We start from the raw sequence: 72,089 nt of genomic DNA on the forward strand, positions 1-72,089 counted from the left end.
GATTAGGAGTGATCCTATGTGATTTATGAGACTGAGTTCGATAAATTCCTAGCCAGATATTTTGAAAAAAGAGTTTTCCATATCTCGAACTGAAAGTCGTATAAATTTGACATATGACGGACGATGGGGTTTGACGAGATATCCATAACCTCCGTCACATTGAGATCCATGATAGAGGAACTGTATCATACGCTAACTGCACCAAAAGATTCAGATATTTTATTCTGCTGGGTTGCCACCACATACTGCTAGGTGTCACTAGTAGATTGTGAGGCTCCAAGGCATTCACTTGGTGATCAGTGAACCCTAAGAGTAGAACTGAAATCGTTTCAGTCCACTGAAAGGAGTTTCAGTGATATTGAGATGGAGATCTCAATATGTCTCACTACCAGTCAAAATAGAACCAATGGGGTCACACAAATAGAGGATTTAATTAGTCAGACTATCATAATCGTGATTTAGAATCTCAATTGAAGTCAATTATCAATATGATTGGTGATTGAATTAACCCACTAAGTGTTAGTGAGTTAATGAAAGAAGAATTAAGTGGAATTGATTGCAATTAGATTGCAATTGGGATGATTTAATGAGCCAAATTAAATTGGGTTCGACCCAAATTGATTTGGGTTCATAATTGGGTCAATTTGATTAAACCAAGATTTGTGTGGATTTTAAAGACCATATGTTGTCGTAGGATGAATATGACTTAAGTCATGTTCACACTATGCAGACTTTAAAGTCCACATGGCATCGTAGGATGCATCCTCCCAAATCAATTAATTCTCCTAATAAGATTAGGAGTCCTAATGTGATTAGAAAATTAATCAATTGATTAAGTAGACACATATCATGCATCTATGAGCACAAGGATTGGACACTTGGCGTTAATCCAAGGATGGGTTATAGTCCCATACTCCTAATAAGATTAGGAGGAGCCCTAAACCCAATCTATAAAAGGGTAGCAAGGGAGAAGTTATGAATTAATTCTCTCCTCTTCCTCTCCACGCCTTCCTTTCTCTTTTCTTCTCCCTTCCCACGGCAGCAAGGGGCTTCCCCTCTTCTTCCCATGGCAGCAAGGGAGATCAAGTTCATCTTCTTCTAAGTGTTGGAAAGAAAGAAAGAAGAAGAACCTAGGAAGAAATCAATTCGCCCAAGGAAAGAAGGAATTCTTTCCTCCATGCCCAAGCCCATTCTTCCTCCTTCTCCACGGCAGCAAGGGGGTCCTCTGCATCCTCTTCTTCCACGGCATCAAGGCAAGGAAGATCCACGTGGCAAAGGTTCCTCCTTCCTCTTCTTCCGTTGCGAGTAAGGTTGAAGAAGAAAGGGTTTTTCTTCAAGGAGGTAAGTTGCAGATTTTTCTTCCAATATTATGATAGTCATGAGAGGTCTTTGCAAGGAGCTAGCACTCCGGTAAGACCTTATCTCAGATGATTAGATCCTCGTGTGGATACCTGTAGAGGCTGGACATGTGTGCAGCTTAACTAGGAACCTAGAAAGATCATCAGGCTGCGGTGTTCTACACCTGCAGAATTTTTGAAAATGAGATCTTCAAATCTACAACTTCTGATTTTTGTTTTAGTTTTATAAATCATAATCAACCCTCCTCATATCCTAATCTCCCCTTCCTAATGAGTTTAAAGAACTTCTGAATTTGGATCCAGAAAAATTTCTAAATTCTACAATCCGAGGCACGTTCATACGATGAATGACGTTCCGTTCGAATTTCGCTACGAACGTCGCATCGAACGGGGCATATCTCAGCATTAAGTTGCTTACCTCTTCTCGCTTAACTCCTACTTCAGGAAGGTAGATCAGATTTACCTGTTTAAATTTAATTAATTCCTTTGTTAATTTCAGAGCTAAGCAAAACCAAAAATAATACTATGGGACACGGCCCAACAGGGCCTAGAGTTGGCCCATAATGGGCATGGCCTGATAGGGCCCACATCAGACATGGCCCAATGGGCACGCATAGATCTGGCCCAATAAGGTCCCCAAAGTTGGCCTCTAAATGGATCATTTATGCAATAAAATTCATTGCAGGGACCAATACCTAATTACGGTGTACTGTTCCGTAATAAAACTTGAGTGATGGGACTAAATAATTCATTTGAGGAGTCTTTGACTTTAAGTGCCATACTAGTTATAAGTCTGAACTATACACTGTGATTATACAGAATTGGGACTCTTGGTTCTTGTCTTCTCCATGATGACCGTCTCCCTACAGAAAATCCTTCATGACACCACCAATGTGTACATGAAAGGTTTCTTGGGCTCATAAATGCTGTGTTAGTAGCTTCACAATCAACCAACCTATCATGATTGGCACTACTTTTTTTTCTGACCATACTAGTTGTCATGCCACATGGTCAATGAACTTTTGGTGTGCATAACCAGCTACCTGTAGTATCACCCTCTCACAATCCACCTTTTGACTTTTTTATTTTTGGGTATTTTGTCTTTTGATTGTTTGATGAAACTATTCAATAATCTTTCCCTTCAAAAATCATATGTTTCTTTGTATGTGTATGTGCATGCGAGCACGTGTGTGTTTTTGTGTGAGAGAGAGGGTGTTAAAACAGGAGTGCTTTGATCTTTCTCGAAGGATCCCAGGAGGTGAAAAATTTAGGCTTGTTTGGATGCATGGGGGAGAACTAAAAAGAAAAGAAACAAAATAAGAGATGAGAAGAGACAAGAAACAGAAGATAATCTCAAACTCAAGAAAAGGGACAAAAAGAACTTGGAACATGAAATAAAGAAGAGAGGAGAGTTTATTCGCTCCAGAAAAATCTACTTACGGAGAGATTAAGATAGAGGTTTGGAGAGAAATCATTTCTCTCCGTTTCTTCTCTTCTATCCTAGCTTACTATCCAAATAAGGGATTTTAAATTTCTTCTCTTCTTTTCTTAAATGTCCATTGTCCTTTCAACATTCTTGGGCCCTTGTCTCAGAGAGTAATGTCACCCACACCCACATCCTTCGGATGATGCCTGAAGACCACCCAAGTCCAACTTGGACGGCCTAAGGCCGAGACTAACTCGGTCAGCCTGCCCAAAAAAACCACTTGGCAAACTCTGCTTGGAATGTTGATTTGATCTGTTGTTTTTGCAGATACATCAATGATACAATCATTTTCAATTGAAATAAGGCTCATCCAATAGAAATAAACTAATAGCGTATAGGCAAAAAAATCAAATAGCAGCATAAACTTTTTCCACGGGGGAATCATTATCCAATGAATTCAATAGCTCGAAAATAAATGAAAAAGATGGGTAGAATTCAACTGGATCTTGGTCTCAAATCAAAAGAGGATATAGCGAAATTTACATACTTGGTTGGATTGAGCTTTGGTATGGAAACATACTAAGTGGTTAACTTCCCAGCTATAGGTGTTAGCCATTAGAATGATGATGGCCAAGGTTTATGATCAGATCAGAAACAGCATGGACTCTGTTCTCTATCAGTTGGGTTTGGAACATCAAGATGCATCTGAGAATGTTCAGCATGTTCTCTCTGTCCAAAGGCTGCTGCAGCATAGACAACGTACAAGTTGGGTTGAGGGGTGCCTTCTGGCTCCTGTAAGCTGTGTTTGGCATTACCTCTGCTTGACTTTTACCAACACTCCACAGAGCTCCGAAGTGAAGACAAGAGACCAGAAGCGTGTTATATTGCATGGCTTGTATCCAAAGACCGCAATCCGGAGATTATTCAAGGTTAACAGGCTCCTCCAAATCTAGTGCTTCCCAATACTTTGGGTTCGGATGAAAAATACAAATCCCACTGCAATCACCCTTGCCTCTATGACATCCATTCCATTGCATGTTGGGACTTGTTTCTCAGATTTACCATGTGTTTCTGAGAAGGCAAACAGGCTGTCGATGTGATTTCCGACATTGCCTGCCTTGTCCGAGAGAAAGGAATGGACTTCCTACATACTTCCTGATCCAACTCCCATACCCCTAGCTGATGCTAGAGAGCAGGCTTCCAAACGTCTGAGCGCTAGAGCAGGAGAAGATAGATAGATAGCTTAGTTTAAGCAGCTACCTTGGTTTGAGTAGATTGCACAGTTTCGAAGTTATTGTGCGACGATCATGATCTGAAGTTTCGCATCCAGCTCTCCTTTGCTTGGTGAGAGAGCGCCAGAGAACCGAGCTTCACTTCCAACAATTTTGGAGCCGGGACCGAAGCTTATGAAAGAAACTTTTCCTGTTCAAGTTTGGACCTTAGAAATTGCATGTAATACTTTCATTAAATTTATAGAAAAAAAAAGAGATTTTCAGAAACATTTGTACAAACACAACAAAAAACATTTATACAAAGTAGTCAAATGGGTACAATACACATGGAGATATTCCAGGTTAATGTCAACCTATACAGAGGCCTGCATATAATTGCTGAATAAAGTACCTAACTTTGTAATTTTCACATTTTGCATCGCTGAACAAACAAAACAAACACCGCAGCTTGATGATATAACAGCAAGTACTCTTCATGATTGCCTTGCTTCTCATAATCAGTATAATGCTGCACTCACCCTCCTAATAGGTAAATGAAGAATTTGGCTGTTATCCCTTGCTGAATAAGACAGTAGTTTCCAAGCAGACATAAATTCCCATAGGCAAAGTATGATTCAGTACAGCTGAACCCAAGGTGGCGCGGTGAGGCTTCTCTTAAATATAGCTAGATCTTCTTTTTACCACGCTTTACTGAATCGATGTCACGTAACCTTGATGATAAGGCTGCTGGTGGGGGAGTCGGCAGGTCAATGGATTCTGGGATGTCAAGATCGGCCTTTGTTGATGGGCCAGCAATTGCTCGTTTGATAGCTAGTTCATGCAGGGGCAGAACTTTGATCCTAGCCTTCTCAATCTGTATCAGATTTCACAATAACTTTAAACTGGCAAAACAACTTGCATGCTAGAAAAGGCTCAAAAATATTTTTTGCACCATAGAAGGCTTACTATTGGAATCAAATAAGCAATTGTATTTTCTTGTCATCGGACAGTTCAGAATCTAGCTCTCTCTTGGTCAGTAATAGTGTTAATTTACTAATACCATATCGAGGAAATTTCATATGGGAGTAAGGTGATAATAGAAGGCCTTCTCTCCCTGTTTCTTCACCTTGGAATATGAAAGAAACTGTGAACAGGATAAATGGTCAAGACGGTAGCCAATATATCAGAATGCACAAATTAGAACTGTCAATCTGTTCCACATGAAGGCTATGCTAAAATCCTTGGTTGTACAGGCAGCCTTAATGTAAAGGAGGCAGAACCATGCAAAACTAGAAACTCAAACCATGTTAATACTCAAGATTGTCAATCTAATATGTCAGTTGCCTTGTATGCATAAAGGACCCATTCCAAACCCAATTCTAGATGACTTTTCTACATATTCAGTGTAGCCCAAATATGGCCTATTTTGGGTTTCCTTGCCATGTCCCATAAGGATTAGGCAATGGGGGCACCATGGCTGCATGATGGACAATGTCCTTTCTCTCTTGCCAACCCCTAAACGTTAGCAGATGAAAGAAAGGAAAAGAAGGGGAGAAAAAAGAACAAATGAAACGCTAATGGAAAATTAAAAAAAAAAAGAAGAAAAAAAACAAGAGAGAAGAGAACAGGCTAGGTTGTAGGGCTTTGTTTTGTGTATATATGCATGTATATATGTACCTATGACTAGTATATATAAATATGGAGATATACTATGCTCCATTTGAATGGATCCCGGGAGCAAATCCGATCACCTCTAGAGCCGTCTAATTTTGCACCAATCCCAAAGTAACAAGGGCCCCCATTAAGTTGTTAATTGGAGCCATTAAGAAAAAAAAGTGAAGCATTAGTGGGACGAGATGCACTGCCCATGCCTGTCCCCGTCCCTCAGTACCATCATTTCACAAAAAAAAACTGCAGACCGGCCACTTCATTAATTGTTGGGACCTACTTCATTAGTTTCTAAGTGTAAATATAAACTGGCCATGGATAAACAATCTCCTACAGAAATAAATAGACACATCTAAAAATAAACACCAACTCCTCCAAGATAAACTCAAACTCTCCAAAACTTGAATCGGGCCGAATTACTAGTTCGAGCCGTACCAAGCTGACCTAACATGGACCAGATTGGTTCTGCTGTGGGAGTTGGAATCAGCTCCAATCCGAACCGACCAGTTTCGAGAGGAACTTATGCGAACCGTCCGGTTTACACCGGTTCGAACCGGTCCAAACCGATTCTCCCTCTCTCTCTCTCTTTTTAAGTGGTGGGAAGGCCTGAGAAGGATCGAACTCAAAACAAGGTATATTTCCCCTCCCCTACCTCTTCCTCCTTTTTTTTCAATGCCGAAAAATACTGAGAACTTTCCAAAATAAGGAAAGATCAAGCCCAAATTTTTGATTTTGGCATAATTTCATGCTATATTATAGATCTATGGATGATCCACACAATTCCATTAAAATTTTTAATTTTTAGAATATATATAATTTTTTAAATTAAAAAATATATTTTGGATTAAAAATTAAAAAAATAAAATAAAATTCAGCTAATTTTGGTGTCCGCTTATTGAAGTTTTGAAGCGATCATGTGCATAATGGCCTAAGCCTAAATTTTAAAAAATAAATAAATAACTTTTGAAGCATGCTCACGGGCTTAAAAAAATATATGTAGTATCCATGGAGTTTCTACATAGATCTGAACCCAAATTAATTTTCAGAAATTTGTATTTAAAAATTATTTTTTTAATTTAAAAAATAATTAAAAATATATGATTAGTACAAAAAATTATGAAAAAATAGTAGTACATATTACATATTTCAGAAAAATCTTTTGAAATAGAAAACATATTTTTCTAAATTTATGATATTTAAATATATTTTAAAATTTGAAAATTATTAAAAATATATAAGTAAATCAAAATAATATTGAAAATTAATACTATGTATTAAATAAGTCATGTATTTTCTGAAGTTGAAAATATTTTTTATCATAACAAAATTTTATTATTTTTAAATAATTAATAAACTGACGTGCTTGATAAATTTGCAAGGATGGAACCACCGAGGAAAATGAATCCAAAGCGTGACATTCGTTGGAATCATGGGCAAACACTCTTGGGTCGACACCACTAGAGGTGCAACTAATGCAACAGAGTTCAAACTAGGAGTAACTAGGTTGAAGCAGCACCTAATTGGTGGTTATCCGAATTATTTATATGCTAGAAATGTTCACAAAAGGTTTGGCAGCTGACGAAGAAACATTTTGCTGATGTCATAGTAGCGAAGAAGAGGGTTGCTAAGAGGGCGAAAGCAGATCGTTAAGCGGCAGAGCCACCTTCTTATCACTTCAGAGAGTCAGAGGAGGCGTCCACTCCAAATGACGAGGCACAAATTCAGGCTGCTATTCAGGCAAGCCTAGATGATCAGTGGCAGTAGCATGAGGTGATCAGATATAGGGCTCGATTTGGGCCCTCACACTACGAGTTGGACTACGGTTCTGCGACCAGCAGGGCAGGTCAAAGTTCAGGAGAACCTCCTCAGTAGGGAGGCCAAGTAGAGGCTGTGGCGAATTGCATCTATACTAAAGGCTTTTTGTAAAACCCAAAAAAAAAGGAAAGGGTGACGGGCCGGCCCAAAAAGACCGGGCCCATCCCCTTATTACGATCGTGCCCTAGGCACGATCGTGGTAGAGAGGGGCACGGGAGAGAGGGCGGCGGCGTTGGAGAGGGTTCGTCGGAGGGATTTGAGCGCCGGGGAGAGGCAACCAAGAGCCGGCCGGCCGCGAAGGAAGCCCTAAAGCCCCTCCCTTCGGTGAAGATCCCCACAAATCGGGTGAAGAGAGCTTGGAGCCGTGCACGTTGATTCGGGTTGCTCATGGATTTTCTCCACCGATTCCTCGCCGAAAAGGTCGCCGGAACGCCCAACAGACGAAGGTAAGCAGGGCACATTCCCTTTGGGCTGCATTTGCTAGGGTTTAGGGCCTTGTTGGTGGGGATTTTGCCGGTGAGATCGTCGGAGAAGGGTCCGAAACAGGGGTACCCTGTTTCGGCTCCTCTCTTCCGGATTTTGCCGCCGCCGGCCGCCGGGATTGGCCGAGCTCCATGACATTTGTGATGAACGGGACTGTGTGTTGGATTTGTGAGGGGTTTTATGATTTATTTGAAGATGGGGGATGGTGGATCCGTTCTTCCTCGTGATCCCGTCCTCCCCTTCTCTTCCCTCGTCGGTTGGCCACCGGCGGCGACGGCGGCGGTCGTGGGCCACCGTGGCTGCTGTCGGGTGGGGGGGAGCCGAGCCACCATCACGGTGGCTGTGAGGATCCGTGCGGGCCTTCTGTCAATGATGCAGGGGGGGAACCTTTCGGTTCTTGGAAGTAAGAAGTAGAAGAGGTCTCCTCTTCTTCTTCTCTCTTTCCTTTGGCCGGCCACCATCGCCGGCGACTGCAGCAGAGGCAGCCGGCGATGGTTCGGCCAGTGGTGGCCGAGGGTGGGGAAGGTGAGGGTACAACCACCATGGCTGTTGCCTTTGGACCAAAAAGGTGGAGGATGGGAGATGTACTCCCATCCGTGAAGGGAGAAGGGAAGGGAAGAACCCTTCTCTCTCATTCACCCTTCTCTTGGTCTCTTCACCGTGACCGGCCATCGTCGCCGGCATGGCAGCGGCCCCGACTGGCGACGATACAGGCCGGTGGTACAAGGGTGGGGTCGGGCCACCCCGACTGCCCTAGATCTGGAAGGATTGAGATGTTTGGAGATCTGATGATGGACCCCATTGTAGATGTGAATTATAGTTTAGAATATTTAAATATTAAATAATTTAGTTGTGATTTATAATTGATATTGTAGGGGAAGAGTCAGCGGAGCCAGGAGGTTTTGATCAGGAGACTCAGCACCCCAGCTCGTAGGTTGTGATTCGGATCCGTGTTTGTGTCAGTCTACAATTTCTGTAAGAATCCCCACATCTGAGCACCTCTATGCATATATTTGATTTATCGTTGGATTTATTTTATAATTATGTTGTTATTTGTTTTATGAGCTGATATGACACATATGAGTTGTGCATTTTTTTATTATGAAAATATTGAAATAATTCAATTGGAAAGAATTAACATATTTTTGAGAATTTATGAAAATATGTGATGTGATTGAAATTGGATTAAACATGTGAAACTAGACATGTAAAAAGGGGTTGGACTAATCTTGTCATGAGATAGCCTCTACGAGCTTATGCGTAGGATAGCTGCCACGAGCTGATGCGTGGGATAGCCTCCACGGGCTTACGCGTGGGATAGCCTCTATGAGCTTATGCGTAGGATAGCCTCCACGGGCTTACGCGTGGGATAGCTGCCACGAGCTTATGCGTGGGATTTGTGCAGTCTTGGACTGGGACATAAACTTGGTTAGTCTAAAGCCAGAAGTGAAGTCTTAAAACTTGGGGATCAGAATAATACGAAAGTGAATCACATAATGTGTAAAGAGGATTTATGTATATGTACTAGTTATATATACTTGTTTGTTGAGCTTTTGAAATGATGAAATGACATTTATTTGTTACTTTGATGATTTTACCATTATTACTGTGTGTGGCTGTTGGGATTCTTACTGGGCTGGAAAAGCTCATACTACACTTACATATTTTTTCAGAGGCACTGGATTCGGGGCGTGACAGATTTGGTATCAGAGCTTGGTTTAGGAATCCTAGGGTTTAGGCTCGAGTAAGCCTGAGTGGGGAAAATCACTAAACACGTAAGATATTAAAATGGTGTGATTAGCATATGAAGGATGCAAAATTTTCTCAATCTGATAATCTTGATGCTGGAAAAATTGTGTAGGTTGATATGGCGCGAGGGCGTGGTCGGGGGCGTGCCAGAAGGCCGACCCGATTTGCGGACGGCTCCACGGCTCCCTCTAGACAGCAGGAAGGTACCTCATCCACGCCGACTCAGGGTGTGCCACAGCAGGAGCACACTATTGACCCTACTGGCAGTACTCCAGAGATGGGAGCTCCGGAGATTGGGACATCTGAAGGACCAAGTATTCAGCTTGAGGAGACGATAAGTGCTTCACAGTTGATGCAAATGATGGTGCAACAGTAAGCTGCTGCCAGAGCAGACACGATGAGGATGGTAGAGGTACAGCAACAGTTCTTGCAGCAACAGTTGCAGCAGCAGCAAGCAATATATCAACAACAGCAGCAGCAACAGCAGTTCCAAGGTACTACAGCTCAGCCAAAGCACCGAGTCAGTCTGTTGGATTTTCAGAGATATGCACCCCCAGCATTTAAAGGTACGGCTGACCCGATGGAGGCTGAGAGCTCGGTGAAACATATAGAGAAAGTCTTTCAAGCTCTGAGGTGCCCTGATGAGGAGAAAGTCCTTTTTGCCACCTTTATGTTACAGGATGAGGCAGCTGACTGGTGGGAGATGGAGAAAGGGAAGCTTGGTCCGGATGATGCCCCCTTCATTTGGGAAGAATTTAAAAAGGTTTTTCATGAGAAGTATTTTCCCCAGGGTATCCGATTCCAGAAATATAGGGAGTTTGACCGACTGGAGCATGGTGATATGACAGTTGCCCAGTATGCAGCAAAGTTTGAAGAGATGTCCCGATATGCTCCGACCTTGATATCAGAGGATAGTGATCGAGCAAGAAAATTTGAAAACGGACTAGGGGACGGATTCAACAAGTCGCTGCTTTTGAACTGTCTAGTTATAAAGATGTGGTTAACAAAGCTCTGGTGATAGAAAAAGGACTTGACAATGCCCAAGCTGTCAGAGAAAAGAATATGAAGAAAAGGTTTCGACCCACTGATTCTCCGAGCCAAAACAGTAGACCTTTCAAGTCGAAGGATCAGAGACCGAATCAAGTTGTCACAAGGGACAGAGGACAAGCCCGAGGTGCTATTACATGCTACCGCTGTGGAGGACCTCATCTCAAGCGAGATTGCACTTGGGTTGGAGGGACATATTTTTCTTGTGGACAAGAAGGGCATAAGGCTATTGTTTGTCCTAATGGGAAAGAACCGCAGAGGCGACAGGCACCACAGTCCTCTCAAAGAGTTCCTGTAAACCGAGCACCTCAGGAAGGACAGCAACAAGAGGGAGGGCAGCAGAGGCCTAGGACCCAGGGGCGGGTCTATGCACTCACAGAGCAGGATGCCAAGGCTTCTAATTCAGTGGTGATAGGTAATAAATCCATCCCTAATACTCTCTCTTATTTGGCATGTCATAAATTTTGTTAGGTTATATATGTTTGTGCATGTATGGTTAAAGATTGTGATTAGGTGCCTTGTTACCATGTTTACAGGAATGATTAGGTTATTGTCTTATGATGTGAATGTTTTATTTGACTCTGGTCCTACCCACTCATTCATATCGGTCAATTTTGTTAGAAAGAATACTGAAATATCACACGTGCCATTAGAATTTGACCTTTGTGTCTCAACGCCAAGTGGAGATATTATATTAGTTAATTCAGTTTGCAAGAACTGTATTTTGGGCATTGAGGACAGGGAAATGAATGCAGACTTGTTGGTTTTAGAGATAAATGATTTTGATCTGATTCTTGGAATGGACCGGTTAGCAGCATACCATGCTACTGTGGATTGTTTTGAGAAAACGATCAAGTTTCAGATCCCTGGTCAGCCAGTGTTTGGCTTGGTGGGTAGCAAGTCACCTCATCAAATGAAGTTAATCTCAGCTCTACAGGCTAAGAAGCTTCTTGCAAAAGGTTGTGAAGGATTCTTATCTGCCGTGTTAGACACACAGAAAGAGGAGCCCAAGTTAGAGGATATCCCTGTGGTGACAGAGTTTCCAGATGTGTTTCCAGATGAATTGCCAGAATTACCCCCTGATAGGGAGATTGAGTTCTCCATCGACTTGATTCCTGGCACTGGTCCAATATCAAAAGCTCCATATCGAATGGCTCCAGCTGAATTGAAAGAGCTGAAGGAACAACTACAGGAGTTACTAGATAAAGGTTTTATCAGGCCTAGTGTTTCTCCTTGGGGCGCTCCTGTATTATTTGTGAAAAAGAAAGACGGTAGTCTCCGACTCTGTATGGACTACCGGGAACTAAACAGGGTAACAGTACGGAATAAATACCCACTACTAAGAATTGATGACTTATTTGATCAGCTGCAAGGGGCTCAGGTTTTCTCGAAGATTGATCTTCGTTCTGGTTATCAACAATTGAAAATAAAGGCAGAGGATGTACCCAAAATAGCTTTCAGGACTAGATACGGGCATTATGAATTTTTGGTCATGCCTTTTGGTTTGACAAATGCACCGGCTGCCTTCATGGATCTTATGAATCGGATATTTAAACATTATCTGGATCAGTTTGTAGTAGTGTTCATTGATGATATTTTGGTGTATTCAAAGAGCTCACAGGAACATGAAGAACATCTAAGGGTAGTATTGCAAATTCTTAGAGAAAAGCTGTATGCTAAGCTATCAAAGTGTGAGTTCTGGTTGGATAGTATTTCTTTTCTTGGGCATGTAATCTCCAAGGAAGATGTCTCTGTTGATCCAATGAAAGTGGAGGCAGTAGTTGGGTGGTGTAGACCTACTAATGTAACTGAAGTGCGTAGCTTCTTAGGATTGGCTGGATATTACAGAAGATTCGTTGAGGGATTCTCCCGTATTGCCATGCCTTTAAGTCGTCTGACTCAGAAGCAAGTAAAGTTTGAATGGACAGATGACTGTGAACAGAGTTTTCAAGAGCTGAAAAAGCGTCTGGTGACAGCCCCAGTGCTAGCTATTCCATCTGGAACAGAAGGCTTCACCATCTACAGTGATGCATCTCGTAAAGGACTAGGGTGTGTTCTGATGCAGAATGGGAAGGTGATAGCTTATGCCTCTAGACAGTTAAAGTCATATGAACAGAATTACCCTACACATGATTTAGAGTTGGCAGCGGTGGTTTTTGTTTTGAAGATATGGAGGCATTACTTGTATGGAGAACACTGTGAGATTTTCACAGACCATAAGAGTTTGAAGTATATCTTCACACAGAAAGAGTTGAATTTGAGGCAAAGAAGATAGCTAGAACTGCTGAAGGATTATGACCTGACTATTAGTTACCATCCAGGGAAAGCAAATGTAGCGGCTGATGCTTTGAGCAGAAAATCCTCAAGTGGGCTGACAGCATTAATCACTACACAGAAGCATATTTTATTAGATTTGGAGAGATCAGGGATTGAGATACGGCTACATGATCCTAAGGTACATTTGGCTACCCTCACAGTGCAGCCTACTCTGATTGAAAAGATCAAGATCAGAGTTACAGAAGATCAGAGAAACAGTAGATCAGAGAAACAGTAGAGTCAGGTGTGCAGTCAGAATTCCGAGTGCATGAAGATGGCTCTTTAAGATTCGGGAACAGAGTATGTGTGCCAAAAGTACCAGAAATGAAGAGATTCTTGATGAGGCCCATAACTTAGCTTATACAGTGCACCCAGGAGGTACTAAAATGTACCGGGACTTGAAGAAAAATTTTTGGTGGTATGGCATGAAGCGAGATATAGCTCAGTATGTTGCACAGTGCTTAGTATGTCAGCAAGTGAAAGCTGAGCATCAGAGGCCTGCTAGACCATTACAGTCTCTTCTCATTCCTCAGTGGAAGTGGGAGCATATCACCATGGATTTTGTGACTACTTTGCCTAAGACTCCTCGGGATAATGATGCAGTGTGGGTGATTGTTGACCGACTGACCAAGTCAGCACATTTCTTGCCTTTTAGAGTTGGCTTTTCTTTGGAGAAATTGGCAAGTATGTACATAGAGCAAATTGTGAGGCTGCGCGGGATTCCAGTTTCAATTGTGTCTGACAAAGATACTAGATTTGTGTCACAGTTTTGGAAAAGCCTTCATAAAGCTCTTGGTACAAGACTGGACTTCAGTACAGCTTTTCATCCACAAACTGATAGACAATCGGAGCGCACTATTCAGATCTTGGAGGATATGTTAAAGGCTTGTGTCATGGATTTGGGTGGTGCATGGGATAGTTATTTGTCGCTGGTTGAGTTTGCCTACAACAATAGTTATCAAGCCAGCATTCAGATGGCTCCTTTTGAGGCATTGTATGGCAGGAAATGTCGATCTCCAATTTGTTGGGATGATGTGGGAGAAAGAAAAGTATTGGGTCCAGAGATAGTACAGCAAACTGTGAATAAGATACAGGTGATCAGAGAACCGCTCCTTATAGCTCAGAGTAGACAAAAGAGTTATGCTGATAATAGGAGAAGAGCACTGGAGTTTCAGGTTGGTGATCATGTGTTCTTGAAAGTATCTCCTACAAAAGGTGTGACGAGGTTCGGGGTTCGTGGCAAATTGAGCCCTAGGTATGTTGGTCCGTTCGAGATCCTGGATAAAATTCGAGAAGCAGCATATCGTTTGGCTCTACCACCAGCTTTATCAGGTGTACATAATGTATTTCATGTTTTAATGTTGAGAAAATATATCTGACTTATGACGAGTACCCAGTACGGATTGTGGATAGAAAGGATCAAGTGTTGCGACGTCGGACCATTCCTTATGTAAAGGTGCAATGGAGCAACCACTCTGAAAAAGAGGCCACTTGGGAGCTCGAGGAAGAAATAAAAGCTAAACACCCTCAACTCTTTGATATTCCAGGTACGTTAATTTCGCGGACGAAATTTTTTTTACGAGAGAATGTAAAACCCAAAAAAAAAGGAAAGGGTGACGGGCCAGCCCGAAAAGACCGGGCCCATCCCCTTATTACGATCGTGCCCTAGGCACGATCGTGGTAGAGAGGGGCACGGGAGAGAGGGCGGCGGCGTTGGAGAGGGTTCACCGGAGGGATTTGAGCGCCGGGGAGAGGCGACCAAGAGCCGGCCGGCCGCGAAAGCCCCTCCCTTCGGTGAAGATCCCCACAAATCGGGTGAAGAGAGCTTGGAGTCGTGCGCGTTGATTCGGGTTGCTCACGGATTTTCTCCACCGATTCCTCGGCGGAAAGGTCGCCGGAACACCCAACGGACGGAGGTAAGCGAGGCACATTCCCTTTGCGCTGCATTTGCTAGGGCTAGGGCCTTGGTGGGGATTTTGCCGGTGAGATCGTCAGAGAAGGGTCCGAAACAGGGTACCCTTGTTTCGGCTCCTCTCTTCCGGATTTTGCCGCCGGGATTGGCCGAGCTCCATAACATTTGTGATGAACGGGATTGTGTGTTGGATTTGTGAGGGGTTTTATGATTTATTTGAAGATGGGGGATGGTGGATCCGAGGCCTTCTTCCTCGTGATCCCGTCCTCCCCTTCTCTTCCCTCGTCGGTTGGCCACCGGCGGCGACGGCGGCGGTCGTAGGCCACCGTGGCTGCTATCGGGTGGGGGGGAGCCGAGCCACCATCACGGTGGCTGTGAGGATCCGTGCGGGCCTTCTGTCAATGATGCAGGAGGGGGGGGAAAAACCTTTCGGTTCTTGGAAGTAAGAAGTAGAAGAGGTCTCCTATTCTTCTCTCTTTCCTTTGGCCGGCCACCATCGCCGGCGACTGCAGCAGAGGCGGCCGGCGATGGTTCGGCCAGTGGTGGGGAAGGTGAGGGCACAGCCACCATGGCTGTTGCCCTTGGACCAAAAAGGTGGAGGATGGGAGATGTACTCCCATCCGTGAAGGAAGAAGGGAAGGGAAGAACCCTTCTCTCTCATTCACCCTTCTCTTGGTCTCTTCACCGTGACCGGCCATCGTCGCCGGCATGGCAGCGGCCCCGGCTGGCGACGATACAGGCCGGTGGTACAAGGGTGGGGGTCGGGCCACCCCGACTGCCCTAGATCTGGAAGGATTGAGATGTTTGGGGACCTGGTGATGAACCCCATCGTAGATGTGAATTATGGTTTAGAATATTTAAATATTAAATAATTTAGTTGTGATTTATAATTGATATTGTAGGGGAAGAGTCAGCGGAGCCAGGAGGTTTTGATCAGGGGACTCAGCACCCCAGCTCGTAAGTTGTGATTCGGATCCGTGTTTGTGTCAGTCTACAATTTCTGTAAGAATCCCCACATCTGAGCACCTCTATGCATATATTTGATTTATCGTTGGATTTATTTTATAATTATGTTGTTATTTGTTTTATGAGCTGATATGACACATATGAGGTGTGCATTTTGTTTATTATGAAAATATTGAAATAATTCAATTGGGAAGAATTAACATATTTTTGAGAATTTATGAAAATATGTGATGTGATTGAAATTGGATTAAACATGTGAAACTAGACATGTAAAAAAGGGTTGGACTAACCTTGTCATGAGATAGCCTCTACGAGCTTATGCGTAGAATAGCTGCCACGAGCTGATGCGTGGGATAGCCTCCACGGGCTTACGCGTGGGATAGCCTCTATGAGCTTATGCGTAGGATAGCCTCCACGGGCTTACGCGTGGGATAGCTGCCACGAGCTTATGCATGGGATTTGTGCAGTCTTGGACTGGGACATGAACTTGGTTAGTCCAAAGCCAGAAGTGAAAAGTCTTAAAACTTGGGGATCAGAGTAATACGAAAGTGAATCACATAATGTGTAAAGAGGATTTATGTATATGTACTGGTTATATATACTTGTTTGTTGAGCTTTTGAAATGATGAAATGACATTTATTTGTTACTTTGTTGATTTTACCATTATTACTGTGTGTGGCTGTTGGGATTCTTACTGGGCTGGAAAAGCTTATACTACACTTACATATTTTTTTCAGAGGCACTGGATTCGTAGGATCTGTCGGTTGGGACAAGAAGTGAGATCGATCTAGAGTCAGACTGCTAGATAGATAGAAGCAGCTTATCTTTTATTGATGAACATTTGAAAATCTTGTAATTGAACCGATTGTTTATTTGGACATGTCGGATTTGTCAATTTGAATTTGTTAATTAGTTGTGGATTTATTGAATTGTTGTTTATCTTAGGCCTTGCATGATCTTTAGGGCACTGCTCTAGGGCTAATGCGGCCGGTCACGTGCCGGACCCGAGTGATGGGTTTGGGGCGTGACACTTTTGGTAGCAGAAAGAAGTTCTCCAGAAAGATTCCATCAGGAACCATCCATGATTTAGATCCGCATATCGTTCCAGCAAGAATTCATAGTAGTAGAGGGTATATGGCAAGTTATTGGATCCCGATTCCACTTCAGCCACATCCCAACGAATACGTACTATAAGTCTGCCATTTTCTCCATACAGGCTATCGGTCCCAGTGTAGATCCACAAGGACCAAAGAACATCTATGGTGAGCTTCTTGACAACAATAAGGAACTAGAGAAGTGGCTTTCCTCACACAAGAGCAAGTGGCTCACATATAGACTAACGATGATGTGTGATGGTTGGACCGATCCTACCAGATGGGCGCACATTCACAGATATATGCGCACATACGTACATGTATATGTACATATTGGTACAGAAATCTGAATTTAGAAATATCATTCTAATCTGATGAATGGCAAAAAAAAAAGTTAATGACAGTTATTTTCATTATCCTATACTTATATGGCATAGTTATCAAACTACAATGTTGATGATTTTGATGCATAATATAAAGCTGCGAGACTTCAAACTTCATGTCATCCAAAAGCCAAGATTCCAGCTCAAATCAACAGTTATGAACCACTAAAAATATATGATCATGCACCAAAACCAATATTAAATTGTTATTTGTGATGAAGAATTACTTTGGCATAAAACTTCAAAACCCTACTCTGCATCTTTTTATCTATTAAAATGGCTGTTATCAGTCCATATTATGAAAAATAACAATACTATTCATATTTGATAATCAAATAATATTATTTTGCAGGAAATAATGATGACATAAATTACGAAGGTCTATACAGCACATGCTTTCATGTCCATTTCCATTTTTCAACTTCAATTCAAGCACCTGCTCAAAAGATTTGTCACTTATCTGTTGAGTAGTTAAGATAAAGATAAGATTGCCATATTTATTATGAATATACATGGAAAATCATGTTAATATTCATACCAACTTCAAAACATGTATGGGCTATTATTTCTTGACTTTTCTAGAACCTCCATCCTATAGATTCATATTTTTTGTATCTTCATTAAGCAAGTGTAAAATATGTGCCAGCTTACTAGCAATCCAATATAGATATCATAAATGAACTAAACACCAACTCACTCAAGTAGCCAAGTTAGTAGGCCACTGATCCAACCACCAAAGAAACTAGTTCGCATGGAAACATATTAATTTTTAAAAAAAATAAAATAATATACAATATTTGTTATAATGTAAAAAAATATAAAAGTTATTATTCTCTTGGCCAAACTATATATAATCCAATAGTCATTTATATTAGTAGTTCCTGAGGATTTCAACATCCTCAAAACCAAAATAGATGTTGTCACCTCCTTGGTCGTAAATCATCATATTTGTTTAGCATAGTTCTCCTCCCATCCTCCTCACAAAAATAAAAAATGAAAAACAAAGATCTTAATATATCCCATTCTCCTCTTATCTATTTCTTTGCTCAAACCCTAGGGAAGGAATCAAGCCAAACCACCGAAGGAGGGTAGAGGTGGCTGAAGAGGAAAGATAAGAGTCGGATGCTGAGGGAAAGGGACTTAGGTTGAACTACCAAAGGAGGGGAGAGCATAGGTGAGGACGAACGAGTTGCAGGCTGCCAAAACACCAAAAGAGGGTATGAGTGTCAAAGGTTAGGGCTTAAGGGCTTAAGCGATATCATTTTTTAGCTAGGGAAATGGTAGGTGGAGAGGAGAGTTAGAGGATCATATGTTAGAGTAGAGAAAATTAAGCCAAACCAGGGTCGGCGGAACCGTCCGGAACCGAGCAATTCGGGTTGTATCGAGCCATCCCGGAGGTGGACCGAGACAGTTCTGGCAACGAAAACGAAATCCGTTGCCAAAAGGAGAAAAGTAGAAGGAAAGAGAGAAAAAGAGAGCAAGCAGGGGAGAGAGGGAGAGGAAGAAGAAGAGAGAGGTGGAGGGCGGCCAGCGGAGGCCAGCGAGCTGCACGGAGGAGAGCTCCGCGATCAGGTACCCTATTTCATTCGAAAAGGGGTCCGGCCTCTTTTTTTTATTTCGCAACTTTTAAGTGCTGATTTCACTTAAATATCGCGAAATGAAAAAAGAACTCCGGACCCCTTTTTAATTTGACGATTTTGAAGTGAAGTTGGCAAGCAATTTGCCAACTTCACTTGAAAGTCACAAAAATAAAAAAGAGGTCAGACCCTTGTTTTGAACGAAACAGGAGCCCGACCGCAGAGCCCTCCACCTCCTCCGCCCAGGTCGTCGGCCCTCCGCAGGCCTCCACCATCCTTCTTCTCTCTCCCTCTCTCTCCCCCTTCTCTCTCTCTCTTCCTCTCTCCCTTTTGCCCTCTTCCCCGCCTCCTCTACTCTATCGGTACAGGGCCAGCATGGAACAATACAAGAGCATACCATTCTGTGTCGCCGGGAAACCGGTCCAGGCCCCAGTTCCGGCATAGCAGAGCCTAAGCCAAACTAGAGGGGAGAAGGTGGGCAGGTTAGGAAGAGGGAGAGAGTACCAAGCCAAGCCATGTCTTCATCCATCATAATGGTTGCCAGAGATATCATCACTGGCCAACACCTAAGAGTAGGAAAGGCATAGAAGCCAAACCAATGGAGGGGAGATGGTGGGTACATTGGGAAGATTGAGAAAGAGTACCAAACTAGGTTATGTTTTCATCCACCATCATAGTTGCCAAAGATATCATCATTAGTCAAGAACCGAGAGTAGGAAGGGCATAGAAGCCAAAAATTGAGAGGAAGAGAGATTTGTGGTAACCATGAAAATTTAGGGGTTTTTTATTTTTCTTCTTATTTTTCCTTGATAACCAATTAACCTTATGCCCTCTTAAGTGAAAATCAAAGGATTAAAAAATAAGGATAAAATAATCATTTGGTGGATGGGAACATTGTTTTAAAATAAAGTGCATTAGGCCATATATGCAGCCGCCTGTGTGCATGCACACCCTTGATTGCACCACATACCATATATGCAGTTATCATATGCAGTTGAGCTGTATACGGACCAAAAAGATTGTTTGCTTAATACTCTATAGGTACGTATACAATAGGTTAACATTGTGTGACTGCACATTAAGCCTAGCTATCATAATGTAACTGGATACACAATTCTTTTAGCATTGTGCAACCACATATCTAGGCATAGTTCGTCGTATCGGCCTGAACCGGACAGTATGGGGCATACCGTACCATACCGGTTTGGTACCGATACCCGATACTGGTGGTATATCAACAATCGGTATGCCGAAAAGACTCTGTATCATGCTGTAGCAACACAGTACTAGCGTGGCACCAATACAGGGTCCAATGCTGAGACGGCAAACCTTGTATCTAGCCACTATTACACAAGCCTATGCGAATAAGGCATGTCCAAGCTAATGGTTGGATTGGATGTGGGTTTCAAGCAGGTCGGATACATGTATATTGACCATATCAATACTTTAATCATGCCATAATTTTTGCTAGTAAGAATCAAGTTCTAAGTAGTAAGACTAATTGGTAAATATAATTGTTATTAATATTGCTATTATTTATAAAAAACATTACTACTATTACTGCATGTAATGTATTTCATATATATTCAATATTTAAAATACTAAGTCGCATATGCAACCTACATAATACGTATGCACTATGTGGTCCCTTGACCAATCTGCATATTGCAACCAACTTTTAAAACATCAGATGGGGAAAAAAAGTGCCAATTATTTGAGAACTAATTAGGCCACTAGTTTGGTGAAGAAACCAGTTGGTATACTGGGGCCAAGTTTCTTGCATCCTTGATATTTTAGAGGAATCAGAGGCCAAGGATGTGGTCCATTTTTCGATTTTACTATTGGTCCAATTTGATTCTGATAAGTATTACCCAAACAATGGGAGCCCATTAGAGGAACTTTTGATCTCTCCAACTACCTTTCATTATTGATGAGATGACAAAAGACAAAATAAAAGAAGAACAACAAAAGTTGGTTAAAAACTTTTAAGTTAAAATGGAATGGCAGAAGAGAAAGGACAATAAGAAAGACAAAAGTTATAGAAAAAAGGAAATTAAGAGACAAGCATGACTAAAAAGAAAGGTGAAATAAGAAGAGAAGAATTAAAGAAAATTTAATATTTCTAGAATACAAAAAATATTACATAACAATTAAAATCAAAATACAAATTGCAGAATCCCTCGAATCTAGATATACAAGCCTACAAACCATTGATAAATGCAATCTTTGTATTATTTCCCTAAACTTCTAAGGTTTAACATGTAACCAAGAATGGGCGGGCTTCTTTCTTGACAAGTAAAATATTGTTAAAACAAAGAGAACTGACAATGGCAACATCTTCTGCAAAGTTGGTTGACTGAATCAAAGAAAATCAACCACTATACTTGTTCTCCTCATTATGCTCTACACGGTCAAAGGTAGTTTTACTCCACCAAGATACTGCCCTTTAACTATACTGAGGATATGAAGATCTTCCCAAGTAGATTACTTGCTAAAATCCATTCAAAGATGTTTTAACAGTCATCTTCTATCAAGAGATCAAGAAAACTGTCAACTTTTTAAAATAACAAAACCCTTAGATAGCACCTTAGCTTTGTCAAACATGCACATTCCAACATGTCTAAAGAGAGCAAGACAAATGTCCTTATTTATGTTTTCCAGATTCCGTAGCAATACACATCAAAGTTCACCCATCCATAAGGGTTCACAACCACAAAGGTACATGGATGGTAATTGGCAAATATTTATCTTTTTTCCTGTCAAAATAGAGAAACAATTTGTCTTTGGAAAATGTCACATTCTTAGACTTGATCTTCTCATAGCCTTCTATACTAATATGTTCTTCACCTGAAACAGGACTTTCCAAAGATTAAACCTACTACGGAATGTAGTGCTCAATCAAGACATACTAGGGTCTCATGTACAAGAAATTCCTTGAAACATTATGAACAAGCTGTAAACATGTCCTTGTTTGTTAATTTGAAGAAGAAACGTAAAAGAAAATGGAAACTAAAGGATTCTAAGACTCTTTTAACATGATTGTATGTTAAAAATCTTACGGAGGTCTAAAAAAATATACAGCATATGACTTTATAGATGTATACAGCACTTCTAATAAATACAAAAGTCAAGTCCGAGTTGAGGGTAACTGCATACCAAGTCAAGGTGATGAGTGCATGAATGAGCTTCAGATAGCCTCTTTTGCAAATCATCTTCCTTTCTTCTTTCATACTCAGAGTTCTCCATTTCATTTCCCCTCTCACCCACTTCTCGATATAAAGCTGCATTAGAATTCTATCACTTGCTTATTTGAACTACTAACCCTTGCTTCTTTTCTACTTAACAAAGTACTATGTCAATGAACCAAAAAATTTAATTTCTATAGCAGTTTTGTCTCAATTTTGGAACTACCTACTAGAAATGAATAACACAAAAGGAATTTAGTTATAAACACGAGCATACATAGTGCTCCCATCAGCCAAGAAATCAAGATTTATTAGAGTCAGAATGCTAAGCACAATTGTGCAGTTATATATCAAGGAGAAATTTATTTTAATAAGAGGAAAATATGCTTAGAAAGATGCATACCTGTTAAAACAGAGAGCACCCAGATCTGTGTTGGAATATCATATAGTGTCTTTGCCAATGTCAATGATGACTTCAGTATCTCCCTAGCTTGTCCAGTGTCATGTAGTTGAAGTGCTAACGTACCTAGGATTGTCAAGTACTGAGAAACAAGTTGAATATTACCCAATTGTTGGTGTGCTATCTTCAAGCCACTGGCAAGGCGAATGCTGCATGACATAGCAACACCGATGCATTTAAAAAAACAGGCTAGCAAAGACAGTCAAATACAGTCAATTTTGTTGCTCACCATGAAAATAAGAAGATATAATAAGCCAAATAGACCAAAACAAAGAAAATTGTCCAAATATCTTTATTGTGAAGGATAAGCTTGTGGATAGAATATAAACTTCAAAGTCAAGCTTATAAGAAAACTACTATATTCTCATGCAAGATTTTAAAAAAATGCAAAATCATATTAATTTCTGACAGACATCTAGTCAGAAAAGGATGCCTTGCTTGTTAGTATTATATGTGTTATTAAACAAAAAACAATAGACATATTACCTAGCCTACTATCAGAAATATAATTCCACTAAATTTATTTTTTAAAGATTATAAGATATACGACATCATATTAATGCAGAAATATAAAGGTATTGCTTGCTAATTATGTAGTTCTGAAGATGGAATGAAGATGTGCATACCTCTTTAAGTTTATTCTTCAAATATGGTATCTACATAAGTCTCTAAAATTCTTGTGCTCAAACCTCAATATCAATAGCTAGGCTATAACTACTCTCTTTTATTCGAAAGTTTGATCTGAATTAGTAATTCTTATGAGAATGAGAAAACTTGACTCGTTTTTACAACTAGATCCATCCAATTTTGTTGTAATTTTGCATATGATTCAATCTTTGGACAATGTTTGAAGATATATGCATTCAAATATTTATTAGTCACCTAAACAATATCCAATTTTATCAGAATTGCTGAACCATTTATATTATCCATACGGTACATGGATGAGTGCCCATATATGGATTTTTGCATATTACATGTTACATAAAATATAATATTAGGTGCAAGAAATATGAGTTAACGAAGATACATGAAACACCAGTTGAGATTAACAACATCTAACTTTTGCAAAGGATTCATTCAAGGTTAATGAATGAACTCAAGAACCAGATGAACCTTTGGGAAGAGAAGTTATAACAGTCGTATGAGTTAATGTTTGTAGACTAAATATGAAATATATGAAATACAGTAGGCCATCAATTTCTTTACAAACATTAACTTCAGCCAATGCCACCTCAATGTGCCTACCGTGCCTCCTGTAGATTATGTTGCCTCATCAATAAAAGCCCATAAACAAAGACAATGCAAGTCTTCTCTCGCACTCCAACAAAGGAGTCCATGATTCTAAAAACTGGGCCAACCAAATCTAGTGCCTGCACATACAGAAGCTTCCTTGCTAGAAGTTGTAGATAGAAATGATGATACTAATAGAATTCAAAGTGCAGCAAGAGAACTTCACCTGTGAAGATGATTCTGCATCACCAATACAGATATAGGACACAGCTGCATAAACTTGGCACATCGATTGCATCGATTTGCTTTCAGTCAGCTGAAAATTACTAACATATTTTAGTTAGATCAGAAGCACCTGAATATTCAAAACACTCCTCTAAGGAAAATATCAATGTGCAAGTTAAAAAAAAAAAATGAAGAAAAGGAGAGACCTTTGAAGCTTCAATAAAGTGGAAAGCTGCCTCATGGAAGCAGCCAACAGAATGAGCATACTGCCCTCTAAGCATTTCTATAATGCTTTCACACCCCTGCAAGATTGTTGGGAAATGAACGAACCAATTTTTCATCTGCACTAAGGCCTGCAAACATGAAATTGAACCATGAAATTTGAATTAATAGTATAATGGCAATCAAAAAGTCCATGGAATTTCAGGACAATTAATTCTCATCCATGTTACTTTAGTTTTTTTGCTGGGCAAAGATATCAATGCCAGACACATTAAAACCCACATCAGTATCACTTGCTTGATTTAATTATACTATTCTAAATTTAAAATCTAACCTTTAAGCCTACACCAGTGTCAGTTGCTTGATTTAATTATATAATTCCAAATTTAAATGTAAACTTTATAGGCAAGAATCCAGAAACTTTATAACAAATACAATCAAATTTAACAATTCATTACATTTTTATTTTTTCTCTATTACCTTATTATAACATATTTGAGGAGCATGCTTTATATCTAAGCAAAAGCAAATGTATGCAACAAGTATGGAATTAAGATTCATATGGATTTAATTTTGATGGATTAATTATCCTACATGTTCCCTTTTATGGATTGATTTTTGGCGTAGAAGAAACTATTTTATATTTATGCCTAATTTAATATCTCTTAATATTTTGAGTATAATGACAATAGGTTTGTTTTGACTATTAATTAAAACTCGTGCAGGTATCTATATCAAATCATTAATGGTTATATTGTCAAATCATATTTTTGGTGTTTTGATAGTCCAATACCTTGTTTTTTTTGGGTACAAAATCCAATACCTTGTTTTTTTTTGGTACAAATTCCAATACCTTGTTTAGAGTTTGAGACTAATATCATACCAGCATCCAAACAACATAGGCTATCTTATAATTTTGTACACCGGTAAACATGTATTCTAGTAAACATGGAGAATCACATAAATATGAAATTAGATTGTTAGTTTGTTGATAATTCAGATAATTTACCTCTTGAGCTTCAACAAATTCTGATCGCGTAAGTTCTACTGCAACTTTGTTTTCCAAGAACTGCATTAGAAGCATTAAATACAACCCAGACATCCAGATCGATGAGTGTTGTAAATCCACCTCTGCACAGCATGTGATCATTTTTCATGACAAATAACCTAAATAAGGAAGCTAATCCTGACAGAAGAAGCAGAAAAATTAAATCAATCTAGAGATGGGATACACCTAAATTAGGCTGTCAGTTCTAATATTCTTCTAATAATATCGACTATTGCATATAAGGACAACTAAAGAAAGGATTGGATAAACGTATTTACATGATTTGCATTTAGTTTCTGAAGCAACCATTTTTCTGTTTTTTTCCCTATAAATTACAGTGATGAAATTTCATGAAGAATGTGTATATCATCTTTGAAGAAAAGAACTGTTTTAAACTTTACATACGTGATCTTCAAAATTGTAAAGTTAAAGTAGAGTAGCACAGAAACCTCTTAAGTGTTAAGACCCCACAAGTTTGTGCAAAGTGTGGTTAATACTGTGCTCTGCCATCTGGCTAAGATTTAAAATGTTTGGCAGATGTCTAGCTAGTAAAAGATGATGAGGAACTAGGAAAGATACTGACATATCTAAAGTCAGAACAATATTGCCTCAGGTAAGGAGGAGGAAGAGAGATTATTGATCATTCATCTACAGTGGTACCAGGAGATTACAGCTTTGATTAGTTTGAAGCAGGTACGCCATCTCAGTACCGAGCCCCATACTAGTGCTGTTACTATGTCCATACGCCCAGTACGGGGGCAAGTTTGCTGTACCAAGTGTTGGTACGCCTCTTATACCACATGCTAACTCGGTACTGGTGGCATGGTATGTATGGTATGGTATGCTCCGCACTGTCTAGCTCGGTACAGTATAGCGTAGCTTGGTTTGAAGCATCAATATTTTAGAAATCTAGACAAAATGGAGCAGCTCTTCGGTTCAATCATAGAATGTCTTGATCAGCTAAATTTTATATATTTAATGAAGATAGCTTATTTATGCACTTGTTTCTTAAATGCATATAATGATAAATAAATTAAATTTTCTGGTATTCTTAAGAATATTTTCTTTCCTCCAATTACAGTTTACTACTTCTTGTAAAATAAATTGAAGTTATTTATTTACACAACTGTCAGTATCTGCATTCTAATATGGCTAATCTGTCCGACAATTATCACACCGCATCATCCATGTTTTGTGCCTATTTGCTGAAGTTGATAACTGGCACTTGGATGAGTACTTGTCAACAAACGTAAAGCATGGTTAAATAGTTGAGAGGCTAGGATGTGAATGCAATGGATGGTCTCTGTTAGGTCTGATTATCTCACAGACTACTGTGTTCCTATTATGTCTTCTCATACATAAAGGAATTTTCCCAAAAGCTAACAACCATTATTACCATACTTTTAGCACTATATTGGTAACACAAAAACAATGTATGAGCACAGAATAAGTTATGATGTGGCTGTGTCATGTGCAGCTTTACAAAGGCCACAGCCTTGAATGAATTTGAGCATTCGCAGAGATAAAAAATATCAAGGATTAAGAAGAGGAAAGAGAAGAACAATTGAGACGTTGTTAGAAAGAAATAAGTTGCAAGAACCTTGGGCATCAATAAACATACAACTAAACATAATGCATATGATTATATAATATTATGAAAATAATTTGGAAGTGCCAGTGTTCTAGTTTAATGATTTCTAGTAAAATACATAACTGGAACATGAATTGATTTAAGAAATCCATACCTCTCACACCATGATTTATACCCAGTTTCACAAGTTCCTCTGCAGACAATAGAAGAATCAGCTTGTAAGAATTCAGGTAGGTAATATACCTATAGTAGAATTTAACTTCTGCGTTCATCGGAACAAATTCCCAATTCATCAGTCATGCAAAACAAGTCATTCAACACAGAAAATGATAACATCCAAAGATTCAGAATTATGTGTCATAAACCTCAAAAACAGATACTAGCACAAGAATTTTCCATGCAAAGGAGTGCAAACCACAAAGATGAGATCCCAAGAGCTACCAAATAACCAAGTTAACTTGGCTTGTCAGTTATAGCAAAGCGACAAGACAGACAACAGAAAAGCAGCAGACATGTTATGCTTTGCCTAATTTTACTTGCACTTACCATGAATCAATTGCAGCCCAGACTGTATCCTCCTCCCGCACTCCTTAAACACCCCTTTCGGGCGCCCCACCATGACAACCATGAGATCCACCAGAGCAAATACAGCACTCCTCGGGAGCCACTCCCCATCCAATGGCGGAGGTGCCAACAGCAACTTATCTTCAAATTCCCAGCTGCTTAGGTGGTCCGAGTCCAACCCGGTAAGAGCTTTCAACTGTTCCTGCAGCTGAGCCTGCTTCTCGCACAACAACAACCTTTCCCTCCTCTGGAAATTAGACTGCGAGAGGCTCCGATTCACAGCGTCCAGCTCACCAACCAATCTCTTGACAACATTAACCTTCTGCACATTGTCCTTCATGGCGGCATCCAGCTTCTCGACGTGTTGCGAAGCGCTCTTATAGTCGCAAATCCTCAGCAGAAAGAAGGTTTGGAGCAATTCATTGTAGAAGAACAGGCCGAGGCAGTGCCTTCTCTGTAGAAGAAGAAGGAGAAGAAGCAATCAGAGAGGGATTAGGTATTTAAGAGGGAGAAATGGGGAAAATGGTCGAACCTGGTCGATGGGAATGGAGTCCCAGAACTCGGAGCAGCGGCGGACGGCGGCATCGACGGAGGAGGGGTCGTCCCAGTGGAGGAGGTGGACGTGGAGCGCGGAGGCGGCGAAGAACATCTGGAGCTCGGGGCGGCGGAGCTCGGAGGCGGCGGCAAGGCCGGAGGCGAGGGCGGCAAGGGCGCCGGGGTAGTCGCCCTCGATGGCGAGGGCGGAGGCGAGCTGGGAGTGGAAGTTGCAGGACCAGAGGAGGGAGGCGGCGCCGGAGGGGAGGGAGGACTGGTGGAGGAGTTGGAGGGCGCGGAGGAGGATGTGCTTCTGGGGGGGTATGGCGCCGACGAGGTGGTAGCAGTGGGCGAGGAGGGAATGGGCGCGGAATTTGAGGGGGAGGGCGGAGGGCGGGGCGGGTCCGAGGAGGAGGAGCGTGCGCTCGAGATGGGACTTGGCGTGGTTAAGGTTGTGGGAGCGGGAGAGGAGGAGGGAAGCGAGGCGGAGGCGGGTGCGGATCTCCACCAGGGGAAGGAGGGAGGCGCCGCACTGGAGGACGGCCTCCAGGCACTTGACGGCGCCGCCGTAGTCATGGTGGAGCTCAGCCTCCTCCGCAAGGGCCCACAGCCCCTCCACCACCGCCTCCATCCCCATCGCCGCCGCTTTCTTCTCTGCTGCAGTGTTACGCTGATGGCCGATGGGGGTCAAATACTGGCTACTCCAATATTACTCAAACCAAAAGTGGGTGAAGCGACAAGGGTGTGAAATATGATGGGAATCGGGAAACGAGAACCCATGGACCTCTCTCTTAGTTAAATGAAAGGGTCCCTGCTAGCACAAAAGAGAGAATCACACAAAATCTATTATATGTTTCTTCTTCTTTGGAAGAGATATTCCACCATCTATATTTCATTAGAAACCTTGTCAAGGAAAAATAATAATATTTTAGAAAACCACTTGCATGAAGAGGTGAGCTAATATATTATCCATGTTTTCTTCTCTTATGTTAATCACCTCATGCAGAATTCTAAGTAATGCACATGGGAGAAAGCAACTAGGATTTCATATGCACTTCTTTGTAGAAAAGTGTTTTCAAACGACCATCTACATATGCTTTCATCTTTTGAATGTTCGAATTCTTTTTTGCATCCAGCCATTATAAGCTAGGCTATCTTAGTAATTTTTTGTGTTAATTTAGGATGAGGAAGCTCCATATAGCAGAATGAGTGAAAATGATTAGATACTTTCTAGAAAAATTTAATAACAAGAAAAAAAATAATTATTATGTTAAAATATTGAACAAAGATTACTAACCCATGTTCAATAGAAATAAATAGCATGTGCAATGCATGTGATATGTTAGAATTATTTCTAGAAAAAATGAAAGAAACTTATTGGTTTCTCCTAGCTATGATTTTTATCTCTCATTTTTTTCTTGAATCACTTGAGGGTAATGATAATGTTGCAGCAGAAGGTTTTCCTTGATAAGAACATGAAAGACCTTTTGATAATAGATGCCTATGATTGTTCTCTAAATAGATCATAAATATATCTTTCTAAAATACTTCTACTAGATGATGCATCTTTTCCTTTCCAATCCTACTAGGACTTGTGTGAAGTAAAAGGGATATGAAGATATGGAGGTGTTTTGGGATATTAAAATTAATGCTATATCAAGGAGAACAAGTGTGCAAAGGAGTTGGTACTTTGTGTTCCTCTCGAATGCTGTTTTTCTCTCAACCCTTTCCCACTCAACACATGTCCATTAAGGTGATTGATTGAACCAATAAAGATCATTGCAGAGTTCTCAAAAAAAAGTGATGCAGAAAACTCACCAATCCTCTTGTGGAGTATTTTGGCCACTTTATTAGATTTGAATTGGGTTCAAAAACAAGTCAGCACATTCAAAACTCAATCACAAATTCTAACTCCTAGAGACCAAAACTCTCATATACCACCGGGTTGTATCTTTCACGTGAAAGAAGGATTTTTCTTCCTTTGTATGAAACCACCATTGAATCACCTACCACATAGATCTCAAAGCACTCCGAACTCCCTCATCGATATGTCGGCACAAATCTTAAAACAATCCATTGATGATCCAACAATAGATTCACACGAAGGAATGAGAATCTTTTTTGTATGCAAATGATATACTCTTGTCCCACTATAATCCAGAAGGATTTCAAGAAAAATCTTCCTTTTCTCTGATCCGATCATAATAATATGAGAGTTTGGTGGATGTGTATCTTGAAATGGGCTAATCAAAGAATAACTTTTCTATTTGGATGACATTTTTTTGGGGGTAGACCTTCAAACCAGAGACAAATTAGATGACAATAGTAAACAAATTTGATATAGAAGTGAGATCTAGCTCCAAGATAAGTTTCATTTTCCTATAGTATTTTCTTACTATATTAGAAAAGCCTTCATCTTTTTTAATTAGAAAAGGAATTCGGCATGATTATGAAAGGATTCACCTCACTAATATAAATGGAAAACCTATGTATCAGTTATGATGAGTTAAGAAAAGCAAAAACAATCTCTAGTTTCATAGTTTATTATTTTTTTTCCAAGGTTTGAGTTGATCAGATTGAAGAAATGTCTTTTCGATTAGACCACAAAATTAAGATATATTAAAGAAAATGAATATATTTTTATGCTAACAAAGAAAATAAAATAATGGTTTTGCATATAACAAAAAAAGAGAAAAAAGTAGATTAAAAAAGTAACTTAAGAGTAATTGCTACTTCACTAAAAAGATAAAGTTATTACAGTAATATCTTTATGTTGTGGTCGGAGAAAAGAAGACCGAAACTATGTTTTACGAGAAACATGAGAAAGCGAAGGATCAGGATACATGGGGAAAAAAGAACTATGTGACAATAAAATAGAAAAAAATGAAAGAGAGGACTTCAATTATTCAAAAAAAAATAGAAAAAGAACTAAGTGATTAGTAGAAAGATTAAGTGTTGAATAACCTTTATTGAATTCAGCCTTATATTTATAGTGTTGTAATATAACCATGCAAAGGGGATATGGAACAAGATAACCTAAGAGAAGTATTAAGGTTTAAAGAATAAAAACATAAACATTAAACAATACATTATTACATGGCTAAAAAAGAGAAAAGTATAAGCTTGGAAAAATCTAAAACTAAAGAAAAGATTAATATGAACTCAAAAGATTTGAACAACCTACCCAAGATCTTTACATAGCTACAAGATGGAGATAGAGAGGGGGCAGACAAAAAGAAGTTAACCTAATTCAAAGATTAGAGATTAAGAACAAAAGGAGGAGAACATGAGTTTTTTGTCTTTTTTAAAAAGCAAAAAGGATGATGAAACACCTGTAGATTTATTATGAAGGAAAACGAGTTTATTTTGATTAGTTCCATCATGTTATCATATTGGCAAGGAGAGAAATACCGTACTACTAGTCTTTCTTAAGAGAGGGGTTGGCAATTCATGTCTTAAGAGAGGGGTTGGCAATTAATGAGGAACAGATGACTTAACTATTGGGGCACTTTTTTGAAACTCATTAAAAAATTATTAAAATAAGAAGGAAGTCAGAGTTATGGGGATGTTGATAAAAGTCGGATAGGTAAATCTAGTAAGTAGAGGGAAGACAAAGGGAATTAAAAGAGAGAGGAATTGAGAGGCCATAATTTGAGAATGATATTTTAGGGAGAAAGAGATATAGAGAGATTTTGATTAGTAAAATGGAGTGGAGGACTGGTAAATAGCTTAGAGAAGAGGGGATTAAATAGATAAAAATTTAAAAAGAAAAAACAGAGTTAGGAAGATGTGGCTAATTTAAAGGATGAAAGAGTATAATGCATGGATTAAAGAGAGACTTGGAGAGATTCGAGGGATTAAAGAATCTAATTAAAAAAGTAGAACATGAAGAATGGATTAAGGGTAGTTTTATATTTTAGTTTAAAAATTAATTATATGGAAGAGGGCCATGGCTATGTAATATTGCTGTGTCACAACTATATCATTCACAACACTAAAAAATTTCTCCATTTCTTATTTTCTAGAAAAAAAAAGAGAAAATTTCTTTAGCCACTTGCATCTTCTCTCTCCTTCTTGGTTAGTATAATAGTATAAATTTGGATGGGGTTGACCCATGGAAAAATTAGATGGAAGAATAAAGTTTTAGATGTGCATTTTTCAATAGTTTTATGAAGGGTGAAAGTGTTAATTAGAAGTGAGTTCATGAAAGAGAGTCGATATTGGAGAGCTTAAATATAAGAGAACTCCTAAGGGCCTATTTAGATATTTCTACAGGATTGGACTGAAAATACTATAGAAATCAAGCCTAATGGCCCAACTCGCATCTTCTAACGGCCTGGGTCTTTTTTTCTTCCTATAGAATTTTAGCCAGGGAATCCCTGGTTAATAGAACTATGCTTAAATGAGCGACTCCATCTACTAATCTTACATGATTTTCAACTTCATCCTATAGGAATTTTCAATATGCCCTAAGTGGGTAGAATTTGCCTAAGATTGCTAATTTTTTCTAGTTTTCTCATCCTTTGCTATATATTTTCAGTGGATGAAGACATGCCTAAGTAGGAACTAGGGTTTAGTAGTGAAGAAGAACCTAAGGTAGGAAATGATTGAGATTTATTTGGAAGGTGGTGACGATTATAGGATTCTTGGATGCATGAATTAAGATAAAATAGCTCAATAAACTTTTCTCATCCAATAACGATGATCGGTAAGATTTAGGCAGAATTTCTCTCTTTTTTAATTACTAAAAGAGCCTGTAAGCAATGGGATACACAATAGAAGGTCTTCTCTAAGATTTCTAAACTTCCCAAACCTTTGTGAAGGTGTTAATTTGCTAATAAAATCTCCAGAAATTCTACCAAGAAATGTAGGTTCAAATTTCATGTTCAATAGGGTTTAAGGTCATAAGTGGACTTTTTTGGATTATAGGAGTAGGGTTTGTTTGAATGATCCATAAGGGGCTCACCAACCTGTGGATGCATTAGGTCACTTTTAGGGATCTAGATGGGGTTTGGGATCAAGACCTACTACATCTAGAACTTGATCATGAACTAAATTTTGAGAAGCCATGACTTCTAAACTTAGAGAAAATTGGTGATGCGATAGAAAACAAAGTTGATATAGAAGTTGAATATAGCTTTTGTTTAAAATTGAGAGTTTTTATAATATTTCTTTTAAAAAAAAAGAACCCAATTAGGAAACAAATCTGACTCGAATTTTAAAAGGGCAAACCTCACTAATATAAATAGATACCTTGTACCATAGGTTTGTATATATATATCAATGAAAAGAAAGTAAAGAGGGTATTATCCTCTTTTTCCATGTCTTTTAACTAGGAAAGAAATCTAATCCGGATTCTGAAAGAGCAAACCTCAATGTATAAATAGAGTTGTAAATCATTTCTTCAAAAAAAGAATAAATGAAAAAAAAGAAGACTAGAACCATATTTTCATGATTTTCTAATTCTTTATTATTTTTCTTGAGAGGTCTGAGTTGAGCAAATCAAAGGAATTGCTTCCTTCCCTCTTCGATCATATCAAGTGGCTATTAGAGGCTAGGCTTATAACTCTACGAAGCTCTAATTTATAGCCTAAACCTGTAAGCAGTACAATCAAATCGAAGAATGTTTTTGGTGCTCAAAGTATGTTGAAGGATAAAGGCAAGGATGGTTGTTGCTTCTGTCTCAGGAGATAATGATGCAAAAGGATACCTTGTTGAACAAGAGGAGTAGGGCGCTCAACTTACTAAGCTCATATCTCAATTGATACCTTCAATACTTGTAATTTCTATTGCAAAACTACTCCAACATCTAGAGATGCTCCCCAAACAATCAGTGAAGAAGAATATCAACCCACAAGAACTCAACATCCCCTTACTTCATCCTTTCAAATTTGAAGCATGAATTAAGATACCTATGTGTGATAGATCAGTTCATGCGAAGAAGCTGAACAAATGGATAGATCAATTAGAAACACACTCTATGTAAGAATATGCGATTGTGTAGAAAGTTGCTTTTGCTCCTTTAAAACTTTCCAGCTGTATCCTTGGTGAAATTCCCATATAATAAAAAATAATATTTTAATATGACTTAGAGGGAATTCAAAATTTTAATCAAGAGACAATTCTGCCCTATTAGCTACGAATAAAATTGGTGGAGAAACTATTAGCACCTTTAGCAAAAATGTGATCAATCTATATAAGAACTACACCGAGTTCGATAGGCAAACTATCTCTTTGAGAATCTTTATTAGTGATCATCCAGTCTTTTAGAGACTCGAGCTTGCGAATTAGAGCACGAATCCTATATAGCTTGTTTTTTGCACCATAAAGTGTTGTGCCACCATCAAAAGATGAATAGCTATCAAATAAAATAATCTTACGTGCTATACACAGCGTATCGTTGTTGATACCCATCCATCTCTTAGTGGCGGCAATCAAGTGATTTACAACGTTCTGTGAAGCAAACCACACACCACGAAAGATCCTAGATCAGCCAATTAAAACCTAGCATGAGCCTGACGCAACATTAACTTTTTTTTCTTTGATATATTTGTATACTTAATTAACAATTATTGTTGTGTTAACTTAGAATAATAGACATCTTCTAAGTTGCTGGCAATATTTAATTATTCATAATTATCTTTTTTTTAAATTTAAAAATAGCCATAAAGTTTCAGCCTTGCCCAAAGCCCAAATGAGGGACAGGCCAAGCGCGGGCCTAAATCAATCGTCATCACATTTGGGCAAAGGATAGCCCGAGCTGGCCCATGGATGGGTATACCCACCATGCAACTTGAGAGATACTTTTTTTTTTTTGGGTCAAAAATAGGAGAGGGGGGTGTACGGGGGAGGGGGGAGGGACTAGCCCACCCGCATAGCAGCCCCTTTCACTAGGGAATGTTCGATACAGGTCGCAGGTTTTCACGTGCCTTTTCAAAACAAAACAAAGAAAAATAACAATTACCCGACTAATTGGTATTTACAACATATAATCATCTCATAACTTATATACGTTCAAGACAATTAACTCTCTCTCTCAAAGAATGGGTTGCAAAACTGATGCTTACACACCACACCCTCCCACAAGGCGCCATATTCACTATTTCTATATGTACAGATGAGCTCTATGAAAGAAAATGCAGGCTGCATGTCTTGGGAACTCATAATCCCACTCATGCACAAAACTAAACTCAGAAAAAAGCACAGCTAAATAAAATCTAATCTTCCAAAATATCTCAAGCATACATTATCGAACATCTCCACACTACCATATTGCGTTGCTTTTGCCCAAACTGAATGACAATGTAGATAACTAACTGTTGCACAAAACCAAGGCAGATGCTGCAACCATTACTATGGCCATTACAAGGCCAAGTCTAGCTCCAAGTGATGCACCAACTGCTGCGGCCGTGATAGAGTTTCCCTGAGAATCTTGCCTTGAATCCACAAAAGTTGGACCACCTCTCATTTGTCAGCTCCTGCATGAAACATGCAATACATGGTAAGTATAACCCTTTTAAGGATAGACTCTACCTGGAAAAGTGTCATAATTTCTCGTATTTTAAATATAAATGTACACTCTACCTGGAAAGCTGCTTCCTCATGACTCTGGATCACATGATGTACAAGTTGACAGAGTGCACTGATAAACTCCTTCAGGCATAGCAAGTGGTCTCTTCTAAAAAGGCATTCGAGCAAGGTTCATTGGAGCAAAGATGATACTGTGGGCAGCCTCCTTCCTGCTCATATTTTCTTCTGCTGAACTCACTGACTGCATACCACTAGTAGCACTCGGCAGGGTAGCTCAATACATTTGAGGACCAAAGGCGAACTTACTAGAAAAGACCTTTTTTTTATTTAAATGATAATTTTTTTTTAATAAGTATAAAATACTTTAAAATTTTATTTATGACAACAAATCTATCTAGAGCTTCTTTTTGAGATTGAATGAGTTTATCGAATTTTCTTTTTTTTGTTGAGTTTTTTATACTCACATTCATATTTTCTATTTGAAATTTTAATCTAAAAATAATATTATCAAACAAAGCAATTAAAAAATCACCACAAACAAATTAAAATATAAAAAATTTGAAAATGATAAAACTTGCTTGTGTCAAGAAAAACGAACTCAGATCCCGACAAGTAGTGCCAAACTCGATGGCAAGAAGAGGCTGAATAGTGCCGAACTCGACGGCGAGAAGAGGCCAAACCGCCGAAGTCACAACCAACCTACAATTAGATCAAAAAAAAATCAATTGTAGTGTCTCTAACTTGACTAAATCAAAATCAATTAGTTTTGGGGCTTTAGATAAAGATGGCTGGGGCTGAGATTTAAGCAATAGAGAAGGAACAGAGAAAATTTGACTAGTCAAGCATATGGTAACATGAGTAAAGAATTCTCAATGGAATGTCTTTAGTATGTTTATTCTCAAAGTGATTGCTATATTGACATTTTAGACTTTTTTAAATTTAATGAGCTAAAGCAACTCAACCTTCATTTGTATTCTGTGGATGTCTTTAGTACTTTCATTCTCAAAGTGATATATTGACATTCTGGACTTTTTGAAAGTTAATGAGCCGAAGCATCCTAACTTTCTTTTGTAGCCTATGTTATCTTAGCAATTTCTTTCTCTAGACTCTATGATTATCTTAGAGTTTTTCTTTAGCATTTTTGGTAGGATATAGGTGATTTTAGCAGCAGCATATGCCTAGACACCATTGATAATTGATATATTAGCAGAGTGGCTCTAACGCTCATTACCACACCAAGATTAAACCATACAAATCTCTATTTGTTCTTATGATATTTTTGAAATTCCTAGGTTCTTCGGTGTTAAGCATGCTGATTTTTTTTTTTTAAAACCATGGCTGAACATGATCGGGTTGCCTACGTACCCCTTCATAAGGGGGATCAAGCCATACGTAGTTCTTTTTAAGTTTTAAAACACAGCGGAAAAATCGAATCAAACAATTTAATTCATGCATGCTTACAAGATCAAATCTAGAAATTAGCACCTTAAGAACACATAGGATTATGCCAGAATCGTTTAAACAATTATGCTAAAACTTTCATGCATGATTAACTATCAGATCTGAAACTCAAGAACTCTATTCCAATTAATCTCCGAATATCCATCGAATGGATTCTGGAGATAACTCCGTGAGGAGCCTCAAAGGAGGGTAAAGCCTCGGGGAATCAGACCTAGACCCTGACTCCAAAATAAAATATTGATGTGGGATTAATACCTTTTATGATGGAAGAAACTTATGGATCTGATCCTTGACTTCGTAGCCACGTACACGAATGGCCTCTATGAGAAGTACACGCAAAACCCTAGGTAGATCGTCTTCCACGGGAGTGCTAGCTCGTGCAGGAACGCAGCAATGGCTGAAGCTTTCTCCTTCTAAACACTCAACCTTTGATTGTTCTTTAAGGAGATGGAGGATGGACGTGAGGAAGAAGGAGAAGAAGGGATGGAGGTCCTCAGGGAATTTTTTCAGAATTTTTTGAAACCTCTAAATATGGTATATTTTGAACCCAAGGCATGGGGGTCTTTTATAGCCAAAAGATCCCCCCACGTATCACACCTGATTTAGCCAACTAATTTGGCTTATAAAATTCTCAAAAAATTCTGGTGGTTTGGCAGCTAAGAAGAGATAAACATATCCAAATTTCATGCATTTTAGATTCCTAAAAGATAGGAATTCATGCGTCCAAAGTTCAGCCATAGACCACCCTATTTCATGCACCATGCAATCCCTACAAATTAGGAAATTCATCTAAATCTTTCTAGAAAGATTTAAGGCGCCATTTTTATAGGAATTATAGCCCCACGCCTCCTCTCTTCTCACGCCAATTTTTGGCCAAAAATAAAGAGGATAGGCGTAGAAAATATTGGGAATAAATTAAGATGTCATTCTTCTCCAAGAAGATAAGGATATGCTCCTAAAATTTAGGGATTCTTCTTCTTATCCAATTCTGATTATTTGGACTCATAATCCTCATCAAATAAGATCTTCTAATTGATTTGGATCAAGCCCAATCCAATTGGATCAAGTACCATCAATTGGATCAAGCTCATCTACTTGGGTTGAACCCAATCCAATTAGGTCAAACCCTGATGCAGCCCAAATTGAATCCTATTCAATTTGGCTCAACCTAAGCTTAATTACTCAATCAAATTGAGTTCATTAGCAATCTAATTGCTAATTAATCCTCAAATAATTTAATAATTATTTTAATACAACTTTTGCTTTGGATAATTTGTCAATCGAATTGACCAAATTATCCCTGAATGATTCTTAATCATCAATCAGCCATTTGATCAACCTAGAAACTTCTATGCGTGTGACCTCATAGGTTCGAACCTAAGCCGGTAGTATAGGAACGTCTTCCTATACTAATCGATGTGACCATCTAGCAATGGTACCCGACGTCCGAATAGGCCGAATATATGCGAAGCAAATATTCTGAAACCCTGGACTATGGTTACTGTATAATTCAATCCCTTTGACTCCTAATGCCAGGATAACTTAGAGCTCACTGTCAACCCTATAATTAGTACATCCATTATATGATTAACTTTAGATATCCCGTGACTCCTCACTGAGATTACGCTCGCCAAGGTTTTGCTAAATTAATCACAAGACATTATCTCCTATTTTCAGGAGGGGTCAATTCCATCTTAACTCACAACTGACTACGCAAGTACTTGACTGCACCCAGTGATCTTCCGTCACTGAATTAGAAATTCAGGTAGTCCGATACCAAAGTACAGTGAGTTGCTTGCTAGTCACAGGTTGCGGTCTCAGGTTAGAGGGCCAAACTTATACCCATATCCACTCGGAATATCTCTCGACAGTAGAGCATTCCGGAATTGGTCACGTTCAGTAAAATGTACTCCTACACTTCACCTGTATGGCATACCAGTGTCTCCACACTCCTTGGTTAAGAGGACAGCCAACGTATATGTCACACAACGACCTAATCTCGATAATATTGTCGTCCTAGTAGCAACATATCATTTGGTCGCGAACAAGTTTAAGGACTCAAAGATAAATCCTCCTTTATCATAACATAAGTCCTAAGGACTTCATCATATAAGAGTTCATTTGAAGATGAAATGATGAATAATGCCAAATAATACTTTATTAATTTGTCAATTCATTTAATCATCAACATACTGACGATTGACATTTAGGATACAATTCCCAACAATTTTTCCCTTCTGGTTTGCTATAAAAACTAAAACTTTCTTGCCCCGACATGATATATTATATATACATACAGTTTTGTTGCTGAAAAATAGATCCGGGGGTGACCGCGGACCGAGGAGGAGGTGCTTCTGCTACAATGCGGTGGCAGACGGCTGTCTCCGGCGGACCTGCAAAAAGCCTTTGGCCGGAGGATCCGGCGAAGGCCCTCCGATGCTTAAGTCAGAAAGAAACTTTTGGAGATATTTTAATGGAGAGGTGTTTTCTGGCCCGGGGAGAAAATGATCTCCCTGGAGTCCCCCTCCTTTTATAGGAGGGGGCGTAGCAGTTACACACCATCGGATGTGATTGCGCAAATCTTAGTTTAAATGAATTACCTTAGATGACCCGAGATTTCAGGTTAGCTGGCGATCGGTTGAGATTGCATAGATTCAAATATTTGACAGCCGTTGTGGTGGAGATTGCAGGATTTGATTCCGGATATGGAGAATTTGGTGGTCCTTTCCTTAGGTGGACCGGCTTGACTGTTGGTGGAGTCGGGATCGGGTTGAGGTCAATCTGGCTTTGCTCAGTCGAGACCATGTATGCCGAGGTCATTCATGCGGAGATCGTACCTGCCGAGGTCGTACCTACCGAGGTCGTACCTACCGAGGTTGTACCCTCCGAGGTCATGCCGCCCGAGGTCATGCCCGCCAAGGTCATGTTTATCGAGGTCATGCTTGTCGAGGCCATACTTGTCGAGGCCGTGCTTGTTGAGGTCGTGCTTATTGAGATTACGCCTGCTGTCGGAATCAGGTGCTTTAATTGTATTTTGTGGGGTGGTCCACTTTTTTTCCCATCACTACCCCCGACTTCCGAGTTTGAGCTGTTTTCGAGCTCGGGCGAAGGAAGTAGCTAATTCTGTCATGCTGATGAGATTAGGCGGCTTCCAATCATTTTGTCATTTCGAAGTAGAGGAAAATGTGCTTTTGGATGTTTTTAATGAAGGCACAAGGCGGCAGCTTTTTATTTTTCGAGGCGATTTGTGCTGCAGCTTCATAATGAGACTCCAGTGTTCGAAGAGACGGCTGCTTCCATTCCGCTTTTAAAGCGGCGATCCAGGTCAATACGCTGGGCCGATCTTCGAGGTTGGCACGTGGCGTGATCTGGACGGGAGGCGCAGCTTGCTCTTGTCGATCCGATCCATTGGGAGGGTTTATATAAACCCCAGTCCAACCCTAAGAACCTTCATTTGGCCGCCACAGTCTTTGCCTTCTTTCTCCATTTTACTTTCCTCCGATCGTTGTTTAGTCTTCCCCGAAGGTGCCTCTGAGTATTTTCTGAAGGTTCTTCTTGATTCTCCATTTCTAGCCGTCGGTGCTTTCGGCGAGGACCACTGTAGGTCTCCCACTCATGCCTGCTCGGAGGCTTGCTTTTTCTCTTTCATCCTTTTTCCTCTTCCCTTGTTCTCTTCTTTCATCTCTCCCCCTCTTTTTTTTTAAATTCGTGAGCGGGACAAATGTCGGGTGGCGCTTCATCTTCTGTTGGGGCTCCTTCCCATAGGAAGGAGGTTGAGTCGGAGGTGGGCTATGGCCCGGACGGAGTCGGGTCAAACTTGACGGAGGAAGAACTGGGCACGATTCGAACCCAGTTCTCCTTTCTGCGTGAGTTCACTTTCGAGCTTGCGGGGCCGAAGGATCGGCTCACGAGACCCCTCCAGGTCGGATTGGAGTGTACGTGGAGACACTTCGGGCCGGTCTGAGGTGCCCCCTGCATGAGTTTGTGAATGAGCTCCTAACGATGTATCGTCTTGTCCTAGCGTAGCTCGCTCCGAACTTGTGGAGGACAATTATTAGCTTCTTGTCCCTCTGCCTTGCTTATGGAATACCGACCTCGGTAAATATCTTCCGCGGGTGTTTCATGCTGAAATCGAACCCTGCAGATGAAGGATGGTTGTACTTTGCCCTTCGGGGAGGTCGACCATTCTTCCGAGGTGCTCCTTCCTCCATTCGTGGGTGGAAGGAGAAGTTTTTCTTTCTTTCCTTCGAGCGTCCATGGGGGTTCAATCCACCGTGGGACTTGCCATGACTCAAGGCCAATAACAAGACCCCCGAACTCACCACAAATGAGCAAAAAATCCTTGATGCTCTTCGCAGTTTAAAGGGGGACATCCTTCTGACTGACCTTCTGAGTGAGGAGACCTTGGTGAACGTCGGCCTGAGCTCAACGCACCCTGAGGGTAAGGGCGGTTGTACTACTTCTCCCTTCATTTTACTTCCACTTTTTTATTCTTTTTTCTTTTTTTGGAGTTAGTCTAAGACTTGAGTTTCTTTTTTTTTTTCAGAGATCACAAGGATGGTGTCCAGCAATGGGGCCCTTCTCGCCAGGTACAATAAGAGGGCAGCCGAAGCCGGCGGAGCTCGCCCCATGCCTAAGAAGAGGCCTAGGCCGGCCTCGACTTCTACCCCTGTGGAGGTTGAACATCTTGAGGCCAAGGCCTCCCAGCTCGTTCGAAAGAACAACAAGAAAAAAGTGGGAGAGTCTAGATCGGAAGAGGCTCCCCCCGTCGAGCTCGCAGCTCCTGCCGAGGCCATAGAGGAATCAGCGGCCCGTGCTCACCCGACCTCGGGCTCTTCAAGAGTCCACAAGGTCATCCGTTTGTGGCGCTCGGGACCCAAGCCGAGCAGCGTTCTCGGGGTCCCGAGTTCTTCCTATGCTCCTCTGCCGAGCTCTTTAAGACTCGACCTCCCGAGCTCTTCAAGACTCGACCTCTCGAGCTCTTCAGGGGTTGAGGATCGCCCCAAGAGGAGGCTCTACTGCCCCGAGTGGTCGATTTCTGAGGACGATTCGGCCCTCCACAATAGCAAAGTCGCTCGCGAGGTCATCCGCTGTGCGCTGCTTCCAGCTAACCGAGCCAAGCTCAAAGCTGGTGGGGTCAGCAATTTTGTTGATCATGCCTACTGCTCCGCCATCCGAGTAAGTTTTTCTCATGCTTTTGTTTTCATACCTTCCAAGTTTTTAATCTTGGTTAACCTTTATTCTTCCTCGTTGCAGCACCTCCATGAAATTGATGTGTTAGTCTCCGCGGCGGCTGACTATCAGAGCTAGGCCCGAAGGAGCTAAAGGGTGCAGGAGGTCGCGGAGAAGAGGCTTGCCGAGGGCGAGGCCAGGTGGAAGGAATCCACCACAAGGGCAGAGGCTATCGAGTCCGAGCTCAAGCTCAAGGCCGAGCGCCTTGAGGAGGAGGAAGCCTCGCACGCCCTTACTCGGTCGACTCTTCAGGCTACCGAGGCATGCCTGGCTGCTGAGTAATTGACCAATCCCTAACTTGGTTTTGATATGCCAAAACATTTTGAGTGTATTCTTTGTTGGACTAATGTTTTTAAACAAGTATCCTCAGGATAACGACGCTACAACTTCAAAAGGATGACTTAGAAATGGTTCATGGATCTTAGAAACAAGCGTTGAAACTATTCAAGCATTTTTCAGAGTTCGAGTCGACTCCCAGGAAGTTCGAGTCGACTCCGGCACAAGCATAGGTGCTGACTCAAAGATTGATTTTGATGAACACAAAACCTTGAAGTATAATTACTAATGTTTGTGTTGCAAGAAGAAAGATATTTATTTTGCAAGGAACATAACAAGTTGGAAGAATGGAAGAAGACCTCAAAAGTTCTCAAAAAGTTGGAAGAAAGCCACACTTCATTGGCCCAAGTTTCAAGTTCAAAGGATTCAAGTTGGAGGAGCAAATTCAAAGAAAGATTCAAAAGAATAGTCCTCGAGTCGACTCATGCAAGTTTAGAGTCGACTCTAGCACTCTGGAGTTTTAAGGAATAGTGCTCGAGTCAACTTCAAGACTCTGCGAGTCGACTCCGATTGAGAACAGATAAAAAGACAGAGAGTTGATTTTCAGCGCTACAGTGCTCGAGTCGACTCCAGCTACAGTCGAGTCGACTCCCAGCTACAGTGCCTGCAGACTCCTATTCACGAGTCGACTCCTGCTTCAGCTGAGTCGACTCGAGCACGCTGGGAGGCATAACGGCTAGTTCTTTCTCAACTCCAACAGCTCTATTTTTGTCTCTAACGGCTAGATCTTTGTTCCCACACCATCCAAAGCTATAAAATCAAGGAAAGAGCTAGGGAAGAAGTTAAGAAAGTGGGAGAGAACACATAGGAAAGAGATTTCAAAGAGATTTCAAGAGAAACCTTCCAAAAGTACAAAAGGGTCATTCAAAGCAAAAGAGAGAGAAGAAGAACATCCAAGTGAATCCCAAAGCTTCCTCTCCAACTGTGTGCTGCCTCAGTAATCCTCTACCTCGTGCGAAATCAGAAGAGGGTCAAGTAAAGAAGAAGCCGAGTTCCTTCATCTACAAAACTTGTTTGAGGGTTTCTCTTTACTCTATTTGTTTACATTGTTATATATGTTTGTTTAAGAAGCTTGTATTTGTTTTAAACTCTTGTTCTAATATCTTGTAACTTGATTCAATCAAGGGATTGAATCAAGGGGTTAAGATTTGTTGGTGAGCCAAAGGAAAAACCAACGGTGTAAGGTTGTGGTTGGTGAACCGGAGAAAACCAACTGGGTTTGATTGTGAACTCGGAAAAATTATCGGGTGGTTCTAGTCGGTGAGCCTGTGAAAACCGATCGAGTTCGTTGTAATCTCGTGAAAACAACAAGTTGGGTTGTGAGCTTGTAAAACAACCGGCTGTAATCTGAGGGATTATAGTAAAATTTCCAAGAGGTCTTGGAGAGTGGATGTAGGTGCTGGGGTGCACCGAACCACTATACATCTTTGTGTTTGTGATGCCTTATCTCTTGTATTTCATGCCTTACATTCATACTTGATTGTGTAATATCTCTAGCTTTGTTTCCTATTGATTTATAAGTGATTGTTTAGAACTTGCTTAGCTTCCACTCCATTCTTACCATTCATATGGATTAAAATTGATCATACAACTATAAGTTAATTTTAGATCAATTGCACCCTAAAGCCATAGTATAATTGCTTTAGCTTAAATTTACACTGCTTTACTTGTAATTGCCTAGAGCTTAAGTAAGTAACATCTTATCATCCCGCTGCATTCAATTCAAAGTAAAAATTAGGGAACATAATTTTAAGAAAATCCAATTCACCCCCCTCTTGGGTTGTCACCTTGGGCAACAAATGGTATCAGAGCCTCGTGCTTTAATATTGATTGTTAATCAACGATCAAAGAGACAAAGATCATGATAACTCAAATAGATAGTTTTCTAGGAGAGAGAAAATTAATTGATAGATCTCCACTATTTAATGGCATAAACTACACACATTGGAAAGCACGCATGCGCATTTTCATTCAAGCACATGACTATGATTTATGGAGTATTGATGAGAGCATAAAAGTGCGACCTATATGCCACTAAAATTAGTGTTATTGCTAAACCAATAATGATAAATTTACTGGATTAATATTATATTTAGGTTTGACACAGATTATCATAAATTAGAGATAAAATGCACATTGAGTACAAATTTGACTTCAGAAGGATCTCTTCCCAGATCCGACCCGGTTGAAGATCGGGTTTGGGTCCGAATCGGGTTCGGGTCCGAGTCGGGTTCGGGTCCGAATCGGGTCCAATTTCTTTGTGCTTTTGGGAGAGAATTTTGGGCAAATCTAATTTGACCATATCATAACTATGAGGTGCTGGCTGACCCATGACTTGAAAGACTTGCAATTGACCTCCAGTCAGAACAGATGACCTGTGACGAATTTTCCAAATTTCATATCACACTATTTTTATCTATATGACTAATTGGACGGAACTTGGTGTCTCCCAGCTCCCCTCTCAGAAGGGAAAAGAAGGACCCAGACCTTCTTCCAAATCCAATTCCATTGCAGAAACTGGCACATGACCCATATTCAGATCCCGCGTCTCCTTCCTTTCCGTGATCTCGGCGGTTCCTCATCCGTGCCAGCCACCATGCCAGCAAGTCACCCCGTCGATCACGCTCCCAGCGATCCTGCATCCGTGAAAGAAGCCCCATCATCCTTCCTCTTCCGCGTGCAATCCCGGGCGATTCACCTCCCAACAAGGAAGATCCCAGCGCCTCCCTTCCGCATCAGCAGCACCCGAAGAAGGAAGCCAAGTCCCCACCTTCCGCTTCAGCTCCAAGCCATGATCCCGTGATCCCAGCGCCTCACAATCGCTGCCAGCCGTCCGCCCGATTTCAGCGCCCGTCCGAGTCCCCAACGCATCTCCTCCCTTCCGTTTCTTCCTTCCGCAGTGCTCCCAGCGCCCGGATTGCGTCCGTGATCGACTCCTCCCCGCATCCTCATCGCGTCTGCCATCTCCCTTCCGCATCAGGCGTCCGTCCGCGGCTATAAAAGGAGAAGGAGGAAGAGAAGAGGGGAGTGCTCGGTTGGGGTGGGAACCAAAGGAGGTGGGAGCTCGGCTGGTTCAAAGAAGAAGAAACAGAGCAATGCTCTGATCTTGGGAAGAAGAAAGAAAAAAAAAACGGTGTTTTATGTTGAAAGTTCACCGTGGGAGAGAAAGGGAGAGGAAATAAGGTTTCTTGTTTTTATTTTATTTGCAAAATAGGAGAGTATTAGGCCTTCTAATCTCCACTTTTATTTGTAATCAGTTTTCTTTTTATGAAATCCATCAATTTTCTTTTATGCAATCTATGTTCTAAGTTTCAGTTTAATTCCTGCAATTTATTTTATTTGTACTGAAAATCTTATTTAAATATTTTTCTTTGCTGCTTGACCGCTACTCTGCATTACATTCTCAATTACAAAGTTTTCTTTCTTTCTTTTGTTTATTCTTCAAGTAGAAAACATTCTCTAGTAGACCAGAGAATCATTCAAACATCCCCGACGTAATGTTTTCCTTTGATCATTCAAAAATCAATTTTGAATCCGAGTGAACGTTTTTATTTTTAAGCAACTCCAATTGCCTCCCTGTGGATCGACCTCTTACAACCACTATTCTTCGAGTAGGAAAGGTAAGAGTAGAAATTTAAATTTAACTTTTATTCGTCGGTTCTAACAACGATCTGTCTAGCGTATTTTTAGGTAGGCAGGAATCGGACGAACAGAATTTTGGCGCCGTTGCCGGGGAGGCAAATCGAGAAGCAAGAACGATCACGAAGATCAAATTGGATTTTGGATGCCCGGAGTGAACGCACTCCGGTAGTAAGTTTTTATTTTTATTATTTTGATTATTTTCAGTTAATAATTTCGTAGTTATTAAATTCTGAAATTTGAAATTTGAAAAAAAAATTCAAAAAAATAATAATAATAATAAAATAAAAAAATAAAAAATAAAAAAATATTTCAAAATTCAAAAATTCAAAAATTTAAATTCAAAATTTGAATTCTGAAATTCGAAATTTGAAATTTAAATTTAAATTTAAAAAATATATTAAAAAAATTCAAAAAAAAATTTAAAAAAAAAATAAAAAAAATCTATATTATTTTTGCTAGTAATTGATAAGGCGCAATCCCCCCGAGGTGATCATACCTCTATTGGGACTCCTCACGGAGTAATCTCCAGAGCTTATTCAACGGGCATTCGGAGATTGACTGACGCATAAGAATTGTGTTTAGTTTATATTCAAGTTATTGCTATATATAAAAAATAATAATAATAAAAATAATAAATAAAAATTAAAAATTATATAAAAAAATGAAAAAAAAAATTGCTTGCTCATTTAATCAGTACAACCTAATGACATTGCATAAACTTTAAAAAAATATTGATTATTTGCTGCATTTAGTATTAAGCATTTGCATAAAGTAATTAAGGGCAAAACCCATTAAAAAGATAAGGTCGGAAAGTCATTACCTGTCCTTAGCCCAAAAATCACCACCTTGCATACTTATCCTAAGCCAAATTAAATTAAAATCCAATTAGACGTTGGCCTTAGGGTTTTCGAGCTCAATTAGGCTCTTGGAAAGAAGCGGCTGAAAGCCACTCCAGTGAGGATTTAGTAATTGGTGATGTCTAGGAAAGTTTTACAACAGTGAGAACTGTTACGGGTATTGTGGTATCGGTGTATCCCTTCTGGCACCACTGCACACCCCGGGACTTTCCTGGTCACTGGTTACTGGATCACTTAACTGGTAAGCTCAAGCTTAATCTGAAAGGGAGATTAGGAGCTGTCTAATCTAGAGAGAATTTCAGAAACTTTTTTAACCTGAGAAGTCTCTATGCAACTAGATATAAGAAGCTACTAAACCTCACTTAGCTCTAAAATTAATAGGGTCAAATTATTGTGTGGTGTTGATTGTGGTCATCTTGGTCTAGCCCTTCTTCTTATCTTTTAGGATTTCGTTTAAAAAAAAAAAAAATTGAGTCTAATTAAGTTGTGGAAAATGTATGCATGGTAGAAGGTCATTAAGGGATAAGTTAACCCCATTTGATCCTGAGATTGACAGAACTTTTCATCATAACCTGCGAACTGTAAACCAACCGTCGATCTCTACAATGGATGAACATATTAGAACCCTGAATGAATTATTCGCTCCTGCATCCGCTAGTCCACCTACATGCATAGTATTGCCAATAAATAATGCAGCCCAATTTGAAATTCGGGCTGCAACAATAAACATGTTACCCAAGTTTCATGGGTTCGAGAGTGAACAACCCTATATTCATCTAAACAAGTTTTTGACAATCTGTCAAACATTTAGAAATCAAAACTTAGATGAAGAGGGTATTAAATTAAGATTGTTTCCCATGACTTTAGAAGATCGTGCTGCTGCATGGCTGTATTCCCTCGCTTCAAATTCCATCACATCATGGGAACAGTTGTCTAGGAAGTTCATGGCTAAGTTCTATCCCATGGTAAAAACTGAAAAAATTAAGGATGCCATCAGAACTTTTAGAGGAAAATCTGAGGAGGAATTTTCCCAACTTTGGGAAAGATTCCATGATCTGTTAGTCAAGTGCCCGCACCATGGGCTTAACAAGGCTGATCTAGTACATTTCTTTTATAAAGGACTAACTCCGGCACATAGAAACATGATTGAGTCCATGCACAAGGGTAGGTTCATGAACCAAACCCCGGATCAAGCCTATGAATTTCTTGTTAACTTAGCCGAGAATGCCCAAAATTGGAGTAGCTATGGTGAGGAAGTAAATAGAGATGAGTTCGGGTCTAGAAAACCAGGTAATTATGAAATGAAAACCGACCCAGAACTCAAAAATGTTATGTCCAACCTAGTGAATGGGATGAACAATTTAAGTAAAAAGTTTGATGCTTTTACTGTTTCCACTAGTTCGAGTTCATACAAAGAGTCAAATCCCATCATGAAAGTGGAACACGAGTCATATAGTTTGTGTGTCTTGTGTAACAGTCCGGAGCATCTAGTGGAGTGCTGCCCTAATCTGCCCATCATAAAGGCCGAGCAAGCAAATGCTCTAAATTCATATAGTACCTTTAAGAAGCCCACTCCCAACTCATTCAGCCCAGTTTACCACCCTGATAATAGGTTCCACCCAAATTTCTCATACAAGCAAAATGAACCTATTCAGCATCAAAGTGGTCCACCAGGTTTTCAAAACAACTTCCCCAGGATAGGTCCACCACAAATGAACCAACCTTTGGTTCCATCTGTACCGCCTTATAATGCCCCTATCCCACAGCAACCTTCACAATTAGAAACCATGATGGCTAATATGATGAAACAACAACAAGATTTTATCAAACAACAACAACAGACCAATACAGCCCAAGCCCAGACTAACCAATTCCATGCGCAAGCAATTGCAAAACTTGAGGTTAGTCTGAGCCAAATAGCTAACTCTCTAGGGGATAGGAAGAAAGGTGAACTACCTAGTCAACCAGTGCCTAACCCTAGTAGACAACAAAATCAAGGTCAGATAGGTCAATATCAAATCAATTCTAATGGAAATCCGACCTATGAAGTCCAGGCAATTACCACTTTAAGGTCTGGCAAGCAAGTGGACAATAAAGTCCAACTTCCTGAAAATGAAAAAGAAAATAAATCTGAATCCGATAAGAATCCTATTCAGAAGAGGGGTCAAGAACAGGACAAACCGGAAAAAAGGGAAGAACCTATAGAAACATACAAACCCAAGGTTCCCTTTCCCAGTAGACTTCAGGACTCCAAGAAACAATCTAACTTTGATGAAATCATGGAAGTCTTTAAAACTGTTCAAATAAATATACCTTTTCTCGATGCCATAAGACAAATTCCCTCCTATACAAAATTCTTGAAAGACCTCACCGCGGTCAAAAGAAAAACAAGTATTCCTAGGCAAGCTGTTATGGCTGCACAAGCCTCATCTCTCATTCAACAACAGATTGCCCCGAAATTCAAAGACCCTGGTTGCCCAACTATTGAAATAAAAATAGGAGAGACGATCATCCAAAGAGCTCTATTAGATTTAGGAGCCAGTGTAAACCTACTTCCCTACTATGTGTACCAAAAATTAGGTTTGGGGGAATTAAAGCCTACAAATATTACCCTTTCCTTAGCAGATAGGACAGTGAAGTACCCCAAGGGGATTGTAGAGGATGTAATAGTGAAAGTAAATGAGTTTTACTATTCTGTAGACTTCGTTATCCTTGAGACTGAACCTGCAATACATCCAGACAGTCACACACCTATAATTTTAGGTAGACCTTTCTTAGCCACAGCAAATGCTGTGATCAACTGTCGAAATGGGATGCTGAAGTTATCTTTTGGCAACATGAAAGTCGAGCTTAATGTCTTCAACATAAGTAAACAACCACCAGACGACAAAGAAATCAATGAAGTTGACATGATTGAAAGTCTGGTTCAGGAGACTTTCTTACAAACTTATAATAAGGACCCTTTAGAAGCTTACCTTGCCCATTCCGAGGAAGGGATCAAGCATGCGCCTCTTAGTTCTGTTCCCCTTATGAGCATAGATCGTCATCAGCCGACTGTTCTTCATCGGACTTTTCCAAAACCATTCTTAGATAATGGTTGAAAAAAAAAGGAGATTTACATTTTGTCTGGCTGAAGACATAAAACTTAGCGCTCTTGGGAGGCAACCCAACATGTAAATATCTTTTATTTAAAAAAAAAAAGAAAAAAAAAGTTCAAAAAATTACTAACATGCAGGTTTGGGGGATTTTGCCCCAACTTTCAATTTACCCACCCATATCAGGTAACTTCTCCTCTGTCCTCTTACTGCTTTAAATTTTCTTTAACATTGAGGACAATGTTAGATTTAGGTTTGGGGGTATTTTTAAGCATTTGGAATTTTTATAAAAAAAAATTTAATTTAAAAAAAAAAACTATAACACACGAGGTATATAAAATCTAAGAGCCCAATGACTAGTTGGAAGTAGTGCAAAGTGAGTTCTTTTTATTAAGTTCCTTTTAGTGAGTTGTAAGCTAATTAGTGCTTTGAATTTTACAACACATCTGGCCTGCATTTTCTAAGGTATAGGATCGACATTGTGTTGAGAATATGGTAGCAACTTCGAATCCTGATGAACCATCTTTTTCTGATCCAAAAAAAAAAAGTTCAAAAAAAAAAAACTATTTGGTGGATTTAGTCAGGTGCATCGAAAAGGGCTACCTATTGACAATGGTCAGCGGGCTTGTGATGAGGAACCCGAGCATAGGTCCGTAGGGGAGTCTTGATGCCCGACACCTCATGCCAACTGGTGTGAGAATTATCGACTAATTGCTCGCTACATGGAGGAATCATCACAGGAGTAAAAGTGCACAATATATACACTATCATTTCTCTTTAACGAAAAAAAAACAAAAAAAAATGATGAAAAAAAAATGTGTATATTGACCTTAAGAAAGACAATAGTGTGAAAGCCGTCGTTGTAAAAATTCGAGTAAACTAGAATATTACAGATAAAGCCCATGAGGTATTAAAGTAAACATCCACAGCTCTCGAAATCCTGCAGATAAGATGATTTTGAATCAGCAAATAGGTCTTGTCCGACCAATTCTTGGAAACTACTAATATTAGCGATATTTTGGAGATCCGAAACCTTAGCTGGTGCATGGTCTAGACTTCACTAAGCACTCAAGTATAAATAAGTATTACAACTCCCTAGCAGAAAACTTAATAACTTCAACTTAAATTGCATACTAACCTAGAATTTGGGCTACTTAGTAATTAAAACCTTGTGTGCTTTTGAAATTCTTATCAGTTATGTACTTGAAAATTAGACTTTCATTTCATAAAACAAATTTGATTTTGGGATTGAAGTTTGTGGGTAACTTCACTGCAAACCCTCACGAGACAACACTCATCCACTAGGGTAACCTAGGGGTTTAACGGCTTGTTGCACGTGCTAAGTGCAATCGTAATGCTCTACGAAAATGAGTATTTATCTTAGTATATTTATATAATAAATTACACTTTTGCACTCTCATTTTATCATTTTCGCACTAAATTGCTAGAGACTAGCAATAAGCTAGTTGGGGGGTGTGATGAGAGCATAAAAGTGCGACCTATATGTCACTAAAATTAGTGTTATTGCTAAACCAATAATGATAAATTTACTGGATTAATATTATATTTAGGTTTGACACAGATTATCATAAATTAGAGATAAAATGCACATTGAGTACAAATTTGACTTCAGAAGGATCTCTTCCCAGATCCGACCCGGTTGAAGATCGGGTTTGGGTCCGAATCGGGTTCGGGTCCGAGTCGGGTTCGGGTCCGAATCGGGTCCAATTTCTTTGTGCTTTTGGGAGAGAATTTTGGGCAAATCTAATTTGACCATATCATAACTATGAGGTGCTGGCTGACCCATGACTTGAAAGACTTGCAATTGACCTCCAGTCAGAACAGATGACCTGTGACGAATTTCCCAAATTTCATATCACACTATTTTTATCTATATGACTAATTGGACGGAACTTGGTGTCTCCCAGCTCCCCTCTCAGAAGGGAAAAGAAGGACCCAGACCTTCTTCCAAATCCAATTCCATTGCAGAAACTGGCACATGACCCATATTCAGATCCCGCGTCTCCTTCCTTTCCATGATCTCGGCGGTCCCTCATCCGTGCCAGCCACCGTGCCAGCAAGTCACCCCGTCGATCACGCTCCCAGCAATCCCGCATCCGTGAAAGAAGCCCCATCATCCTTCCTCTTCCGCGTGCAATCCCGGGCGATTCACCTCCCAACAAGGAAGATCCCAGCGCCTCCCTTCCGCATCAGCAGCACCCGAAGAAGGAAGCCAAGTCCCCACCTTCCGCTTCAGCTCCAAGCCATGATCCCGTGATCCCAGCGCCTCACAATCGCTGCCAGCCGTCCGCCCGATTTCAGCGCCCGTCCGAGTCCCCAACGCATCTCCTCCCTTCCGTTTCTTCCTTCCGCAGTGCTCCCAGCGCCTGGATTGCGTCCGTGATCGACTCCTCCCCGCATCCTCACCGCGTCTGCCATCTCCCTTCCGCATCAGGCGTCCGTCCGCGGCTATAAAAGGAGAAGGAGGAAGAGAAGAGGGGAGTGCTCGGTTGGGGTGGGAACCAAAGGAGGTGGGAGCTCGGCTGGTTCAAAGAAGAAGAAACAGAGCAATGCTCTGTTCTTGGGAAGAAGAAAGAAAAAAAAACGGTGTTTTATGTTGAAAGTTCACCGTGGGAGAGAAAGGGAGAGGAAATAAGGTTTCTTGTTTTTATTTTATTTGCAAAATAGGAGAGTATTAGGCCTTCTAATCTCCACTTTTATTTGTAATCAGTTTTCTTTTTATGAAATCCATCAATTTTCTTTTATGCAATCTATGTTCTAAGTTTCAGTTTAATTCCTGCAATTTATTTTATTTGTACTGAAAATCTTATTTAAATATTTTTCTTTGCTGCTTGACCGCTACTCTGCATTACATTCTCAATTACAAAGTTTTCTTTCTTTCTTTTGTTTATTCTTCAAGTAGAAAACATTCTCTAGTAGACCAGAGAATCATTCAAACATCCCCGACGTAATGTTTTCCTTTGATCATTCAAAAATCAATTTTGAATCCGAGTGAACGTTTTTATTTTTAAGCAACTCCAATTGCCTCCCTGTGGATCGACCTCTTACAACTACTATTCTTCGAGTAGGAAAGGTAAGAGTAGAAATTTAAATTTAACTTTTATTCGTCGGTTCTAACAACGATCTGTCTAGCGTATTTTTAGGTAGGCAGGAATCGGACGAACAAGTATCATAGTCAATGGTCCATACACAAACACTAATCATAATAAGAAAATGGCTCAGCAAAATACAAAAGCCATAAATATTCTATATTGTGCATTAGATGATACTGAACTTAATAGCATATCTTTTTGCATAACTGCTAAGAAAATCTGGAATATGCTTGAAGTTAAATATGAATGCACTAACATTTTTAGTGAAACAAGCTCTGAAGAAGAAGAACAGCAAACTAAAATTGAAAATCTTTGCCTTGTGGGGCATGAAGATGAGGTATATACTACAACTGAAAGTGATTTCTCATTCAAAGATGAAGTACATGCCGAAACTCAATCTGATTTTACATTTGATAAACTTTATGATGCTTTTTCTGAACTATACTTAGAATATAAGAAACTTAGTTTAAAGAATAAAAATCTAAATCAGAAAAATCTATCTCTTGTTGAAAGCCATGATATAATTTAGAAAAATAATGAATTGCTCTTAGAAGATAATGAAAGGTTAACTAAAGAAGTTAACAAATTTAAGCCTATAGTTGAAAAATTTACTATCAGCTCTGAAAAATTGAACTTAATGATAAATAATCAAAGAGCTGAATTTGAAAAGGCTGGATTAGGATATCAACCTTGGTACATACAAAAAGTCTTTAATAACATATGTGTTAAATCCTCCACTGATCATCCTAAAACAGTTTTTCAAAAATCTGATGAACCTAATGAACAAAAACAAAAAATTGAAAATTCATCATCTACTTATGTTAAATCTATGTTTGTTAAATTTGACAAGAGTATGCAAAAATACATTCCTTGTAATCCTAAAATATGCAAACTAATAAACAAAATAGTTATCAAGAAAATATAGGTTCCAAAAGGAACAATTATAGCTAACTTGCAAGGATCCAAAAGAGCTTGGGTTCCTAAGTTGAAAACATGATTATTTTTCAGCAAGTGTGTCTAGCTATCCAAGGTTCTGATAAAAGATGTTATCTGAACAATGGGTGCTCTAGACACGTGTTAAAGAATTGAATTTAAAATATAATTAAGAAGAGTGATTAAAATGAAAAAAATAATGAAATAAGTAATTCTTGCATCCTCTCGTATTGAAATTATTTTATTAGTTGTTTAAAACATAACTTGCAAGTATTAATCATTTTTGTGATATAAGTGATATTTTGGTATGAAAAGAAAATATATCCAAATCACTTCATCTTTCTATATTATGCTTTACTTATAGATGGATAATTTTGTAAATCAATTCTCCTAGAATAACTCTATAAATTTTCTATATGCATGATTGAGAGTTCTTATCAATGGCATTATCTTTTATTGATCTTAGGCATAAGAATGTGAACTTGGTATATTTTTAGATATATGCATTATGAATACCAAGATTAAAAAAGCTAGTTTTGGCATATAAAATCAACTCATACTAGTATGGACTTAATCTTAAAAGACCTTGTTATTGGTTTACTTAGATTAATTTCGGCAAGGTCAAAGTTTTCTATGCATATCATCTAGGAAAACAAACTAAAATCATTTCTAAATCTAAAAACATTGTTTCCATCTCATAGTCTTTGAAAATTCTCCACAAGAACTTATTTGGATCTCTAGAATTGTAAACCTAGGAGATAAGTTTCTTAATTTTGTAATTGTGGATGATTTATCAAAGCTAACGTTGGTTTTGTTCTTGGCACTTAAATTGAAATATTTTCTGCATTGGCACAAACTCACAAAAGAGTTCAAATGAAAAAGATTTGCAAACTGTGAAAATAAAGAAATATTATGGCATATTTTTGAAAACCAATTTCTTGTTAAGTTTTGCACAGAAAATAATATTGAATACAATTGTTTCTGCACCAAGAACACCATAAGTAAAATAGGGTTAATAGAATCCTTGAAGAAATGAAAAAGACAATGTTGTATGATAGTCTTCTGCTTAAATGATTTTTGTTAAAAGCTATCATCACTGCTTGTCATATATATGGTTTCTATTAGATCTATTTTTGATGAAAACTCCTTTTGATCTTCTAAAAAATAGAAAATGAACTATTGCATATCTTTCATATTTTTCAGTCGTACATGTTATGCTCGATATATTCTTATGAAAATAATGCCAAATCTAATAAAGATACTCCTGTCTTTGGATATCATTCATCAAGCAATGCATATAGAATATTCAATGAAAAGAACTTAGTTGTAGAAATTTCAATTCATTTTATTCTTTATGAGACTAATAATCTTTCATCAAGTCACTAAAATCAGATTATATATATATATGGTTAATCTTTTTGCTTACATATAACAATCTGAAACTAAAACACCTTAAGAAGAATGAACAAGATTATAATTGGTCAAGTTAAACTAAATCATTTTTGAAAGAGATAGAATTTGAAATCTTGCCGATAAAATCTGAAAACTTGTTAATAATTAGAACCAAATTGAGTTTTTCAGAAATGTACTTAATGAAGAAAAATTGGTGACTACTAAAAGATTCAATCAAGAAAAGATGAAATAGATCTTGGTGAAATTCTTGGATGATTAGAAGTAAAGATCACCATTATAATTTGCTTGCCTTATGAGCTTTATATTCTGTCAAATGAATGTATAGAATGCACTCCTATGTGGTTATTTCATTAAAGAAGATCTATGTAAAATAACCACCTTATTTGAAAACACTCATTACAAATATAATAAAGCAATATGTGATTTGGAACAAGCACCAAAAGCATGATATAAAAGCTTGAGTAACTTTTTTGATAGAAAGTAATAGTGATAAATCTATGCATCAAAAAGAAGAATTTGTGATATCTTATTTGCTCAAAGTATACATTGATGACATCATTTTTGGTTCTACTAATGAAGATTTATATGAAGATTTTACTAAACTCGTGCAAAGTGAGTTTGAAATATGTATGATGAATGAATTAATATTTTTTCTCGAACTCCAAATTAAGACAAACAAGAAAGAGGATCTTCATTGACCAAAGTTAGTCCACAAGAAAACTCTTATAGAAGATTGGCACGAAGAAGGTATGTCTATGACCCCATCTTGTAGAATTTGAAAAGGATGAGTAAGGTAGATCTATTGTTTTAAAGCTGTATTGAAGCATGATAGAATAATTATTTTATCATACAGCTAGTAGACCAGATTGTATGCTCATTATGTGCCCTTGTGTAAGACTTCAATCTAACTCTAACGAATTATATTTTATTGATAACAAATGAATCATAATTTGAATTTTGATAGAAACAACTGTTTAAGATAATTTGATTAAAACTTAGCTAGCATGTCTTATTGATAATTATCTTAAGCAAATAGAATCTAAGCTAAATTGATTCTAAAAACAAGAAATTGATTTGACTTTGATGAATTTTTCTATTGCCTCACATGCTTGTCCTTGAACCATCTTGGTTAATAAAACTATCTCTTTAGTTCAAGTGACATGTGCTTGCTTATATTTAGGCAATCTCTTGAGTAAAGTGACTCAATATTCAATTATTGTCATATCTTATGTTGAGTCATCTAGTTAAGAAGTATGTTGTATGAATATTTTGTATCTTAAAGAAACTAATGACTTTTCTTCAAGAAAGAAAAAGATTTTGTTAATAATGCATGATCCTTAAGCAAGAAAATGAGAGATTTCAATTTGAAGGACACCTCCACATAAGATACAATAAACATTCACATGCAAACAAGAAAGGAGACCTTCTTCAGCCAAAAGTTTACACATAATAAATCTAGTAGGTATTTGACTTGAAGAATGCAGAATGAATCGGTAATTTTAGATACCTCTCTCATAAATTAGCTGAGCAAAATCAATAACTTAAATCTTATTGTGGCATGATTAAAATCTTTAATTATTAAATTCTTGATATCATGTCTATATATGTATTAATTAACTTATGCTTTTAGAAATTGTTTCATGGTTTGTCCAAACTAAAATATATTTTTGCTTATGTTATAACCATGAAATATACAAGTTTATGCTTAAAATTTTGATTTAAAATAACTTGTGAGAAGCTATGAATCCTTGAGCATAATGAAAATATTGTTTGCATGATATACATCTATATGATACATTAGATTAATTCTTTATTATGCTCTTTCATGTAAATTACTTGAGAATAACAAAAAGAGAGAGAGATAAAGAAAATAAAATGAGCATTATTCAAGGAAAGTAAATTCTAAGTAAAAGCAAATACTCCAATCTTAAGAAAAAACAAAACAAACATAATATATTCGGCACATTTGTGAGACTTGTGTGGGCATTCTTTTGGAAGGAATAAAATCTGTAATTAATTACACTTAAACAGGAGGAGTTTGAAGTGAACATTTTAACCTTTCTATATTGCTTATCATAGGGATGGTGCCAATGGAGAGGCTAGTGGTAGTACTCGGCACTATTTGATCCAACTATTTAGTGTAGGGTATATTAGGGACAGCACAAGAGGAAGGCTAGTGGTAGTACCTCGTGCCCCTTCCAACTCCACCGGATAGGGAGCAAATAGAGTACAGAGCATAAGAAAGTAAAAATGAAAAACAAAATCAAAATGTTCATTAATTGGTTAAGAAAAGAAATTCAAAAAAAATAAGGAAATGAAAGACAAAGTAAATGAAAGTATATAATAAGAATCAAGTTAAGTTTTAATCACTTGAAAACACACCTTAAGGATGAAATCAGTGCAAGATTATATTTAAATAGGAGAAGTTTATTTGAAAAGAAATGATTCTGATCCTTGACATGCTTGTTCTTAATATTTTAATGCATGACTTAACACATAATATATTTTACATGTGGCATGATGTTTTGAGTTATGGATTCTAAATATTTTGTAATGCTCCATGCTTGGATAATTTGATTGAATATTTGAAATACTACATAAATTTTTTTTTGGTATTATTAAAAAGAAATTTCAGATTTATCGTTCACGATCATCTTGGAAATCTGAAAGTTAAATAAATTTGTAAAAAGGAGAAGAGAAGGATATCTCTATTTAGGAAAAATGAATTGATTAAATACAAAGATTCTGAATATGTTCTAATATGTTTGAAATATGTGTTTTCAATCGTAATAATTTAAGATGAGCTACAACGTGGAAGATACATATCCCAAATTATAACTTTGAAAGCCTCCTTAAAAATCTTTATGAAGTTCAGAATCCGATTTTGTATAAAAGCTTAAACTTAATTTAAAAATGCTTATATCGTTACATCTTTGTAACCTTAGTTATATGCTTCAATGATCGCAACATTAGGGAGAATAACTCAATATGATTCCTAAATAAAAATCTTAACTTAAGAAAAATAGAATTAATTTTGATGCCTTGGTTGATTGCTCCGATACGCATCTGAAACATATCATTTCTTATCTTTAAAGTGTACTAAAATTGATTTAAATGATGTATTTTTCAATGATCTTGATTGCGAACAAATGTTTCTAAATATATAACTTTGTTTTGATATTAAAAAGATTCATTGTATTTCATATATACATTGCTGTGAATCTATGAGTAAAAAAATAAATTCTATAAATATTCACCTGAATGATCTTCTATATCCCTTTCTGCATGATTGTTGCTTCCATCACTAAAAGAAAAATCTATTTTTAAAAGAGTGAATGATCTTAAAGCTAGAAACATTTCAGCTCCCTCAAATGACTCTTAAAAGAAAGAAAATGTAATTACTTTTGAAAGAAATTGAGCTTCAAATGAATTATTTTCTAATTAATATTTCAGAACATTTTCTCACAGATTAAGAGGAAGCATAACTTGTTCTTGAAAGATTAAAAAGAGTGATTGCTATAAATTTTGAATAATCTCTACATTCTTGATATTATAGAATTTCAGTTTTATTCATGCTTATCATCAAAATCTGAAACTCAACAAAAAGAAAAGAATGATTATAGAAGAAAGCATCTTTTGAGGGGGAGCTTTAGATATTTAATCTAAATGCATTATGTGTCTTATTCAAAAGTCACTTTCACTTGATGCATTCCTTGAATGTTTTATGGATTGATTCTGATGGACCTCTTTGTATTGCCGTTGCTTACCTTGAGTTGAGTTCTATAAAGGTTGTTTCAGGAGGAGAGATCATATGAAACTTAATCGCATAAATCGATAACAAAAGGAGAGAGAAAAAATACTAAATGAGAAGTGATCCTAATACTCTTCATTATATAAATATCTGAAATTTAAATATGAAAATCTCTGTAATACACCTTGAGGCTTACTATTTGGTTAATATATTTTATGCATCAATCATGAACCAAATTGCAATTCAAACAGTTGATCTTAAGAGCCTCTAGTTTAATGAAAAATGGGAAGAATAATGTGTTGAATTTTCTTGAGTATCTCTTGTGAACACAAATTTAAAAGTAGCTGCTACATATGATAGATTTATAGATTTTAAAATGCACCTAATCGGCAAATCAACTGTTCTGAAAATTATTTGAATACGAATTCCATCTGTCTTTATTAGAAAATCTATTTTGGAATTCACTAATGAGTTCTTATTGGCTTGCTCTTTAGAACAATTTTGTGTCAATTCATTTTTATATGTATCAAAATGTGCTTCTTTTTAAAGAAATAAAAGAAAGTCTTTAAAAGAGTTTTAAAAGAACTTTCAAAGCTTTGAATTTTATGTATGCTCTAAGATATATCATAAATTGCATGAATTCATGTTTTGGTATTTGTGCCCGAATGCTTTTATTATCATATAAGAACTTTGAAGTCATTAAGAATTAATGATCCAACATGATGTTATATTTTTTTAAGTTTTGATCTTATACTCTGAAAATTTATTAAATTGCTCTCATGTTGCTAAATACTTAATATATTAGGCAAAATATCTCAAATAAACAAGCTTTCATACTTGTTATTAAAGATCTTTCAAAAAAAAGGGGGTTAGATTTCCATTCGTGCCTTCATTGAATATCAGTCTTGATACTCCTTGAATTAACTTAAAAAAGGTTCCACCTACACTTGATTTGAAAACTATCTTTGGAATCACATTCGATGTGATTTGCTCTGAAATCATCTTAATTGGCTTTGATCTATGCTCATTAATCTTATTCTGACATTATTGCCTTGAGTTATATGATTCATATTCTTGCAATAATTCAACATGCATTGACTGAAAATCAGAGTACACTAAGGAAAAGGAATATTTGAGTATCATTTGCTGCTTTGTGCTTAATGTTTCATTACTTTGCAACCTTTTTGATGTTGTCAAAAAGGGGGAGAAATATTTGAGTATGAGTATATGCTCATAATGCTTTATGTTTTAAATTAAATACAAATCAGCTTAGATTGAAATATGTTGATTGTGTTAAGCTGATTAAATCTAAAGCATTATCATGAAGTATGTTTTAAATATGCATGTTTTCTACTTCATGCAACTTAGTTATGCATTAGTTCTAGAACACAATCTATTTTATATTGCATATACTCCAAGTTTTGTCATCATCAAAAAGGAAGAGATTGCTGACCCAAAGATTGATTTTGATGAACACAAAACCTTGAAGTATAATTATTAATGTTTGTGTTGCAAAAAGAAAGATATTTATTTTGCAAGGAACATAACAAGTTGGAAAAATAGAAGAAGACCTCAAAAGCTCTCAAAAAGTTGGAAGAAAGCCACACTTCATTGGCCCAAGTTTCAAGTTCAAAGGATTCAAGTTGGAGGAACAAATTCAAAGAAAGATTCAAAAGAATAGTCCTCAAGTCGACTCATGCAAGTTCAGAGTCGACTCTAGCACTCTGGAGTTTTAAGGAATAGTGCTTGAGTCGACTTCAAGACTCTGCGAGTCGACTCCGATTGAGAACAGATAAAAAGACAGAGAGTTGATTTTCAGCGCTACAGTGCTCGAGTCGACTCCAGCTACAGTCGAGTCGACTCCCAGCTACAGTGCCTGCAGACTCCTATTCACGAGTCGACTCTTGCTTCAGCTGAGTCGACTCGAGCACGCTGGGAGGCATAACGGCTAGTTCTTTCTCAACTCCAACAGCTCTATTTTTGTCTCTAACGGCTAGATCTTTGTTCCCACACCATCCAAAGCTATAAAATCAAGGGAAGAGCTAGGGAAGAAGTTAAGAAAGTGGGAGAGAACACATAGGAAAGAGATTTCAAAGAGATTTCAAGAGAAACCTTCCAAAAGTACAAAAGGGTCATTCAAAGCAAAAGAGAGAGAAGAAGAGCATCCAAGTGAATCCCAAAGCTTCCTCTCCAACTGTGTGCTGCCTCAGTAATCCTCTACCTCGTGCGAAATCAGAAGAGGGTCAAGTAAAGAAGAAGCCGAGTTCCTTCATCTACAAAACTTGTTTGAGGATTTCTCTTTACTCTATTTGTTTACATTGTTATATATGTTTGTTTAAGAAGCTTGTATTTGTTTTAAACTCTTGTTCTAATATCTTGTAACTTGATTCAATCAAGGGATTGAATCAAGGGGTTAAGGTTTGTTGGTGAGCCAAAGGAAAAACCAACGGTGTAAGGTTGTGGTTGGTGAACCGGGAAAAACCAACTGGGTTTGATTGTGAACTCGGAAAAATTATCGGGTGGTTCTAGTCGGTGAGCCTGTGAAAACCGATCGAGTTCGTTGTAATCTCGTGAAAACAACAAGTTGGGTTGTGAGCTTGTAAAACAACCGGCTGTAATCTGAGGAATTATAGTGAAATTCCCAAGAGGTCTTGGGGAGTGGATGTAGGTGCTGGGGTGCATCGAACCACTATATATATTTGTGTTTGTGATGCCTTATCTCTTATATTTCATGCCTTACATTCATACTTGATTGTGTAATATCTCTAGCTTTGTTTTCTATTGATTTATAAGTGATTGTTTAGAACTTGCTTAGCTTCCACTCCATTCTTACCATTCATATGGATTAAAATTGATCATACAACTATAAGTTAATTTTAGATCAATTGCACCCTAAAGCCATAGTATAATTGCTCTAGCTTAAATTTCCACTGCTTTACTTGTAATTGCCTAGAGCTTAAGTAAGTAACATCTTATCATTCCGCTGCATTCAATTCAAAGTAAAAATTAAGGAACATAATTTTTAGAAAACCCAATTTACCCCCCTCTTGGGTTGTCACCTTGGGCAATAATAGGATATTGGCACACCTTCGAGCCATCTCCAGAAAGCACGAGTCGACTCTCTCAGAAAGACAGAAAGAAGTAATCCCGATCGCAAAGCACGAGTCGACTCGAATCAAGCACGAGCCGTCTCCCATTCTTCAGACAAAGCACGAGATGACTCCCGATAGTCATGAGATGACTCTCTCAGGAAGACAGAAAGAGTATTTCAAGCCACACAGCATGAGTCGACTCGAGTCAAGCGCGAGTCGTCTCCTATCCCGCGGATGAAGCACGAGTCGCCTCTTCACTAAGTACGGGACATCTCTCTCAGACAAAGATAGAAAGTTTATTTTCAATGGACAAAGATACGAGACGACTCCCGAACCACACGAGCCGACTCCAATGAAAAGTTGATCAATAACCTGACAGAAGGATTCCCAACACGGGAATGAGGGAGGATATGTGAATTTTCTTATTATTTATATTTCTTCTTCTTTTTTCTTTTTTTTTAGAAAAGTGGTTGGGGTCCACTCGGGTAGGTTGGAAGGGCTTTGTTCTGAATCTAAAATAAAGGAAGTTTGGAAACGTGGAGAAAATGGGAGAGGCCTTTGTTTTGCTAAGTTGGGAAACTTGGTGCACACGAAAAATATGACGTGGACAAAGGAATGGGTAGCTTTATGCACATGTGGGAGAAAGTAGTCCACACATGGAACAGATTGAAACTAGTTCGTGAATGGGATGACTTGACCTGCACACACATTAGACTAAATCAATATAGAAAATTAAACCAAACTTGAATTACCTCTAATAATTTATTAAAATGCAATGAAGAGGGAAAACACATTTTCTTATGTTTAAATTTAAAATATGTGCATAACAATAATAATAAGTGCTATGTAAAATAGATAAATTTATACATTATTTAGCACTTATCACCGACCCCACCTTTACCCCACAACATCTTATGTTAATAGAGAGGTCTAATCCTCCGATGCAACTAGCCCACTATATCCAGCCGAGACTAATCAACGACGGAAAGATCTTAGCAACTCTACTACGGTGGAAGACCAATCGACTTAATATTGGGTAATCAGATCTTAGTGATTCCCACTTTGAGCTTTCCATAGGAGGTAATTGATCAATTAGCCAGATAAGCAGGTGGGAGGTTTTCCTTACTCAGAGAGTAAGGTCCTAATTAAGTAACCACCTTTAAGCTTTCCTAGACACCAATTAGATCAATTAATCAAATATGGCTAGCTTAATGTATCGTTCACTTTCGATTGATTTAGGGAGGTTTTAGATTTCTTGGGATTTACATCTAATGTAACAATCTACCCCATACCATATGTCGTTCGATTTACATCTTATGTAAATGTCATATTGGTTCAAGTTTACATCCTATGTAATTATGAAACCCTTTCATATATTATGCGATTACATCTTATGTAAATGACATAATCGTTTCAGTTTACATCTTATATAAATGTCCTATTGTTTAAGGGTTTTATTTACATTCATGCAAATAAATTTTGTTTAACTAATACAAACATCTTATGCATACATTGTTTTAAACATAACCTTAAACAAGTATGAACATTATGATTACATGCATCTTATGTATATTTTCATATCTGAAACTTTAAACCTATTATGCTATTATCTGAATTTCAGATCATGCATTACTTGATTTAAAATATTATAATCTAATTGCAATTCTAAAATAATTTGCAAGATCATAGCAAATAAAAATCTGCATGCTGAAAATTTCAGCAACCTGAAATTTCAGCATGCAGAAAATCTAGCAAGTATAATTCCTTTAAAAATTAGATTTAAAATATGATAATCAATCCTTAAGTCCTAATCATGCTCCCTAGAACCTTGGCTCTGATACCACTGCTGAGTTATGCCCCGTTCGATGCGACGTTCGCAACGGAATTCGAACGGAATATCGATCATCGTATGAACGTGCCTCGGATCGTAGAATTGAAAAAATTTTCTGGATCCAAATCCAGAAGATCTTTGAACTCATTAGGAAGGAAAGATTAGAATATGAGGAGGGTTGATTAAGATTTAACTGAAACAAAATCAGAAGTTATTAGATTTGAAGATCTCATCTTCAAAAATTCTGCAGGTGTAGAACACCGCAACCTGATGATCTATTCTAGGTTTCTGTTTGAGCCGCACAATTGTCCAGCCTCTACAGGTATCCACACGAGAATCTAATCATCTAAGAATGGGTCTTACCAGAGTGCTAGCTCCTTGCAAAGATCTCTCATGACTATCATAAGTTAGAATAAGAATCTGCAACTTACCTCCTTGATGAAAAACCTTTCTTCTTCAACCTTGCTCGCGATGGAGGAAGAGGAAGGAGGAACCTTGCACGTGGATCTTCCTTGCCTTGCTACCATGGAAGAAGAGGAGGACGAAGACCCCTTGCTGCCATGGAGAAGGAGGAAGAAAGAAGAAGAGGCATGGAGAGGAAGAGGAGAGAATTTTTTTCATAATGTCTCTCCTGCTACCCTTTTATAGATTGGGATTAGGGCCTCTCCTAATCTTATTAGGAGTATGGGACTATAACCCACCCTTGGATTAATGCCAAGTGTCCAATCCTTATGCTCATAGATGCATGACATGTGTCCACTTAATCAATTGATTAATTTTCTAATCACATTAGGATTCCTAATCTCATTAGGAGAATTAATTGATTTAGGAGCATGCATCCTACCACGCCATATAGACTTTAAAGTCCATATAGTGTAAACATGACTTAAGTCATATTCATCCTACGACGACATGTGGTCTTTAAAATCCGCACAAACCTTGGTTTAATCAAATTGACCCAATCATGAATCCAAATTAATTTGGGTCGAACCCAATTTGATTTGGCTCATTAAATCAGCCCAATTGCAATCCAATTGCAATCAATTCCACTTAATTCTTCTTTCATTAACTTACTAACACTTAGTGGGTTAATTCAATCACCAATCATATTGATGATTGATTTCTATTGTGATTCCAAATCATAATTATGATAGTCTGACTAATTAAATCCTCTATGTGTGTGATCCCATAGGTTCTATTCTGACTGGTAGTGAGACATATTGAGATCTCCATCTCAATATCACTGAAACTCCTTTCAGTGGACTGAAATGATTTCAGTTCTACTTTCAAGGTTCACTGATCACCAAGTGAATGCCTTCGAGTCTCACAATCAACTAGTGACGCCTAGCAGTATATGGTGGCAACCCAGCAGAATGGAATGTCTGAACCTCTAGGTGCAGTTAGCGTATGATACAGTCCCTCTATATGTCTGAACCTCTAAGTGCAGTTAGCCCAAGTCAAGCGACAACAGACGGACAAGTTAGAGTCTAGGACAATTGGTGCTCATTTTATTGGATATCCTAAAGTATTATTAGGATACAATTTTTACATCCCAGAAGATCACAAAGTGTTTGTGAGCCGACATGCCATCTTCTTGGAAAAACAGTTTATCCTTGATAGAGGCAATGGAGAAAAATTGAGCTCGAAGAGAAAATCTCTGAAGAGCAACGAACAATTGAGCCTAGTGAACCTATTCACATTGAGCCAATACATGAAGGACCTCGTCCACTTCGTAGATCCAGTAGGATCTTCCATCCTCCTGAAAGATACTTAGGTATGTTTACAGAGAAAATAGAGGAAGAGTTCCTTATGGAAGAAAGAGATCATAGTAATAATCCCAAGACCTACAACGAAGCGATGTTAGACATCGACTCCGAAAAATGGATGGATGCAATGAAGTCAGAAATAGACTCCATGCATTCCAACCAAGTATGGACCTTAATAGATCTGCCTGAAGGTATAGTACCTATTGGGTGTAAATGGATCTACAAAAGAAAAATGGGTTCGGATGGCAAGGTAGAGACCTATAAGGCCAGGTTGATGGCAAAAGGTTATAGTCAGCGCGAAGGCATTGACTATCAGGATACCTTTTCACCGGTAGTCATGCTGAAGTCCATTCGAACGTTGTTTACCATTGCAGCTTATCATGATTATGAGATATGGCAGATGAATGTCAAAACTGCTTTTCTTAATGGATATCTTGAGGAAGATATCTATATGGAACAGCCTCAAGGTTTCACTTTCAGTGATGGTGATCACAAGGTCTGCAAGCTGCAAAGATCCACTTATGGACTAAAGCAAGCATCTCGGAGTTGGAACACTCGCTTCGATGATGTGATCAAATCGTTTGATTTCATCAAGAACGAAGAAAAACCATGTGTGTACAAAAAGATCAGTGGGAGGGCTATAGTATTCCTTGTATTGTACGTGGATGATATACTCCTAATTGGGAATGATATTCCCATGCTCACATCGGTCAAGTTATGGCTGTCTAAAGAAGTTCTCCATGAAAGACTTAGGTGAAGCATCTTATATTTTGGAAATTAAGGTCTATAGAGATAGATCTAAGAGGATGCTTGGCCTATCACAGAAAATGTACATAGAGAAAGTGCTAAAGAGGTTCAGCATGGAAAACTCTAAGAGGAGATTGTTACCCCTAAGGCATGAGATAAATCTCTCCAAAAGGATGTGCCCCAAAATATCTGAAGAGATTCAGCGCATGAGTAGGATCCCTTATGCATCGGCTATAGGGAGCCTCATGTATGCCATGCTATGTACTTGACCTGATATAGCACATGCTATGAGTGTCACGAGTAGATATCAGTCAAATCCAGGCAAGGAGCACTGGATAGCCGTGAAAAATATCCTTAAGTACTTGAGAAGGACTAAGGATATATTTTTGGTCTTTGAGGGAGGCACAGAATTAAAGGTAAAAGGATATACTGATTCAGACTTCATGACTGACCCTGATGATAGAAAGTCTACATCAGGATATGTATTTGATGAGAGCACAAAAGTGCAATCATCGTACCGTGGCCTGGGCGCGGGCATAGTTAATTTTTAATGATAAAATTAATTAATTAACATTGTATTTGTGTTTGAGTGCAAGGAGTCCAAGAGACCCAATAACATTGTGTTTGAGCTCAATGCCCGGCAGCTCGAGCTCAACAAATTCCCCAGCTGCCATGCAAGCATGAAATCCTGTGCCGTCCATCAGGTCACCTACCAAATCAGTCCCGCATCAAGGCCCTGTGATCATTTCCTTCTCGGCCATCTGCCCAGCCAATCATCAACATCCCAAATAAATCCACTCCATCCGCATCGTCAACGAGTCCTCCTAGCATCCCACAGATCACGCCGTCATCACAGCCGTCCATCTCGTGATCAGATCAAGCTCCCACGCATGTGAAGCATCCGCGCGTCCCCACCTTCCTTCACAGCCGTGGCATCCATCCCAGCGATCCCGTCTTCAACGCCATTATCCCGCGGTCCGTGCGATCACAGGAGACTCCAGCTCCTCCCTGCTTCGTCCGCATCACAACATCCACGATACTCAACCTTCATCCCGTGATAAGGATCCAGCGTCTCAGCCTTCCAACAGAGCCGCGTCCGAGTCCGCCTCCTTTGAAGCCGGTGATGCATCCCAAGATTGCTCGCTCCCAGCGCCCTCTTCCGTGATCAACGTCCCTGTGATCTCAGCCTCCACTCCGAAGCCATGATCTCAGCCTGTGAAGCAGCCCAAGATCCCGTCTGTATTCATCTTCCTTCTGATTTCAAGCCGTAATCCCAGCTCCAGCCAGGATCCAAGCCGTGAACGCCTCCTGTCTTCAACACCATGATCCCGCGGCAACCTCCAAATGATCCCGGCTTCCTTCCCGAATCATCGTCCATGGATCACGCCATCATCGCCTCCTCACAGCATCCCAAAATCCCAGCCTCCAACGCCCGCATCCCCAACGTGCCAGGCCGTCCATCTTCCACGGATCATCCCATGCCCGTCCGCTTCATCCACATCAAAGCAAGCTCCACCCTCTTCCGGATTCCCAGCCAAGAGCCCGTCTGCCTTCTTCCTCCTCCGCGATTCCTCCCATGATTCAGTCCGGAATTCCAGCGGCCATCATCCCACGCCCACTCCGCATCCATCCCGCAGCGTCCCCACATTCCGCATGCATCAAATCCTCCATGATTCAGATCATCCACCACGGCCGTGATTGGCTCCTTCCACCGATCCCTCCCTCCAAATCCTCCTCAAGCTTCTTCAGCCGCGTGCGAGCTCCATGGATCATCAAGACCCCAACCTCCGCCTCTACTTCCGCCCGTTGATCCCGCGCTCATTTCTCTTCCACTCCAGGCTCGGGCAATCTATAAGAAGGGGAGGAAACAGAGAGGGAGCGGGGGAGCGCTCGGTTGTGGGCCAAAGAAACAGGGGAAGGGAAGCTCTGTTCCAAAGAAAAAAAAGAGTTTTGAGTTGTGCTCTGTTTTCAAACAGAGCACGTTGTTCTTCTTTTTCTTTTTACTTTTTTTGGTTTTATTTTAATTAAGAGCAGTATTATTTTTAATTTTAATTAAGAGTTTTATTTGTAATTCTTTCTGTTGCAATTTTACTGGAGAGTTTTATTTTAAGAGCTTTAGATTTGCAATTTTAATTTATGTTTTTCACATTCTATAATTTTTTTCTTTTCATGCAATATATGAAATTCTCTCTCATGCAATCTAGGTTCCAGGCTTTAATCTTCTTAATCACTGTTTTCATCCATACCAACGTTTTCCTTTGAATAGTTAAATATTTCATAAAAATTTATAAATCCTCTTCGATTTCTAAGTACTTGTCTTTTTCTTATTTTTAAATAAAAATATATTCTCTGGTAGACTAGAGAATCCATCAACATCCTCAAAATAATGTTTTTCTTTTATCATTCAAAAATCGATTTCCAATCCGAGTGAACGTTCTAATTCTTATTCAACTCCAATCGCCTCCCTGTGGATCGACCTCTTACAACCGCTATTCTTCGAGTAGGAAAGATAAGAGTAAAAATTTAAATTTAACTTTTGTTCGTCGGTTCTAACAACGATCTGTCTAGCATATTTTTAGGTAGGCAGGAATCGGACGATCAGAATTTTGGCGCCGTTGCCGGGGAGGCAAATCGAGAAGCAAGAACGATCACGAAGATCAAATCGGATTTTGGATACCCGGAGTGAACGCACTCCAGTAGTAAGTTTTTATTTTTATTAATTTTTCTTATTTTGATAATTTCTAGTTAATAATTTTGTAGTTATTAAATTCTAAAATTTGAAATTTGAAATTTAAAATTCAAAAAAAAAATTAAAATTAAAAAAAAATTCCCAAAATTCAAAAATTCAAAAAAATTTTAAATTCAAAATTTGAATTTTGAGATTCAAAATTTGAAATTAAAAAAAATTTAATTAAATCAAAAAAAAATTAAAAAAATTATTATTTTTGCTAGTAATTAATAGGGTACAATCCTCCGAGGTGATCATACTTCTATTGGGGCTCCTCACGGAGTAATCTCCAGAGCTTATTCAACGGGCATTCGGAGATTGACTGACGCATAAGGATTAGTTTTAGTTTACATTCAAGTTATTTCTATATTAAAAATTAAAAAAAAATAACATAAAATTAAAAAAAATAAAAAAAATAAAAAAATAAAAAAATTGCTTGCTCATTTAATCAGTACAACCTAATGACATTGCATAAACTTTAAAAAAAAACCATTGATTATTTACTGCATTTAGTATTAAGCATTTGCATAAAAGAATTTAAGGGCAAAACCCATTGAAAAGATAAGGTCAGGAAGTCATTACCTGTCTTTAGCCCAAAAATCACCACCTTGCATACATATCCTAAGCCAATTTAAATTAAAATCAAATTAGACGTTGGCCTTAGGGTGTTCGAGCTCAATCAGGCTCTTGGAAAGAAGCGGCTGAAAGCCACTCCAGTGAGAATTTAGTAATTGGTGATGTCTAGGAAAGTTTTACAACAGTGAAAACTGTTACAGGTATTGTGGTATTGGTGTCTCCCTTCTGGCACCACCATACACCCCGGGACTTTTCTGGTCACTGATTACTGGATTGCTTAACTGGTAAGCTCAAGCTTAATCTGAAAGGGAGATTAGGAGCTGTCTAATCTAGGAGAGAATTTCAGGAACTTTTTAACCTGATACATCTCTGTGCAACTAGATTTAAGAAGCTACTAAACCTCACTTAGTTCTAAGACTAATAGGGTCAAATTGTTGTGTGGTGTTGATTGTGGTCATCTGTGTCTAGTCCTTCTCTTCTCTTAGGATTTCGTTAATTTTCGGAGTTGAGTCTAATTAAGTTGTGATAATGTATGCATGGTAGAAGGTCATTAAGGGATAAGTTAACTCCATTTGATCCTGAGATTGATAGAACTTTTCATCACAACCTGCGAACTGTAAACCAACCGTCGATCTCTACAATGGGTGAACATATTAGAACCCTGAATGAATTGTTTGCACCCGCATCCGCTAGTCCCCCTACTTGCATAGTATTACCAATTAATAACGCAGCCCAATTCGAAATTCGGGCTGCAACAATAAACATGTTACCCAAGTTTCATGGGTTCGAGAGTGAACAACCCTACATTCATCTGAACAAATTTTTGACAATCTGTCAAACATTTAGAAATCAAAACTTAGATAAAGAGGGTATTAAATTAAGATTGTTTCCCATGACTTTAGAGGATCGTGCTGCTGCATGGCTATATTCCCTTGCTTCAAATTCCATCACATCATGGGAACAACTATCTAGGAAGTTCATGGCTAAGTTCTATCCCATGGTAAAGACTGAAAAAATTAAGGATGCCATCAGAACTTTTAGAGGAAAATCTGAGGAGGAATTTTTCCAACTTTGAAAAAGATTCCATGATCTGTTAGTCAAGTGCCCGCACCATGGGCTTGATAAGGCTGATCTGGTCCACTTCTTTTATAAAGGACTAACTCCGGCACATAGAAACATGATTGAGTCCATGCATAAAGGTAGGTTCATGAACCAAACCCCAGATCAAGCCTATGAATTTCTTGTTGACTTAGCTGAAAATGCCCAAAATTGGAGTAGCTATGGTGAGGAAGTAAATAGAGATGAGTTCGGGTCTAGGAAACCAAGTAATTATGAAATGAAAGTAGACCCAGATCTCAAAAATGTTATATCCAATCTGGTGACTGGAGTAAACAATTTAGGCAAAAAGTTTGATGCTTTCACTGTGTCCACTAGTTCAGGATCATATAAAGAGTCAAATCCCGTCATAAAAGTGGATCACGAGTCATATAGTTTGTGTGTCTTGTGTAACAGTCCAGAGCATCTAGTGGAGTGCTGCCCTAATCTGTCCACCATAAAGGTACCACCATAATGAAATTGCCTTTTATTTTTAGTATTCGACCGAGCAAGCAAATGCTCTAAATTCATATAGTGCCTTTAAGAAGCCCACTCCCAATTCGTTCAGCCCAGTTTACCACCCTGATAATAGGTTCCACCCAAATTTCTCATATAAGCAGAACGAACCTATTCAGCATCAAGGTGGTCCACCAGATTTTCAGAACAACTTTTCCAGGATAGGGCCACCACAAATGAACCAATCTTTGGTTCCATCTGTACCTCCCTATAATGCTCCTATCCTACATCAATCTTCACAATTAGAAGCCATGATGGCTAATATGATGAAACAACAACAAGATTTTATCAAGCAACAGCAGCAGAC

General features: G+C 38.8%; 1 protein-coding gene across 4 annotated transcripts; it reads right to left on the bottom strand.

Moving 5' to 3' along the window:
* Positions 1 to 3,181: 3,181 nt before the first annotated feature.
* Positions 3,182 to 28,762, bottom strand: LOC103697614 (sister chromatid cohesion protein SCC4). Of its 4 annotated transcripts, XR_602593.4 has the most exons (11): positions 28,067 to 28,762; positions 27,517 to 27,988; positions 27,125 to 27,163; positions 25,341 to 25,462; positions 24,316 to 24,462; positions 24,111 to 24,200; positions 23,900 to 24,024; positions 22,595 to 22,800; positions 22,163 to 22,287; positions 4,962 to 5,139; positions 4,739 to 4,869 (listed from the first exon to the last, which is right to left on the bottom strand). XR_602593.4 is itself a non-coding variant. In XM_026801304.2 (10 exons), the coding sequence occupies exons 1-10, from the start codon at positions 28,703 to 28,705 to the stop codon at positions 4,189 to 4,191; spliced, it is 1,983 nt and encodes a 660-aa protein (XP_026657105.2). In that variant the 5' UTR covers positions 28,706 to 28,762; the 3' UTR covers positions 3,182 to 4,188. The 4 variants fall into 4 exon arrangements, 3 of the variants coding, with proteins under 3 accessions (XP_026657105.2, XP_008777742.2, XP_026657104.2); XM_026801304.2 differs by lacking the exons at positions 4,739 to 4,869; positions 4,962 to 5,139 and adding an exon at positions 3,182 to 4,206; XM_008779520.4 differs by lacking the exon at positions 4,962 to 5,139 and having other exon boundaries at positions 4,231 to 4,869; positions 28,067 to 28,761.
* Between the last annotated feature and the right edge of the window lie 43,327 nt (positions 28,763 to 72,089).

The sequence above is a fragment of the Phoenix dactylifera genome, unplaced genomic scaffold (genome assembly GCF_009389715.1).
Source record: "Phoenix dactylifera cultivar Barhee BC4 unplaced genomic scaffold, palm_55x_up_171113_PBpolish2nd_filt_p 000306F, whole genome shotgun sequence".
Lineage (NCBI taxonomy): Eukaryota > Viridiplantae > Streptophyta > Magnoliopsida > Arecales > Arecaceae > Phoenix > Phoenix dactylifera.

What these genes read in the sequence shown, in the direction of transcription:
- LOC103697614 (XM_008779520.4), bottom strand. Translation starts at nt 28,705, where the DNA reads ATGGGGATGGAGGCGGTGGTGGAGGGGCTGTGGGCCCTTGCGGAGGAG. An exon ending in ACTCCATTCCCATCGACCAG is followed by an intron (nt 27,989 to 28,066) that starts GTTCGACCATTT and finishes CTTCTTCTACAG; the next exon opens with AGAAGGCACTGCCTCGGCCT. An exon ending in ATGCAGAATCATCTTCACAG is followed by an intron (nt 24,025 to 24,110) that starts GTGAAGTTCTCT and finishes CTGTATGTGCAG; the next exon opens with GCACTAGATTTGGTTGGCCC.